The following is a 72,089-nucleotide window of genomic DNA, read 5'->3' as shown; positions in this document are numbered from 1 at the left end:
GGGGGATGTAGGCGTTGTAGACGGGGACGTAGGCGTTGTAGAGGGGGATGTAGGCGTTGTAGACGGGGACGTAGGCGTTGTAGAGGGGGACGTAGGCGTTGTAGAGGGGGACGTAGGTGTTGTAGAGGGGGATGTAGGCGTTGTAGACGGGGACGTAGGCGTTGTAGAGGGGGATGTAGGCGTTGTAGACGGGGACGTAGGCGTTGTAGAGGGGACGTAGGCGTTGTAGACGGGGACGTAGGCGTTGTAGAGGGGACGTAGGCGTTGTAGAGGGGGATGTAGGCGTTGTAGACGGGGACGTAGGCGTTGTAGACGGGGACGTAGGCGTTGTAGAGGGGACGTAGGCGTTGTAGAGGGGGATGTAGGCGTTGTAGACGGGGACGTAGGCGTTGTAGAGGGGACGTAGGTGTTGTAGAGGGGACGTAGGTGTTGTAGAGGGGACGTAGGCGTTGTAGAGGGGGATGTAGGCGTAGACGGGGACGTAGGCGTTGTAGGAGGGGACGTAGGCGTTGTAGACGGGGACGTAGGCGTTGTAGACGGGGAAGTAGGCGTTGTAGAGGGGACGTAGGCGTTGTAGGAGGGGACGTAGGCGTTGTAGAGGGGGACGTAGGCGTTGTAGAGGGGATGTAGGCGTTGTAGAGGGGGACGTAGGCGTTGTAGAGGGGACGTAGGCGTTGTAGAGGGGACGTAGGCGTTGTAGAGGGGGATGTAGGCGTTGTAGACGGGGACGTAGGCGTTGTAGGAGGGGACGTAGGCGTTGTAGAGGGGACGTAGGCGTTGTAGAGGGGGATGTAGGCGTTGTAGACGGGGACGTAGGCGTTGTAGGAGGGGACGTAGGCGTTGTAGAGGGGACGTAGGCGTTGTAGAGGGGACGTAGGCGTTGTAGAGGGGGATGTAGGCGTTGTAGACGGAGACGTAGGCGTTGTAGGAGGGGACGTAGGCGTTGTAGAGGGGGATGTAGGCGTTGTAGACGGGGACGTAGGCGTTGTAGAGGGGGATGTAGGCGTTGTAGACGGGGACGTAGGCATTGTAGGAGGGGACGTAGGCGTTGTAGAGGGGACGTAGGCGTTGTAGAGGGGGATGTAGGCGTTGTAGACGGGGACGTAGGCGTTGTAGGAGGGGACGTAGGCGTTGTAGAGGGGACGTAGGCGTTGTAGAGGGGGATGTAGGCGTTGTAGACGGGGACGTAGGCGTTGTAGGAGGGGACGTAGGCGTTGTAGAGGGGGACGTAGGCGTTGTAGGAGGGGACGTAGGCGTTGTAGACGGGGACGTAGGCGTTGTAGAGGGGGACGTAGGCGTTGTAGGAGGGGACGTATTGTCAATGGGAGGCATTGACGGGGAGAACAGGTTATGAGGACGGGACGTAGAAGATGATGTAATGTATGTTGTGATGATGGGACTTAGATGATGAGACGGGACCTAAATTGTGACGACAAGGCGTAGATGGTAAATGGACTGTATTTGTATAGTTCTTTTGTAGTCTCTCGACCACTCAAAGTGCTTTAACACTACATGTCATCATTCACATCCATTCATTCACTAATGACTGCCATGCAAGGTGCCGCCTGCCCATCAGGACTAACTAACAGCCACATATATCCACACACCGTAGGCACAGCTTTTTGTTTCAGGTGTGAACAGACCCTGAATTTAAAGATCGGTTGTTTGTTTCTCTTTTTTGCTTTCAGTCGATAGAAATGGAGTGAAAATATGCCGTTTGATACACTCTCTCACACACACTCTCTCACACTCTCTCACACACACTCTCTCACACACTCTCACACACACTCTCTCACACACTCTCTCACACACTCTCACACACACTCTCTCACACACACTCTCACACACACTCTCTCACACACTCTCTCACACACTCTCTCACACACTCTCTCTCACACACTCTCACACACACTCTCTCACACACTCTCTCACACACACTCTCTCACACTCTCTCACACACACTCTCTCACACTCTCTCACACACACTCTCTCACACACTCTCTCACACACTCTCTCACACACTCTCTCTCACACACTCTCACACACACTCTCTCACACACTCTCTCTCACACACTCTCTCACACACTCTCTCTCTCACTCTCTCTCACACACTCTCTCACACACACACTCTCTCACACACTCACTCACTCACTCACTCACTCACACACACACACAGAGCGGCCGTGTGCAGTGGATTGATTCGAAAGGGGCAATGTTGTGATTACTTAATGGCTTCCCAGACAGCCGTGGGGCTGGAGAATTCAATTTAGCATCTGCCTCTCTGAGTGTTAATCTGCTCTGCGGCTGCCTCGCTGCTGATGATGAGCACACAGGAGATAATGTTTAAGCCCCACCAGAGCAAAGCAAAGCAGACAAGTCACTGATTGGCTCCATAATTACATAATTAACTTCTTGTCTCTAATCGTTAAGGAGGTAATGGCTCCGATAAAAAGACCCTCAGCTAGAGCAGCGAGCAAATCGAAAATCAATAATCCATAGAGCGGCATTAAGAGGATAAAGATAGCTTCAATGCTTCTGTAGAGGAGTTTCTCTCTGCACAGCTTTAAATACCTGAACCTCAATGTTTCTGAGTCCTGTGTGTGTTGAAGCGTTTCTACCAGTGTGTTCGGCTTCATTCTGAATGTCTCACAGTAGAGATGGAGCAGCAGCTCCAGGCTGTAGATCATCACTTATTGACCTCCTGCCTGCTGAAGAGCTCTGGGGAACAAACAGAGAATATCTGAGAAGGAAAATGATATTCCCACTCAAAGATTTCCTCTCATCTTTTTTACAGAGTAGAGTTAGAATGTGTTCTCATTTCAGAGTGATTTCCATGTTTAGGACACAGTTGACTAAACATCTTTTCTTCTCTCTTCATCCTCTTCATCCTCTTCGACCGTCCGTCACCACCAGCATGTGAGTTTCTGAACCTTTCTAGCTCCAGACATCTCAAACCTTCTTTGTTCTAAAGAACTGGAGCTCTGACTCAGGTTTCCTTCTTCTCTCTGTTTGTCTCTGACTTCTCTCTCGGCTCGTCTCTCTGAAGGGGGTGAGTCAACTTAAACAACTTTGGTCTGATTAGTTTTGACCGTTATTTTGTATCTGACCTGGGAACTCATCGACGTCACTACGAGGTCAAACTGTTTATTTACAGGTGAAAAACCTGAAAAAAGGGAGCTAAGCTAAAGCTAAACCAGGAAGTGGGTCTGTGCTAAACCAGGAAGTGGGTCTGTGCTAAACCAGGAAGTGGGTCTGTGCTAAACCAGGAAGTGGGTCTGTGCTAAACCAGGAAGTGGGTCTGTGTTAAACCAGGAAGTGGGTCTGTGTTAAACCAAAGCCCGGTCTCAGTCTCCACACTCTCAGACTTTGATGCCTGTTTACTTCTGTCCATCTGCCAAGTTGTCGATTGTTTGAGTCTCTTTTAGACATTTTGAGCTCTTTATTAACCCTTTCTGTAAGTCAGCATTTCTGCAGACTTTGCCTGAGGGAATTACCCACAATTCATAGCAATGTGACGTTAAACAAGGGGTAACCAGTGGAAGCATGGAGACGTAAGAAAAAATAGTCAACAAAGATTGATCAGCCTGAAATATTAAATGTACACAGAAAGATTAAAGATGAAACAAAAACACTTTATTACACAGGTGGTTTATTCATCAAACATTTCTTTTAGTTTTAAACTTCTCAAAAACGAGTAACCAGGGAGTCGGTGTGATGAGATCTATTTATTTATTAACCAGGGACACTGATCCATGGTTCAGTTTCCGCCTTGATGTAAACTTCACAGAGTCACTTCCCTCTTTTCTTTCTGTCCGGATCAGAAAGGAGTTTCAGCGTGGTTAGCCTAGCTTAGCACAAAAGCTGAAAGCAGAGGGAAAGTGCTAGCCTAGGTAAATAAGAATTGCTTTTCACATGAAATAAAACAATCAGTTAGACAGGGTTTGATTGAATGTTTATAATCGTAGAAGATGCTGCTGCTTTCACAAGGTTTCCTGAGTCTGTGTGAACACAGTGCATCATCGTGGATCAGGGCCGAGGATCAGGGCCGAGGATCAGGACCTCCTGCTGAAGTGGCCTTTACCTCTAAAGTGAAGCTCAAAGGCAGCTGAACACATAAAAGCAGCCGGACCTTTCAGCTGAATGTCAGATCGAGTGTTTACGTCTTCATGTTACCGTTTGACGAACAGTCTGTCTGTAAGAAGTGGACGTAGTCGTCATGACGACACTTGGTTTGTGGACTTATGTTTTGAAGTCTCGAATTCTGCATTACAGCCGTCGCCATCTTGTTTTTTTGCAACCAGTGAACAGGAAGTGACCATATCTGGACTGAGGAGTGACGTAGAGACGCCGTATACGTCTCTGGTAGAGACCTGTCAATCACCGTGTAGCCCCGCCCTAAAGCATCCCCTGCTTTATGGTCTGTGTGACTCTAAATGGACCATAATGTACTAAATGAACATCATGCTGTATTGAAGAAGACTTGAAACTAGAGATTGAGACCATAAACTCATGTTTACAATGTTTACTGAGGTAATAAATCAAGAGAGAAGTAGAGTCATTTTCTCATAGACTTCTATACAACCAGAGGAGTCGCCCCCTGGTGGACACTAGAGAGAATGCAGCTTTAACACATGAAGCTTTGAAGAACTTTAAAGAACCGGAGGTTGACGTCTGGTGATAATGAGGACCTGAGATGTTTACCTGCTATTTGTCCAAACAACACCGCTCGTGGTTTCCAGAGAGACAGACTGTGATCATGTCTTATATATTCATCCAGTTAATGTGTGACAGGCGGAGATGTGACGGCATCATGTGACAGCTCATCAAACCGCCTCCAGAGCCCATTTAAAGTCCACATGCTGATGAGACTTCATGTAAACTACACAGCGATTCTCTTAATCGCCTCCGACTTTGAAACTGTCTCCGGTTCCTGAGCCGTCACTGAAGTCTCTGACAGAAGATCAGGATCCTCTGGGACTCTCTGGTGTTAATGTGAACACATGATGGAGAGCTCCTGTCACACTGATGGAGTCTCTCTTATCTCTCTTATCTTCTTCTTCTATGGTTCCTCTTAGCTGATCAGGACTCAGTTTGAAAACGCTTTCACATGGAGATGATTCAAAACTGGGAAGGAAACAAGAAACAATTCCTCCTCTAGTCTGTGTATGTATGTATGTATGTATGTATATCTCTCTATCTCTCTCTCGAGATAGAGAGATATGTTTTATGTTACTGTGAGACAGACCATAATACTGTGTGTTGTTTCCAGGGTTACACAGCTCTCCACCTGGCCTCCATCCACGGTCACCAGCACGTCGTCCTCTCCCTCATCAACACACACAGTGAGTCAGTCCACCTGAAGACCAGGTCCCTACAAAACCACGAGGCTCCTGAGAGACTGACAAGACAAAGACGAGACGGAAGGAGACAAAGACGAGACGGAAGGAGACAAAGACGAGAGGGAAGGAGACAAAGACGAGAGGGAAGGAGACAAAGACGAGAGGGAAGGAGACAAAGACGAGACGGAGACAAAGAGGATGTGTGACTAACAACATTCAGATACATAAAGGAACAGAAAACGTTTCATTTCAAGACGTCAGCTGATGAGAATCCAGTTCATAAACAACAATATTCTTTGTTAAACTCGTCGTCTTGTGAACTAAAGAGGATCAGAAACACGTTTTTATATCGTTTGAACGGAGTGAAGATTTTATTCATATTCACGTAGAAAATTGAAATTCAAATGTTGAGGGATTCTTCTTCTTCACGCTCCAGAGACTCTGCAGCGATGCAGATCAGACAAAAGACCGACTGACAAGTACACACACACACACACACACACACACACACACAGAGAGTTCATATTGTTTTAATGAGACACACTCGGCCGTCTCATGATGATCCCTGTGGACCTCCGGCGTCTCCCCTCTCCTCAGTTTGAGCCTCAGACTCAGACCACACATGAGGTCTGCAGGTCTACGTGTCTGCAGGTCTGCATAGTGAGGATATGTTTGTCTGACAGCAGAATATGTTGATATAAAACGTGACATTAAACACCTTCATGCAGAGTAAATCAAAGAATCGACGTCTACTCTAATGGAGGAGGAAGTTTCGTGAAGTTTAGTTTTAGTTTAAAGGGTTCAGAGGAGCTGGTGGGAGTTTACGCGTCTGTAATGAGTCTCTGAAACATGAGGAAGATGTTTACTCTCCATCACGTCTCAGATCAGAGACACACGATCTGTGTGAGGAGGACTTCATGCTGAGTAAACTAAACCGGACCATTCATCTGCATCATCCTCCTCCTCTGCGTCTCTGGACGTTTGAATTATGACATTTAAAAACATTTTAAAGTCCTCAAACACATCACTATCACAGTTTATGTTGTTCAGATTATATGTAATATAATATGATATAATGTAATGTTGCGTTATTGCGTTACGTTATTGCGCTGTGTTGCGTTATTGTGTTGCGTTATTGTGCTATGTTATGTTATTCCGTTGCGTTATTGCGTTACGTTATTGCGCTGTGTTGCGTTATTGTGTTGCGTTATTGTGCTATGTTATTCCGTTGCGTTATTGCGTTACGTTATTGCGCTATGTTATGTTATTGCGTTACGTTATTGCGTTACGTTATTGCGCTATGTTATGTTATTGCGTTACGTTATTGCGTTACGTTATTGCGCTATGTTATGTTATTCCGTTGCGTTATTGCGTTACGTTATTGCGCTATGTTATGTTATTCCGTTGCGTTATTGCGTTACGTTATTGCGCTATGTTATGTTATTGCGTTACGTTATTGCGTTACGTTATTGCGCTATGTTACGTTATTGCATTACGTTATTGCGCTATGTTACGTTATTGCATTGCATTATTATGTTACGTTATTGCGTTGCATTATTGCGTGACGTTATTGCGTTACGTTATTGCGCTATGTTACGTTATTGCATTACGTTATTGCGCTATGTTACGTTATTGCATTGCATTATTGCGTTACGTTATTGCGTTACGTTATTGCGCTATGTTACGTTATTGCGTTGCATTATTGCGTGACGTTATTGCGTTACGTTATTGCGCTATGTTACGTTATTGCATTACGTGCATGCTAAAACTCGGGCATGGGAGGAGTTCGGGGAGGCCATGGAGAAGGACTTTCGGTTGGCCTCAAGGAGGTTCTGGCAAACCATCTGACGGCTCAGGTAGGGAAAGCAGGGCTTACCCCAGGCTGTTCTCAGCAGGGGGGGGGGGGGGGGTTAGCAGTCCCCCTAACCCGGACGGAGGACATCGTCGGGCGGTGGAAAGAGCACTTTGAGGAACTCCTAAACCCGACCAACATGTCCTCTGCAGAGGAGGCAGCGCCTGAGGACCTAGGGGGAGGCTCACCCATATCCCTGGCAGAGGTCGCTGAGGTAGTTAAAAAGCTCCTTGGTGGCAAGGCGCCGGGGGTGGATGAGATCCGCCCTGAGATGCTGAAGGCACTGGACATAGTTGGGCTGTCCTGGCTGACACGCCTCTTCAATGTCGCATGGGGGTCGTGATCAGTGCCCATGGAATGGCAGACCGGGGTGGTGGTTCCCATCTTCAAAAAGGGGGACCGGAGAGTGTGCTCGAATTACCGGGGTATCACACTACTCAGCCTCCCGGGGAAGGCTTATGCCAGGGTGCTGGAAAGGAGGCTCCGACCGTTTGTCAAACCTCAGATTCAAGAGGAGCAGTGCGGATTCCGTCCCGGCCGTGGAACAGTGGACCGGCTCTTTACCCTCGCAAGACTACTGGAGGGGCTATGGGAGTTTGCCCAACCAGTCTACATGTGCATTGTGGACTTGGAGAAGGCTTTCGACCGGGTCCCTCGGGGGGTCTTGTGGGGGGTGCTGCGGGAGTATGGGGTCCCGGCCCTGTTACAACGGGCGATCCGGTCTCTGTACGACTGCAGTAGGAGCTGTGTCCGCATTCTCGGCAATAAGTCAGACACGTTCCCGGTGGGTGTTGGCCTCCGCCAGGGCTGCCCTTTGTCACCGGTCCTGTTCGTGATTTTCATGGACAGGATATCTAGGCACAGCCTGGGGGCGGAGAACGTCAGTTTCGGGGGTCTCGGGATCGCCTCTCTGCTATTTGCAGATGATGTGGTCCTGTTAGCCTCCTCGGATCGTGACCTCCAGCATTCACTGGGGCGGTTTGCAGCCGAGTGTGAAGCGGCGGGGATGAGAGGTAGCATTTATAATCAGAGTCTGAGAACAAACTTATTTAGAGGAAACGTCCTTTAAAGAGACGTTTAGTTACATTACAGACATTTAGAGACTCTACAGGTGAACACATGAACTCATAGATATCACCATGAAACTTCACCACTTCATCACTCACATTAAGAAGACTCTACAGGTGAATAGGGTCACAACATGAACTCATAGATATCACCATGAAACTTCACCACTTCACTCACATTAAGAAGACTCTACAGGTGAATAGAGTCACAACATGAACTCATAGATATCACCATGAAACTTCACCACTTCATCACTCACATTAAGAAGACTCTACAGGTGAATAGGGTCACAACATTAACTCATAGATATCACCATGAAACTTCACCACTTCATCACTCACATTAAGGAGACTCTACAGGTGAATAGCGTCACAACATAAACTCACAGATATCACCGTGAAACTTCACCACTTCATCACTCACATTAAGGAGACTCTACAGGTGAATAGCGTCACAACATAAACTCACAGATATCACCGTGAAACTTCACCACTTCATCACTCACATTAAGAAGACTCTACAGGTGAATAGGGTCACAACATGAACTCACAGATATCACCATGAAACTTCACCACTTCATCACTCACATTAAGAAGACTCTACAGGTGAATAGGGTCACAACATGAACTCATAGATATCACCATGAAACTTCACCACTTCATCACTCGCATTAAGAAGACTCTACAGGTGAATAGAGTCACAACATGAACTCATAGATATCACCATGAAACTTCACCACTTCACTCACATTAAAAAGACAACAGGTGAATAGAGTCACAACATGAACTCATAGATATCACCATGAAACTTCACCACTTCACTCACATTAAGAAGACTCTGCAGGTGAATAGGGTCAACACATGAACTCATAGATATCACCATGAAACTTCACCACTTCATCACTCACATTAAGAAGACTCTACAGGTGAATAGGGTCACAACATTAACTCATAGATATCACCATGAAACTTCATCACTTCATCACTCACATTAAGGAGACTCTACAGGTGAATAGGGTCACAACATGAACTCACAGATATCACCGTGAAACTTCACCACTTCATCACTCACATTAAGAAGACTCTACAGGTGAATAGAGTCACAACATGAACTCACAGATATCACCATGAAACTTCACCACTTCATCACTCACATTAGGAAGACTCTACAGGTGAATAGGGTCACAACATGAACTCATAGATATCACCATGAAACTTCACCACTTCATCACTCACATTAAGAAGACCCTACAGGTGAATAGGGTCAACACATGAACTCATAGATATCACCATGAAACTTAACCACTTCACTCACATTAAGAAGACTCTACAGGTGAATAGAGTCACAACATGAACTCACAGATATCACCATGAAACTTCACCACTTCATCACTCACATTAAGAAGACTCTACAGGTGAATAGAGTCACAACATGAACTCATAGATATCACCATGAAACTTCACCACTTCACTCACATTAAGAAGACAACAGGTGAATAGAGTCACAACATGAACTCATAGATATCACCATGAAACTTCACCACTTCATCACTCACATTAAGAAGACTCTACAGGTGAATAGGGTCACAACATGAACTCATAGATATCACCATGAAACTTCACCACTTCACTCACATTAAGAAGACTCTACAGGTGAATAGAGTCACAACATGAACTCATAGATATCACCATGAAACTTCACCACTTCACTCACATTAAGAAGACTCTGCAGGTGAATAGGGTCAACACATGAACTCATAGATATCACCATGAAACTTCACCACTTCATCACTCACATTAAGAAGACTCTACAGGTGAATAGGGTCACAACATTAACTCATAGATATCACCATGAAACTTCACCACTTCACTCACATTAAGAAGACAACAGGTGAATAGAGTCACAACATGAACTCATAGATATCACCATGAAACTTCACCACTTCATCACTCACATTAAGAAGACTCTACAGGTGAATAGGGTCACAACATGAACTCATAGATATCACCATGAAACTTCACCACTTCACTCACATTAAGAAGGCGCTACAGGTGAATAGGGTCACAACATGAACTCACAGATATCACCATGAAACTTCACCACTTCATCACTCACATTAAGAAGACTCTACAGGTGAATAGGGTCACAACATGAACTCATAGATATCACCATGAAACTTCACCACTTCATCACTCGCATTAAGAAGACTCTACAGGTGAATAGAGTCACAACATGAACTCATAGATATCACCATGAAACTTCACCACTTCACTCACATTAAAAAGACAACAGGTGAATAGAGTCACAACATGAACTCATAGATATCACCATGAAACTTCACCACTTCACTCACATTAAGAAGACTGCAGGTGAATAGGGTCAACACATGAACTCATAGATATCACCATGAAACTTCACCACTTCATCACTCACATTAAGAAGACTCTACAGGTGAATAGGGTCACAACATTAACTCATAGATATCACCATGAAACTTCACCACTTCATCACTCACATTAAGGAGACTCTACAGGTGAATAGGGTCACAACATGAACTCACAGATATCACCATGAAACTTCACCACTTCACTCACATTAAGAAGACTCTACAGGTGAATAGAGTCACAACATGAACTCACAGATATCACCATGAAACTTCACCACTTCATCACTCACATTAAGAAGACTCTACAGGTGAATAGAGTCACAACATGAACTCATAGATATCACCATGAAACTTCACCACTTCACTCACATTAAGAAGACAACAGGTGAATAGAGTCACAACATGAACTCATAGATATCACGATGAAACTTCACCACTTCACTCACATTAAGAAGACTCTGCAGGTGAATAGGGTCAACACATGAACTCATAGATATCACCATGAAACTTCATCACTTCATCACTCACATTAAGAAGACTCTACAGGTGAATAGAGTCACAATATGAACTCATAGATATCACCATGAAACTTCACCACTTCATCACTCACATTAAGAAGACTACAGGTGAATAGGGTCACAACATGAACTCACAGATATCACCATGAAACTTCACCACTTCATCACTCACATTAAGAAGACTCTACAGGTGAATAGGGTCAACACATGAACTCACAGATATCACCATGAAACTTCACCACTTCATCACTCACATTAAGAGGAGTATTTATTGTATTATAAGTTTACTGACATTTGTTTAAATATGCAAATGAGGCATTATGTAACGGTAACTTTGGTGAATTTAGTAGAAATCTACAGACGTAAATAAACAAAGTTATAAATAAAGTGTAGAAGAAGACGAGTGATGGAGGATGTTTGTGTTTCTTTGTTAACGGATCTCTGACTGTAACAAAGTAGACTTTGAAGGACTAGAGTCGAAATATTCATCACTGAGTCAGTTTTCATCATTTAAATGAATCTGATGATTCAGAGTTTCATCTGACCCGATTCTCCTGAACGAATTCATCTGAACCGATTCATCTGAACCGATTCATCAACAGCCATTCGTTTCACCTCCTCAGTTAATCAGCAGCTATTTAGCAACACAACCATCAGAATGGACGCTGTTCAGAAGGAGTCTTCATGATGGGACACAAAGAGGGGGGGGTGATGCCTTCAGGATCCCTCCTCCTTGATGGGACAACAATGTGATGACCCCTGACCTCCATGTTTCCCCACAGCTGTCACCTCTCACAAAGAGAACATCGGGTCATTGTTCGGTCCAAGACGGCTCTCACCATGACACCAGTCAAAGGGGAGGGGCCTAATGAGCTGAGGGGACACATCAAAGGTTTACAGCCCTCTGATGTTTCACTGATAGGAGGACAGAGACAATACTGGTCTCATAGTGTGTGTGAGGATATGTCTCTGTGAGGACAAGTCTCTGTTAGGACATGCCTCTGTGAGGACAGGTAGAGAACAGAGTACCTGAACAGGCAGTGAACAGAGTACCTGAACAGGCAGAGAACAGAGTACCTGAACAGGTAGAGAACAGAGTACCTGAACAGGTAGTGAACAGAGTACCTGAACAGGTAGTGAACAGAGTACCTGAACAGAGGTAGAGTACAGAGTACCTGAGCAGGTAGTGAACAGAATACCTGAGCAGGTAGAGAGCAGAGTACCTGAACAGAGGTAGAGTACAGAGTACCTGAGCAGGTAGTGTACAGAGTACTTGAGCAGGTAGAGAACGGAGTACCTGATCTTAAAGAGGCTGTATATCCCAGTAGAGATGTATTCTCTTCATGTCTCAATATCTTGATCCAGGTATTGATCATGTCCTCATAACCTTCTGGCTGTCAGTAGATCTGATGATCTGTTATCGGAGTTCTTCTTCTCTCTTATTGTTTGTGACGTTCTCCGTCTGCTTCAGTGATGAACTCCTGACAGATCGACTGTCAGTCAGACGCTGGCTGCTGCCATCATGGAGTGAAGTGTTTTCTCTTGTAAAGGTTTTTCCCAGCAGGCCTGCAGAGATCCAGGAGTGAGGGTCTTAATGAGCCGCAGGATGAAATGAAAAAGGACCACCGGGCCTGGACACTGTGCGCACTGTGACGCTCTGTCATGAGGGAGGAAGAACCAGGACATGATCAGCATCAACCGGCAGAGAATAAAATAACACACTACTTTATTTTACAGCAGAGGGTTTTCAGGGGTTTTGGGTGTTCAGGGAGTTCAGGAGGTTCAGGGTGTTTAGGGGGTGCTGGGGTTTCTGGGTGTTTAGTGTGTTCAGGGAGTCCTTTTATTTCTAACTGAGTATTTGTACACTGTGGAATTCCCCTGAACCCCTTAGACACCCGAAACACCCAGAACCCCCTGAACCCCTTCGACACCCAAACACCCAGAACCCCCTGAACCCCTTCGACACCCCAAACACCCTGAACCCCTTAGACACCCAGAACCCCCTGAACCCCTTACACACCCCAAACACTCAGAACCCCCTGAACCCCTTAGACACCCAAAACACCCTGAACACCCTGAACCCCTTAGACACCCCAAACACTCAGAACCCCCTGAACCCCTTAGACACCAAAACACCCTGAACCCCTTAGACACCCAAAACACCCTGAACCCCTTAGACACCCAGAACCCCCTGAACCCCTTAGACTCCCAAAACACCCAGAACCCCTTGAACCCCCTGAACCTTTTATGGTGTTGTCTAAACCTAACTAAGTAGTTTTGTTGTCTAAACCAAGGCAAGGCAAGTTTATTTGTATAGCACATTTCAACAACAAGGTAATTTTAAGTGCTTCACATAAAACCATTAAAAGCATCAAAACATAAGGCAAAAGTAAAGGAGATTGAAAAACAATTAAGAACATTCATTGAAACATTAAAAACAGTCATTAAAACAGAAAGCAGTGTAAGAAATAAAATACAGTAGTAAAATGCAGAAATGCATTAATATCCTTGTATGTGGTTCAATTAAAGGCAGCAAACAGAAAAGTCTTCAGTCTTGATGTAAAGGAGCTGAGGGTCTCAGCAGACCTGCAGCTTTCTGGGACTTTGTTCCAGATATGTGGAGCAGAACAACTGAACGCTGCTTCTCCATGTTTAGTTCTGACTCTGGGAACAGAAAGTAGACCGGTCCCAGACGACCTAAGGGGTCGGGATGGTTCATAAGGTAGCAGCAGATCAGAGATGTGTTTTGGCCCTAAACCATTCAGTGCTTTATAAACCAACAGCAGGATTTTAAAGTGTCTTTGCTGAACAGGAAGCCAGTGCAAAGACCTCAGAACTGGATTGATGTGATCCACCCTCCTGGTCTTAGTGAGGACTCGAGCTGCAGTGTTCTGACTGACTTGTTACAGAGACCTGTAAACACACCGTTACAGTAGTCCAGTCTGCTGAAGATGAATGCATGGACAAGTTTTACCTGTTGAGACATAAGTCCTCTAATCCTTGATATATTCTTCAGGTGATAGGAGGCTGATTTTGTAATTGTCTTGATATGGCTGTTCAGGTTGAGGTCTGAATCCATAACTACACCTATAGATTTCTGGCTTGTTTGTGGGTTTTAACATCAGTGATTGAAGCTGAGCGGTGATTTTCAATCGTTCGTCCTTGGTACCAAAAACAATCACTTCTGTTTTATCTTTGTTTAATTGAAGAAGATTCTGGCACATCCAGTTGTTGATTTGTTCAATGCATTACCCAGCCCTGTATGGGATTATAGTCCCCTGGTGACATAGTTATGTAGATTTGTGTGTCGTCTGCATAGTTATGATAACACACTTTGTTGTTTTCCATAATCTGAGCTCGTGGAAGCATGTAGATGTTGAACAGAAGAGGCCCCAGTATTGAACCTTGGGGAACACCACATGTCATTTTAGTCAGCTCTGATGTGTAATTAGCTACAGACACAAAGTATTCTCGGTCCTTCAAGTAGGATTCAAACCAGTTAAGTGCTGTGCCAGAGAGTCCCACCCAGATCTTAAGTCTTTCTAGGAGTATGTCATGGTCGACCGTGTCGAATGCAGCACTGAGATCTAGTAATACTAAGACTGAACTTCTGCCATTGTCTGTGTTTAAGTGAATGTCGTTGAAAACCTTAACAAGAGCAGTTTCAGTACTGTGGTGCTGTCGAAAGCCTGACTGGAAGACATCAAAGCAGTTATTTACGGCTAACTAAGTAGTTTGTTTGTCATCATTGACTCTCTCTAGATTAGATATATATTCTTTAACCATTGACTCTCTCTAGATTAGATATATTCTGTAACCATCGACTCCCACTAGATTAGATATATATTCTGTAACCATTGACATATGGTTACAGAATATAACCAGAATATGTATATTATATATATGTAACCATGTTACATATATTCTGTAACCATTGATTCCCACTAGATTAGATATATATTCTGTAACCATTGACTCACATTAGATTTGATACAGTGAGTGAAAAACCTTTTCATGTTGAAGCATTGCTCTTTTTATCTGAGCCCCACAATGATCTCACAGACTGATAGTGGAGATAAAGGGAAACAATGATCTCACAGACTGATAGTGGAGATAAAGGGAAACAATGATCTCACAGACTGATAGTGGAGATAAAGGGAAACAATGATCTCACAGACTGACAGTGGAGATAAAGGGAAACATTGATCTCACAGACTGATAGTGGAGATAAAGGGAAACATTGATCTCATAGACTGACAGTGGAGATAAAGGGAAACAATGATCTCACAGACTGACAGTGGAGATAAAGGGAAACAATGATCTCACAGACTGACAGTGGAGATAAAGGGAAACATTGATCTCACAGACTGATAGTGGAGATAAAGGGAAACAATGATCTCACAGACTGATAGTGGAGATAAAGGGAAACAATGATCTCACAGACTGATAGTGGAGATAAAGGGAAACAATGATCTCACAGACTGATAGTGGAGATAAAGGGATCATTGGCGGATCAGATTAGTGAGGATCGTCTGCAGAGGAGGAGGAAGATGATCAGACCTGATAAAATGATCCTGCAGCTTAATATTCACTCATGTAGAATATCAACACTTTATTCCTGCAGCTCCTCGTCTCTGTTGTCAGGTTTCTTTGCTTTCATTCGTTAAATCTGATTCATGCGTGTGAATGAAGCCGCTGTCCTAATGTTCCATGAATCTCTATTTCTGCATAAATCAGGCCTCGATGTGTCAGGCTGCTCTTACACCAACACGGTGACCTCTCCACCTCGTCAGCTGCTCCGGTAGAAACACAACCGGCCTCCAGATGCACAAACCCTTTTTCCTGCTGATCAGCGGCGACGCTCAGATTTCGCTGACAGCCGAATGAGCTCACAGAGGGAATCAAACAGCCGACATATGTTCCCTTTGAGGAGCTCCGTTGGATGAAATTAGCATCTGATGAATAATTGTTGTCAGAGAGGAAACAAATGTTGCTTTGAGGTTCTCCTCGTAATTACAGCTCCGTTATAAAACAGAGAGAAGAGCAGCGTTAGTCTCAAACCTAATTAGCGTCAAACTTTCTACTTCTCAACTAAAACTAGACAATAGTCAACTAAAACAAACGGAACTCCATTCATTTATTTTGACATTTTCACAATGTGTACTGTAGAAGCGCTGCACATGTTCTCACACAGGATTCATACGTTCTGTGAGGAAGTCAGTGCTCAACACTCTGTAGACGTTTGTCTCCACAGAGAAGCAGCTCAGCTTCAGTCCACATCTATGAAAAGTTACTCCTCATTCTTTCAAGCGTTTTCCTACAAAAGTCTAACAACAACATGTTGTTAGACTTTTATGCTTTGTTTCTGAGAAGACATTGATTACATTGATTACTGGTTATTCGTGTGTGAAGTAAGACCGACAATTAAAACTACAGAGAAATGTATTGAATATAAATACTTTGATTGGCTGGAAAATAAATATCTACGGTGCATAGTAGTTATTTTATGTATTTTTTTGTTTGCACATTCAAATACAATTATTTAAAGGGTCAGGGTTTTTAGGATCTGGAGACATCTAGTGGTGACGTGTCAGACTACAACCAACAGAAACTTCTCCCGTGTGTTTAAAGAAGAAGAACTACGTGAACGCCAACCTCCGGTTCTATAAAGTTCTTCAAAGCTTCATGTGTTGAAGCTGCATTCTCTCTAGTGTCCAGCAGGGGGCGACTCCTCTGGTTGTATAGAAGTCTATGAGAAAATGACTCTACTTCTCTCTTGATTTATTACCTCAGTAAACATTGTAAACATGAGTTTATGGTCTCAATCTCTAGTTTCAAGTCTTCTTCAATACAGCATGATGTTCATTTAGTACATTATGGTCCATTTAGAGTCACACAGACCATAAAGCAGGGGATGCTTTAGGGCGGGGCTACACGGTGATTGACAGGTCGACACCAGAGACGTATACGGCGGCCAAATCACAACGTCCCCCTAAACCCTCAGACCCTGAACCCTCAAGGACTTACTGACGTAACCTGTAATTAATATTTAATGACTTTTCCTAATTTAATGGGGACAACTGGGTAAACATAAACTCAACATGTTGAGATGTAAAGTGATATTTAAAGCCATTAAAACACCCAAAAAATACCTCTTTCCAACTTTAGGTCAATCAGTGAGATTTGATGGTGATCTGCATATTTCTCCATAGTAACAGGGATTCTGCATGTCTACGGGTTTGGGTGTCGGGGGGGATTGGGGGTGAAAATGAGCCCATCATAACAGGTGTTGGTCCATGTGAAGGCAACAGGAGGGTTAAATGTTGCCGAAATGAATGTTGACGTGTTCTTTATGTCAGGTAATGAGTTGGAATAAAGTTGAGTAAAGAGTTGAAACACAGAGGTGGGTGATCATTTATACTGTATGCTTTATAAACAGTCAAACCTGACGGGGTCATTTCTGAGCCCAGAGGACAGCAGGTGTGATTATGTGCTGCCATTAGAACAATTCAAATGATTCAAGAACAGCATCCTCACTGAACTCTGACATATACCGCTCTGTGATCAGTCAAACAGTCGACATATTATAAAGTCAAAATACCTAATTGTTTCATTGTATTTTCACTCAAAAACAGAAACAGGGTCTACTTTATGTAAACAAGGTCTACTGACCCTAAATGTGTGGTAACGTGTTGGACTGAAGTAAGACCGAAGGTGTGAAACAGAATTAATTGACTATTTATACTTTATGCTTTAAATAAGAGTCAAACCAGCCGGGCTCATTTCTGACCCAGAGGACAACAGGATGGCAGTCAGGAGGACATTAAGGGTTAATAAGTGAATAATCATATTTCTCTCTTCTTCACATCTACAGCTGTAAATGTGCCTCGTTAGTTAAAGTATAGCAGAGTGTAGAAATAAGAATCTATTAATCTATGAAGGTGTTTAGTAATTATTATATTTAGTTATTTAGAAAGAGCAGCGTCATGAATCTCTAACAATAATACAGGACAAATGAGCTCCTGATATATTTGTATATCTGTATTATATACAGTATATATGTATATATATATATACTGTATATAATACACAGAGGGAGAGACAGACAGAGTGGGGGAGGGGCTGGCAGAGCTCCTGATTAGAAGCAGTGAAGTAGAAAACTCATTAAAGACGTTTAAGCCTCTTAATCAAGTCAATAGTGAGAGTGAGTGAGAAGAGATCTGTTATCAGAGCTGCTGTAGAGCTGCTTTAAATAGAACAAGCAGCCGAGGATTACAGAGACACACAAGATGCTCGTCTTCTTCACTTTAACTCTTTAAGAGGAGGAGGAGAAGAAGAAGACGTTCTGCTGGAGAACCTTCAGACTCAGGTGTGTTCCTCTCTCTTCACATGGTTCTGCTGGAGAACCTTCAGACTCGGGTGTGTTCCTCTCTCTTCACACAGTTCTGCTGGAGAACCTTCAGACTCGGGTGTGTTCCTCTCTCTTCACACGGTTCTGATGGAGAACCTTCAGACTCGGATGTGTTCCTCTCTCTTCACACGGTTCTGCTGGAGAACCTTCAGACTCGGGTGTGTTCCTCTCTCTTCACACTGTTCTGCTGGAGAACCTTCAGACTCGGGTGTGTTCCTCTCTCTTCACACGGTTCTGCTGGAGAACCTTCAGACTCGGGTGTGTTCCTCTCTCTTCACACGGTTCTGCTGGAGAACCTTCAGACTCGGGTGTGTTCCTCTCTCTTCACACGGTTCTGCTGGAGAACCTTCAGACTCGGGTGTGTTCCTCTCTCTTCACACGGTTCTGCTGGAGAACCTTCAGACTCGGGTGTGTTCCTCTCTCTTCACACGGTTCTGCTGGAGAACCTTCAGACTCGGGTGTGTTCCTCTCTCTTCACACGGTTCTGCTGGAGAACCTTCAGACTCGGGTGTGATCCTCTCTCTTCACACGGTTCTGCTGGAGAACCTTCAGACTCGGGTGTGTTCCTCTCTCTTCACACGGTTCTGCTGGAGAACCTTCAGACTCGGGTGTGTTCCTCTCTCTTCACACGGTTCTGCTGGAGAACCTTCAGACTCAGGTGTGTTCCTCTCGCTTCACACGGTTCTGCTGGAGAACCTTCAGACAGTTTAAACTACTTCACTAAACCTCTTCATTCTGGTGTTTTCTCCGTGTTAGAGACACAACAGATCGTTGACGGACTGAAGAACCGGTGCAGGTAATTAACTCAGTGTATAGATGTTCTCTGAGGACACAAACACATACACACACACACTCTCACTCTCACACACAGCTGGTTCTTTAATTAATAGAGGGGAGATTTCATGGTTCTCCAACCATGTAGTTTGTCATCAGAAGCCGTTACAGATCGATAAATTCTTCACGGTGTCAGCAGCCGTTTGCAGGATGGATAAAGTTGAGAGGTGTGGAAGTTATTATAGTATTTACAGAGTATTTACAGAGTATTTATAGATGTATTTACAAAGTATTTACAGAGTATTTATAGATGTATTTACAGAGTATTTATATATGTATTTACAGAGTATTTACAGAGTATTTACAGAGTATCTATAGATGTATTTACAGAGTATTTATAGATGTATTTACAGAGTATCTATAGATGTATTTACAGAGTATTTATAGATGTATTTACAGAGTATTTACAGAGTATTTATAGATGTATTTACAGAGTATTTACAGAGTATTTACAGAGTATTTATATATGTATTAAGAAGGCAGGAGACACAATGACAGCTCAGAGATTCATGCAAGATGTTCACAATATTATACAAAATACAATCAAAATACAATCCCAACTCTCAGATTTATTCTGATTCATACATTTAAATAAGTGTAAACGTTTAGTCTGAGAGAAACTATTCAGCAGCAGTTCAAGTAGAACGAAGGAAAGAGTGCAAATATAACAAAATATAAACTACAACTAAATATAAACTATAAAGTTCAACAAGAAGATGAAAAAAAACACAAATACACACAAAGGCAGAAATATAAAGCGGTTAATGGTGATGATCATGAATTAAACAGACTAGAGTTGAACTCATATTCTGACTTTCTTAAAAACAGTAAATGCCACAAATTCTACTTCATTTTCCTGTTTGAAGTTTGAAGTTTTGTTTTTGTAAACACAAAATGCAGTTTTTAAATGAAGGTTTTTATTATTAAGGGGGAAAAAAAATCCAAACCTACATGGCCCTGTGTGAAAAAGTGATTGCCCCCCCCTGTTAAAACATAAATTAACTGTGGTTTATCACATCTTTGGAAAGCTGAGTTCAATTTCTCTTAAATAGGACCTGCCTGACAAAGTGAGGTAGACCAAAAGATCCTCAAAAGCTAGACATCATGCTGCGATCCAAAGAAATTCAGGAACAAATGAGAAACAAAGTAATTGAGATCTATCAGTCTGGAAAAGGTTACAAAGCCATTTCTAAAGCTTTGGGACTCCAGCGAACCACAGTGAGAGCCATTATCCACAAATGGCAAAAACATGGAACAGTGGTGAACCTTCCCAGGAGTGGCCGGCCGACCAAAATTACCCCAAGAGCGCAGCGACGACTCATCCAAGAGGTCACAAAAGACCCCAGAACAACATCCAAAGAACTGCAGGCCTCACTTGCCTCAATTAAGGTCAGTGTTCATGACTCCACCATAAGAAAGAGACTGGGCGAAAATGGCCTGCATGGCAGAGTTCCAAGACGAAAACCACTGCTGAGCAAAAAGAACATAAAGGCTCGTCTCAGTTTTGCCAGAAAACATCTTGATGATCCCCAAGACTTTTGGGAAAATACTCTGTGGACTGACGAGACAAAAGTTGAACTTTTTGGAAGGTGTATGTCCCATTACATCTGGCGTAAAAGTAACACGGCATTTCAGAAAAGGAACATCATACCAACAGTAAAATATGGTGGTGGTAGTGTGATGGTCTGGGGCTGTTTTGCTGCTTCAGGACCTGGAAGACTTGCTGTGGTAAATGGAACCATGAATTCTGCTGTCTACCAAAAAATCCTGAAGGAGAATGTCCGGCCATCTGTTCGTGACCTCAAGCTGAAGCGCACTTGGGTTCTGCAGCAGGACAATGATCCAAAACACACCAGCAAGTCCACCTCTGAATGGCTTAAGAAAAACAAAATGAAGACTTTGGAGTGGCCTAGTCCCGACCTGAATCCGATTGAGATGCTGTGGCATGACCTTAAAAAGGCGGTTCATGCTTGAAAACCCTCCAATGTGGCTGAATTACAACAATTCTGCAAAGATGAGTGGGCCAAAATTCCTCTACAGCGCTGTAAAAGACTCATTGCCAGTTATCGCAAATGCTTGATTGCAGTTGTTGCTGCTAAGGGTGGCCCAACCAGTTATTAGGTTTAGGGGGCAATCACTTTTTCACACAGGGCCATGTAGGTTTGGATTTTTTTTTCCCCTTAATAATAAAAACCTTCATTTAAAAACTGCATTTTGTGTTTATTTGTGTTATCTTTGTCTAATATTTAAATTTGTTTGATGATCTGAAACATTTAAGTGTGACAAACATGCAAAAAAATAAGAAATCAGGAAGGGGGCAAACACTTTTTCACACAACTGTATATCATATATATATATATATATATATCATATATATATATCATATGATATATATATATATCATATATATATATCATATGATATATATATATATATATGATATATATATCATATATATATATGTGATATATATATCATGTACCCTATTGTCTAATTAATAAATGATGAATCAGTGGTGTGACAGTCAAACAGAGCAGATTCGGCTGTGTTGTAGTAGAGTAACCTATTTATTCATCAGCTCTTCTTCTCCTCTGACGTGCATCATTTCATATTTAAATCATGAGAGACAGTCCAGCAGATAATCCACAAACACCTGAACGTCACATCTCAGACTCTTTGTGTTTTCTTTACTGTATCATCAGGTATTGTTGAAGAGGAAAGTATTTCCTCAAGTATTACGTCTGTTTTCGACGTATCACAAACATGTTTAATCAAAGTCCACATTGAGAGGACGGAGTCGCTGTTTGTGTCCTTAACTTAAAGTAACCGAGTTCTACTGCCTCCACATCACTGAGGAGTTTGAGTTAAAACATTATAAAGTAAATATACATACGTAGTACTGTTTCTATGAAACGTGTTTTAATACATCGAACAATACAAACATTGTATTCTTGTGACTTTAATTTGAGTCATTAGTATAACAGAAATATAAATGTATATATAATGTAATATATATATATATATATATATATATATATAATACGCAGTATGAAGAGGATTCATAAACATTAATACATGTTAATACATGTCAATACACATTAATACACGTTGATACACGTTAATATATGTCAATACACATTAATACACATTAATACATGTTAATACACATTAATACACATTTATACACGTTAATACATGTTAATAAACATTAATACACATTAATACACGTCAATACACATTAATACACGTTAATACATGTTAATACACATTAATACATGTTAATATACATTAATACATGTCAATACACATTAATACACGTTGATACACGTTAATACATGTTAATACACATTAATACATGTTAATATACATTAATACATGTCAATACACATTAATACACGTTGATACATGTTAATACATGTTAATACACATTAATACACATTAATACATGTTAATACATGTTAATACACATTAATACACGTTGATACACGTTAATACATGTTAATAAACATTAATACACATTAATACATGTTAATATACATTAATACACATTAATACACATTAATACACGTTGATACACGTTAATACATGTTAATACACATTAATACACATTAATACATGTTAATAAACATTAATACACATTAATACATGTTAATATACATTAATAGACGTTAATACACATTAATACATGTTGATACACGTTAATAAATGTTAATAAACATGTCTCCGTCCCTTATCGTGTCTCATACGAGGTGTCCTGTCTGTTAAGGTGTCTCATACGAGGTGTCTCCGTCCCTTAACGTGTCTCATACAAGGTGTCTCTGTCTCTTAAAGCGTCTCATACGAGGTGTCTCTGTCTCTTAAAGTGTCTCATACGAGGTGTCTCCGTCCCTTAACGTGTCTCATACGAGGTGTCTCATACGAGGTGTCCTGTCTCTTAAAGTGTCTCATACGAGGTGTCTGTCTCTTAAAACGCCTCATACGAGGTGTCCTGTCTCTTAAAGCGTCTCATACGAGGTGTCCTGTCTCTTAACGTGTCTCATACGAGGTGTCCTGACGTCTCTCTTTAGAAGCTGAGACAGGTTGGACGTGCACAGAGACGGAGACATTGAGGAGGAGACGTGTTGACAGTAAATAAATACCACTTGTCTGTCCTTGTTGCTCACTGAGGAATCAAACCGTGAACTCTGGTGACCTTTTTCCTCAGAGGAGACAATTCAGCGGGGAGCGTTTTAAAGATTTCAAAGTTTAATCGCCTCCATTTTGAAGTTTCTGTCTCTTAATTGACACCCTCGTCTCTGTTCAAACGCATCTCTCTCGTCCCCCAGAGACCCACATTAAACACTGTTTCAGCTGCAGCGTCTCTTTGACAGTTTCACCGGCAGCTAGTTTAAGAACAATAACCCGATGACTTCATCTCCAAACTTGAAAAGACAAACAGTTTCCCCGGTAACCGATGGAGATGACAAAGTGTCTGCCGTCTTATTGGGACGAATTCAAATGTTTTCTCTCTCTCGTGATCTCGCCTGATTTATCTCACATGATCTGAGGACTCGTCTCCACTGCCACCACACATTCATATCTCCGTCTGAGACACTTTTAGAACGTCTCACTTAACTTCCAGTGGACAGACGGTTACCTCTGCTCCCCTTAAGACAAGTGATGATCCTCTGCTCACATTTAGAGGACGACTAGAGACAATGAGAGACAAAGAGAGATAGTAAGAGACAGGGGCGGTTCGATCCCCGGCTCCGCTAGTCGCATGTCAATGTGTCCTTGAGCAAGACACTTAACCCCAAAAACATTGCTCCCGTAGCTGAGCCTACGTGTGATAGAAGAGTAAGACACTTTGGATAGACTGTAATGTAATGTCACAAGAGACGGCAAAAGACATCAAGAGACGTCAAGAGACGATAAGAGTCAAAGAGACAAAGAGAGACAATAACAGATGACAAGAGACGACAAGAGTCAGAGAGACAAAGAGAGACAATAAGAGACGACAAGCGACGACAAGAGTCAGAGATACAAAGAGAGACAATAACAGATGACAAGAGACGACAAGAGTCAGAGAGACAAAGAGAGACAATAAGAGACGACAAGCGACGACAAGAGTCAGAGATACAAAGAGAGACAATAAGAGACGATAAGAGACAGAGAGACAAAGAGAGACAATAAGAGTCAGAGAGACAAAGAGAGACAATAAGAGACGACGAGTCAAAGAAACAATAAGAGACGTCAAGAGACGACAAGAGTCAAAGAGACAAAGAGAGACAATAAGAGACGACAAGAGACGACAAGAGTCAAAGAGACAAAGAGAGACGACAAGAGACGACGAGTCAAAGAGACAATAAGAGACAAGAGTCAAAGAGAGACAATAAGAGACGACAAGAGACGACAAGAGTCAAAGAGACGACAAGAGACAATAAGAGACGACAAGAGACAACAAGAGTCAAAGAGACAAAGAGAGACAATAAGAGACGTCAAGAGACGACAAGAGTCAAAGAGACAAAGAGAGACAATAAGAGACGACAAGAGACGACAATAGTCGAAGAGACGACAAGAGACAATAACAGACGACAAGAGACAACAAGAGATGACAAGAGTTCGACACAGGTTCGATCCTGGCCCCTAACACGCTTCAGGTCCGTCACAGTTGACGTCCAAACCTCATCAAAGTGTGTCTACGTGTCCAATCCGAGCTGATTAAATGTGATGACAGAGGTCACTATGAGCAGCTGGTGGACTGAACCTCTCTGGACTCTGAGTCCTGCGTCCAGACCTCAGCTGATCCAGTTTCAGTGGTGTTTATGTGCTCTGCAGTAATTTGATCATTCAGAGACGTTTAATGTTAAACGTTAATTAAAGGTTAAAAATAACCTGGATTATTTAGTCTCTGAGGACTGTTTGTCCCCAGCTGTTGGTCTGGGACGTGGATTATCTATATCAGAGGATCTGGATCCTGCAGCTGACGACTGCGCTCCTTCAGAGTAACAGATAAGAACAAGACAGAATAAACTGGACTAAGACATGTTGGACTGAAGAACCGAACAGGTTTGATGTCTTCTTGCTCTGCATCTGTGGTTCAGGACGGCTTTAAAGACGAGTCCACGACCACCAGGACGCATTTGACTTCATGTCTTTTATTGTGTAAACTACGTCTCTATGCTGACTTCCTGTACAGCATCTGAACCTCCGGTTCTTTAACAATATAATCAAGAGTGTCATTTACTACTAACAGGCTAACACTACTAACAATGACAACAAAAACAAAACAGAGCCTGGTTCAGCTTACACCAAGTCAAAGCTCCATGTGTTGAAGCTGCATTCTCTCTAGTGTCCACCAGGGGGCGACTCCTCTGGTTGTATAGAAGTCTATGAGAAAATGACTCTACTTCTCTCTTGATTTATTACCTCAGTAAACATTGTAAACATGAGTTTATGGTCTCAATCTCTAGTTTCAAGTCTTCTTCAATACAGCATGATGTTCATTTAGTACATTATGGTCCATTTAGAGTCAAACAGACCATAAAGCAGGGGATGCTTTAGGGCGGGCCTACACAGTGATTGACAGGTCGACACCAGAGATGTATACGGCGTCTCTACGTCACTCCTCCTCAGTCCAGATATGGTCACTTCCTGTTCACTGGTTGCAACAGACAAAATGACGAACTCGAGGCTTCAAAACCTCACAAACCAACGAGAGACGTGATGACGACTACGTCCACTTCTTATAGTCTGTGTGAAAAACCCAAAGAGAATGAAGTGTCTTGATGTCTCTTTGAGCTCCATTAAAACTCATCATCATCATCATAATCGTCATCACTTTATTCTGACTCAGTCACACAGATACTCACTAGAGCAGGAAATGTGGATTCATCCACCGCTGAAAATAGTTCCAACAAAGATTTGAATAAAAACTACCTGAATCACTGAAGAACCTGTTTGTGTTTTTACGTCTCCTCCCAGTCCTCCAGTCCCCCCCCCCCCCTCCTCTAGTCCTCCAGTCCCCCCCCCCCTCTAGTCCTCCCGCCCTCACCTCCCCAGTCCTACAGTCCCCCTCCCCCTCTAGTCCTCCCACCCTCACCTCCCCAGTCCTACAGTCCCCCTCCCCCTCTAGTCCTCCCGCCCTCACCCCCCCAGTCCTCCAGCCCCCCCCCCCCCCCCCCCAGCTAGTCCTCCCCCCCTCCGCCCTCACCCCCCCCCCCCCCCCCCCCCCCGTCCTCCAGTCCCCCCCCCCCCCTCCAGTCCTCTAGTCCTGACCTGGCCTGGACAAGCGTCCAACAGAAGTGGCCTCTGACAGGAGCAGATGGCCCCCCCCCACCCTCACCAGGTCCCAAGTCATAGTTTGCCTTCAACATAATTAATGAGCTCCAGAGACAGCTGGTTACCCCGAGACTGTATATTATAGGATAATAAAATATATAATGTAATGTAATATAATTCATTTTATAATATAATATATATAAAGATAAAGTCCAGAGAAACCTGGTTCCGGTTGTTTTGGTGTAAACTGATCTTTAAATTGTTTTATTCACTCTGATATTTTATTCTGATGAGTTTACGTGTGTGTGTATGTGTGTGTGTGTGTGAGGAAACATTACATACGTAAACGTTTCTTTTCTCGTCTCCATCACGTCACAGAAGACGACTCCTTCACAGATTATTTCATTATTTATTTTCAGCTCTACAAACTTAATTTAACAGGTTTTATTATTCATGTGTTTATGAAAACATTGTGATCTTTATGATTCTTCTTCTTCTGTTTATTCACATCCTGTCACTTTTATGAAAGGTACATTTCTGAGGTAAATATTGTTCTTTTATGTGACGGCTGCTTGTTTTACACATTAATATTATATTATGTTATTATATTACCTCTTATATTAATAATGTTTCTAAAATATAAGCAGCCTGTGAATTATTATTATGAGCACTTTGATATCTAAACTAGTTTCATTTATTTTTAGCAGCTGTTTACATGTTGATGCATCAATAATAATAATAATAAAGTCATCTATAATACTATTATATAATACATAATGAACACTTTAACAGTCTAAGATACTTTAAATAGCAAATCTTCTCCAGACAACATAGTTTTATTAATGTGTTCCAGAATAAAATAGGAATAAAATAAGTGTGATTTAAAGAGTTGTAATTCCTCATAACAGACGTGTTAACCAGCTGCCCCCTAGTGGCCCATCTGAGGAGGTCCTCACAGTAAACAGTACTTATAGAAATATCCATTTTATTTTGTCATATGAACAGTCAACAACCCAAATATATATTATATTGTATTTGATTTATATATATATATTTATTTATGTTAGATGTTGGATGCTGGATGTTGGATGTTGGATATTAGATGTCAGATGTTGAATGTCAGATGTTGGATGCTGGATGTTAGATGTTGGATGTTAGATGTTGGATGTTGGATATTAGATGTTAGATGTTGGATGTTAGATGTTAGATGTTGGATATTAGATGTTGGATGTTGGATGTTAGATGTTAGATGTTGGATGTCAGATGTTAGATGTTAGATGTTGGATATTAGATGTTGGATGTTGGATGTTAGATGTTAGATGTTGGATATTAGATGTTGGATGTTGGATGTTAGATGTTAGATGTTGGATGTCAGATGTTAGATGTTGGATGTTAGATGTTAGATGTTGGATGTTGGATATTAGATGTTGGATGTTGGATGTTGGATGTTGGATATTAGATGTTAGATGTTGGATGTTATATGTTGGATGCTGCATGTTAGATGTTGGATGTTAGATGTTGGATATTAGATGTTAGATGTTGAATGTCAGATGTTGGATATTAGATGTTGGATGTTGGATTTTAGATGTTGGATGCTGGATGTTGGATGTTTGATGCTGGATGTTAGATGTTGGATGCTGGATGTTGGATTTTAGATGTTGGATGTTGGATGCTGGATGTTGGATGTTAGATATTAGATGTTAGATGTTGGATGTTAGATGTTGGATGCTGGATGTTGGATGTTAGTTGTTGGATGCTGGATGTTGGATGCTGGAAGTTGGATGCTGGATGTTAGATGCTGGATGCTGGATGTTAGATGTTGGATGTTGGATGCTGGATGTTGGATGTTAGATATTAGATGTTAGATGTTGGATGTTAGATTTTAGATGTTGGATGTTGGATGTTAGATGCTGGATGCTGGATGTTAGATGTTGGATGCTGGATGTTGGATGTTAGATTTTAGATGTTAGTTGTTAGATGTTAGGTGTTGGATGCTGGATGTTGGATTTTAGATGTTAGATGTTGGATGTTAGATTTTAGATGTTAGTTGTTAGATGTTGGATGTTGGATATTAGATGTTAGATGTTGGATGTTGGATGCTGGATGTTAGATATTAGATGTTAGATGTTGGATGTTGGATGCTGGATGTTGGATGTTGGATGCTGGATGTTGGATGTTAGATGCTGGATATTAGATGTTAGATGTTAGTTGTTAGTTGTTAGATGTTGGATGTTGGATGTTAGATATTATATGTTGGATGCTGGATGTTGGATGTTGGATGCTGGATGTTGGATGCTGGATGTTGGATGCTGGATGTTGGATGCTGGATGTTGGATGCTGGATGTTGGATATTAGATGTTAGATGTTAGTTGTTGGATGTTAGATATTAGATGTTGGATGTTAGATGTTGGATGCTGGATGTTGGATGTTAGATATTAGATGTTAGTTGTTGCATGTTGGATGTTAGATATTAGATGTTAGTTGTTGCATGTTGGATGTTGGATGTTAGATGTCAGATGTTGGATGTTAGATATTAGATGTTAGATGTTGGATGTTAGATATTAGATGTTGGATGCTGGATGTTAGATATTAGATGTTAGATGTTGGATGCTGGATGTTGGATGCTGGATGTTGGATGTTAGATGTTGGATGCTGGATGTTAGATGTTCGATGCTGGATGTTGGATGTTAGATATTAGATGTTGGATGTTGGATGCTGGATGTTAGATGTTGGATGTTAGATGTTGGATATTAAATGTTAGATGTTGAATGTCAGATGTTGGATATTAGATGTTGGATGTTAGATTTTAGATGTTGGATGTTAGATAGTATATGTTAGATGTTAGATGTTAGATTTTAGATGTTGGATGTTAGATGTTGGATGCTGGATGTTAGATGCTGGATGTTGGATGTTAGATATTAGATGTTAGTTCTTAGATGTTGGATATTAGATATTAGATGTTAGATGTTGGATGTTAGATATCAGATGTTAGATGTTGGATGCTGGATGTTGGATTTTAGATGTTAGATTTTAGATGTTGGATGTTGGATGTTAGATGTTGGATGTTAGATGTTAGATATTAGATGTTGGATGTTAGATATTAGATGTTGGATGCTGGATGTTAGATGTTGGATGTTAGATATTAGATGTTGGATGCTGGATGTTAGATGTTGGATGCTGGATGTTGGATGCTGGATGTTGGATGCTGGATGTTAGATATTAGATGTTGGATGTTGGATGCTGGATGTTGGCTGTTGGATGCTGGATGCTGGATGTTAAATGCTGGATGCTGGATGTTGGATATTAGATGTTAGATGTTAGATATTAGATGTTGGATGTTGGATGCTGGATGTTGGCTGTTGGATGCTGGATGCTGGATGTTAGATGCTGGATGCTGGATGTTGGATATTAGATGTTGGATGCTGGATGTTGGATGTTAGATATTAGATGTTGGATGCTGGATGTTGGATGTTAGATGTTGGATACTGGATGTTGGATGTTAGATGTTGGATGCTGGATGTTGGATGTTAGATGTTAGTTGTTGGATGTTGGATATTAGATGTTAGATGTTGGATGTTAGATATTAGATGTTTGATGCTGGATGTTGGATTTTAGATGTTGGATGTTGGATGTTAGATGTCAGATGTTGGATGTTAGATATTAGATGTTAGATGTTGGATGTTAGATATTAGATGTTAGATGTTGGATGCTGGATGTTAGATATTAGATGTTAGATGTTGGATGTTGGATGCTGGATGTTCGATGCTGGATGTTAGATATTAGATGTTGGATGTTGGATGCTGGATGTTAGATGTTGGATGTTAGATGTTGGATATTAAATGTTAGATGTTGAATGTCAGATGTTGGATATTAGATGTTGGATGTTAGATTTTAGATGTTGGATGTTAGATAGTATATGTTAGATGTTAGATTTTAGATGTTGGATGTTAGATGTTGGATGTTAGATATTAGATGTTAGTTGTTGCATGTTGGATGTTGGATGTTAGATGTCAGATGTTGGATGTTAGATATTAGATGTTAGATGTTGGATGTTGGATGTTAGATATTAGATGTTGGATGCTGGATGTTAGATATTAGATGTTGGATGCTGGATGTTGGATGCTGGATGTTGGATGTTAGATGTTGGATGCTGGATGTTAGATGTTCGATGCTGGATGTTGGATGTTAGATATTAGATGTTGGATGTTGGATGCTGGATGTTAGATGTTGGATGTTAGATGTTGGATATTAAATGTTAGATGTTGAATGTCAGATGTTGGATATTAGATGTTGGATGTTAGATTTTAGATGTTGGATGTTAGATAGTATATGTTAGATGTTAGATGTTAGATGTTAGATTTTAGATGTTGGATGTTAGATGTTGGATGCTGGATGTTAGATGCTGGATGTTGGATGTTAGATATTAGATGTTAGTTCTTAGATGTTGGATATTAGATATTAGATGTTAGATGTTGGATGTTAGATATTAGATGTTAGATGTTGGATGCTGGATGTTGGATTTCAGATGTTAGATTTTAGATGTTGGATGTTGGATGTTAGATGTTGGATGTTAGATGTTAGAAATTAGATGTTGGATGTTAGATATTAGATGTTGGATGCTGGATGTTAGATGTTGGATGTTGGATGTTAGATATTAGATGTTGGATGCTGGATGTTAGATGTTGGATGCTGGATGTTGGATGCTGGATGTTAGATATTAGATGTTGGATGTTGGATGCTGGATGTTGGCTGTTGGATGCTGGATGCTGGATGTTAAATGCTGGATGCTGGATGTTGGATATTAGATGTTAGATGTTAGATATTAGATGTTGGATGTTGGATGCTGGATGTTGGCTGTTGGATGCTGGATGCTGGATGTTAGATGCTGGATGCTGGATGTTGGATGCTGGATGTTGGATGTTAGATATTAGATGTTGGATGCTGGATGTTGGATGTTAGATGTTGGATGTTGGATGTTGGATGTTAGATGTTGGATGCTGGATGTTGGATGTTAGATGTTAGTTGTTGGATGTTGGATATTAGATGTTAGATGTTGGATGTTAGATATTAGATGTTTGATGCTGGATGTTGGATTTTAGATGTTGGATGTTGGATGTTAGATGTCAGATGTTGGATGTTAGATATTAGATGTTAGATGTTGGATGTTAGATATTAGATGTTGGATGTTAGATATTAGATGTTAGATGTTGGATGTTGGATGCTGGATGTTCGATGCTGGATGTTAGATATTAGATGTTGGATGTTGGATGCTGGATGTTAGATGTTGGATGTTAGATGTTAGATATTAAATGTTAGATGTTGAATGTCAGATGTTGGATATTAGATGTTGGATGTTAGATTTTAGATGTTGGATGTTAGATAGTATATGTTAGATGTTAGATGTTAGATTTTAGATGTTGGATGTTAGATGTTAGATGTTGGATGTTGGATGTTAGATATTAGATGTTGGATGCTGGATGTTGGATGCTGGATGTTGGATGTTAGATATTAGATGTTGGATGTTAGATGTTGGATGCTGGATGTTGGATGCTGGATGTTGGATGTTAGATGTTGGATGTTAGATATTAGATGTTAGATGTTGGATGTTGGATATTAGATGTTAGATGTTGGATGTTAGATGTTGGATGTTAGATATTAGATGTTGGATGCTGGATGTTGGATGCTGGATGTTGGATGTTAGATATTAGATGTTGGATGTTAGATGTTGGATGCTGGATGTTAGATGCTGGATGTTGGATGCTGGATGTTGGATGCTGGATGTTAGATGTTGGATGTTAGATATTAGATGTTAGATGTTGGATATTAGATGTTAGATGTTGGATGTTGGATGTTAGATGTTGGATATTAGATATTAGATGTTGGATGTTGGATGTTAGATATTAGATGTTAGATATTAGATATTAGTTGTTAGATGTTGGATGTTAGATCTAACAAGAGGAATAAGAGGAAGAGATGAGGTAGAGATGAGGAAGAGATGAGGTTAAATAAAGAACTTGATAGTTGTTGTGTGGAGGTGGGGTCACGGCCCAATGAACAAAAGGTCTGCAGGCTTCATGGATTTCAGCTCTCTGACGATCTGACACCACAGCGTCTGACTGGGGGGGTCATGCAGAGTAAACTCATTCTGTCCACACTGGACTCTAAATGAGCTCCGTGGTCAGCTGATGAGAGACGTCTGACAGTCTGTCAGGTTTCTATGAACCAGGAGCTGCTCATAAATACAGACATGCAGCCTCTGCTCACACTAAAGGCTTCAAACTGGACCCTTCAGAGAGACTTTCATGGGTAGAATAGAAGAAGAGAACAAAATAGAGCTGATGGATAAACACAGGAGACATGAGCACTATGGAAATACACATAAAACATCCAGTAAGAGTTTAAAGTTACACGTTTACACACAAACAAAATGTCAGAATGTGTATTTACGTTTATAATGTGATTAATAATCTCACACGTGAGGAGGGAAAGATAAAAATGTGTTTATAGTGAAAATCAATCAACTAAAGGCACCTAGAGTGGCAATGCGCTTTAAAGAACTACTTTCCCCAGAAGCCTCCTCACTCTGCGCATGCGTAGTTGCATCATAACGACGTGAACCGCTGTGTTTTCAGCAGCAACCGTGTCTGGAATTAATAAAGTCGTTTTTAAAGGTAAGAAATGTTTTAAAATGAATCACGGAGGTCCTTTAAATGAATTCATGGAATACCAAGACACATATATAATTATATGTAATCATTATCACGTGATAAGAGCGAGCTAGTTAGCCTTGTTTAGTGAGCTAGCTAACGTAGCTAACGTACGCCAGACTGCGTTTAAATTCTGCATCTTTCTTCGCTCACTAGCGGAAGTGACGTTAACTAGTCCTTCAGACGTTTAGCTGAAAACACTAAAGAATCATTTAAATGTTTAACTTCAGTTCGGCGCACATTCATCACAGCAGGCAGCACGTGTTTCAGTGAAATGTTTATAGAAGCAGCTCCTCTTATTGCTCCGATAGTTTAAACAGTGAAGATTAGAAGTTTAGATCATATTAAAATTAAATGCTCTTAGTTTGTCACTTGTATGCCGATACAAATATAGTTATGTGCTTTATAAAATATATTTAATTCAATTTAATTGAATACACTAGAAGACCCAAAAAGTCTTGAATCTGGTCTTTTTCACCACGAGGATATTAGATTAAATCTACTGGATTTTGAAGGAGTTTGGTGTAACTTTTTATCTCCCACAACTACATTAATATTTATCATAATGTAAGTGTGGGACATATGTCCTGTTTGATGAAGACCTTTTCATTTACAGATTGAGACATGTTCACTCTACTGGATGAGACAGCAGCAGATGTTCCAGTCAGAGACTTCACCGTGAACCTCACAGCAGGTCTCCATGTTGTCTCCATGTTATCTCTATGTTGTCTCCATCTGTCTCCATGTTGTCTCTATGTGTCTCCATATTGTCTCTGTGTCTCCATTAGGGCTGCAACAACGAATCGATAAAATCGATAAAAATCGATTATTAAAAGAGTTGGCAACGAATTTCATTATCGATTCGTTGTGTCGCGCGATTATTACGCCACTCAATAAGTCGCGGAGATGTTTGAGTATTAAAAAAAAAAAGTTGAGTCTCGCGGGGACTATTTGTGTTCATTCGCGCTGGACGCGCCGGAGGGGGGGCGGGGCTTATCGCCCTGAAAGCCGTTCAACTGTCCGCCATTAACCATGGAAAAAATAACCTCTATTTCTGCTTAGTACGTGTTGTGGAAGTCACAGATATCCCGGGAAACTAAACGCCGTCATGTCTGGTTCATAACATTGTCCAGAGGAGCTCTGTGGATTTTATCAAGGTTTATTCACTGTGTCTAGCAAGCCACACGTCGCTGTTTGCTACAGCTGTATCAACACAACATAAACTGATCTGGCTGTGATTTAACGGCAATAAACCGACAAAAAGGGACTCCGAAATAACTACGTAATGATGCCGATTTGTAGGCTACTTGTCTTCTCAATGGAGCTCAGATGGATCGGTGCTAGGCTATGCTAACATTGTAGCAGCTCCACCAACACTCAGAATAACGTCATGTAGACGTAAACACGGCAGCGTCTATTCATTGTTTGTACCATATGCTTTACACACACACATGTATACACATAGTTTGGTCTCTATTGATATGAGGTATCGTAGAGCTCTGGGTGAACACAGACGGCTACAGGATTTGTTTCTGATTCAACAACGGCAGGAAGTCACTGATGACAGGAGGAGCATCTCAACGCTGATAGGCTATCATGCCGGGGCGAAGTCATCCAAGGTGTGGGAGCATTTCACACTAAATAAATTGAAAAAGTGTTAATTGCAAGATATGCAAAAGCGACATGGCATGGCACGGGAGCACCACGGTGATGATTCAGCACCTAAAACGTAAACATGTTGGAGTCCTTGATGAGGAGGAAGTGAGGTCAACAGCAGGGTTAGTCACTACAGAATCCTACTTTTGTTCCGTGTTGAAGTGAGGAACGTAACGTCCCTCCAGTAGCTCTTCTGGTGCTGGTGTTTACTCGTTATCCAGCTTGACAAGCATGACAAGTTAGCGTTAGCTCGTTAATAACAGTAGTAAAGCAGGGGTGGTATAGTTTGCAAGACTAAAGACACTTTTTTATTCACTCACCTTTTTTGGCCCATTAATATCCGCTTCATCGATTAATCGAAAAAATAATAGCCAGATTAATCGATTATTAAAATAATCGTTAGTTGCAGCCCTAGTCTCCATGTTGTCTCCGTGTTGTCTCTGTGTTGTGTTGTCTCCATGTTGTCTCCGTGTTGTCTCTCTGAGAAAGATCACACATTCTTCTTCTCTATGCTCCTACAACCTTCTATGTTTGCTGTTTACGTCGTCTCATTGTGTGTTTTAAATAAAAATTTTTGCTTGAAGACTCATCGACGTTCCAAAATGCTCGAGCGAGACAGGACGTCTCTCGTGTGTCCAGAAAGGAGCTGGAGGACCGATTCCTGAAGCTCAACGAGGAGACACTGGTCCTCAAACAGCATGTTAACAAGCAGGAGGACAAGATCAGGAAGTGAGACACACACGCACACAGAGAGACACACAGAGACACACACACACACACACACCCTCGCTCCATAGCCTCAGAGGACAGACAGCTATTTTCACAGGTCGCATAATGAACTGAACTCAAAGACCTCCAGACAGGAACATCTTAACTTCTCTTTATAACACTCACCTCTGATCTTCCTCCTCTTCTTCTTCCTCCTCCACCTCAGACTGGGCACTAAGTTGATGAGGCTGGTGAAGGACCGTGGTCGTATGGAGCAGCTGGCGGTGGGAGGAGGAGTCTCCAGGCTTCGTGACGTGGAGATGGAGGAGATGATGGAGGAGCTCCAGGAGAAAGTCCGTGGCCTGCAGGCGGAGAACGAGGGGCTGAAGCGGCGCCTCCTTTTGGCCAAGCAGCAGCTCCTCACCTCCCAGAGCAGGAGGTCGTCTCCGTACGACCGCGTCCCGTCACGGGTCAACTCTGGGTTAAAGAAGCTGAGAGACGACTCCTCCTCTCCTCCTCGAGGGAGGCTCAAAGGTAGGTCTCAGGTAGAGGAGACCACCTGAATATCTGGAGGTGGATTTATTAAAGTCCTCTGATGTTTGTCTCCTTCAGGTACCCGTAGTTCAGAGGGAGGAGCCAGACCCCCGACGGGCCTCCTGCCTCGGTTTGGACACAGTCTTCTGGAGGAGGCCAGGGCCGAGGTCCGAAACCTGTGAGTCCTCCTAAACCACCAGGGTCTGTAACCGTGTCCTCCTAAACCACCAGGGTCTGTAACAGTGTCCTCCTAAACCACCAGGGTCTGTAACCGTGTCCTCCTAAACCACCAGGGTCTGTAACCGTGTCCTCCTAAACCACCAGGGTCTGTAACAGTGTCCTCCTAAACCACCAGGGTCTGTAACCGTGTCCTCCTAAACCACCAGGGTCTGTAACCGTGTCCTCCTAAACCACCAGAGCAGAACTCCAGCTGGTTTTAAAGTCACATTTATCCACTGAAAATCACATGGGATTACTGTTTAAAGTATTTACATTACAGTTACTAATCTCACTCCATATTTCCAGGACTTTGACGGAGTCTCTGTGTCAGTTTGAACTCCTTCAGAGGACACAGCACGTTAGCTCTGAGCAGCTGCTGTTGGCGTGCTCACGATATTTTGTACGTTTACGTTGTCCATATCTGTAGTAAGTTAAGTCACTAAAGGTAACCGTCTCTCTCTCTCTCTCTGTGAACCAGAGAGAACGTGATGGAGCTCCAGAGGAGCCACATGGAGGAGGTGGAGGGAGCGTCGGAGCTGCTGAGGGAGGAGCTGAGGAGGAAGGAGGCAGAGTTTGAGGAGAGACTCCTGCAGGTCCGAGAGCAGCAGAGCTCCAGACTGAGGTACCGAGTTGTTCTGGGAAGTACCTGATCCTTTAACATCAAGAACCAGAAAAACACCAAAACAATCTCCAAAACTACTCAGTTTATTTCAACTAGAAGCTGTAAAAACTCTCATTATCATCGTCATCATGACGAGTTATTCTGCACTAAAGACATGTTCTAGTTCTCTCTACTTCTAGTCATGATGGTTCTGTTTCCATAGAGGAGCAGGACTTTTATTTTGAAGAGGAAATCAAGACCAAAGAGACAGGAGATAAAAAACACTCTGAAAGAGTTAACGAATAAAACGTTGGTGTACGATGATTAAATAGTTTTGTGAGAAATAAAAGTCTCCATTGTTCGTGTTCACCTACAACTATTACTAACTTATTAACTATTCATAACTAAACAAACACACTTGTGTTATACTCTGTGAGGTGTTTTACTGAATCAGTTCAACCACAAGAACTATTGATTATGTTTGTTTGGACCTTTCTTTCTAGAGAGGAATCGATGTATTTATGATTTATTTATGTAGGAAGATACAAGAATTCATAATAAACAGACTGACGCCTCTCTGACGCCTCACTGACGCCTCACTGACGCCTCACTGACGCCTCTCTGACGCCTCTCTGACGCCTCTCAGACGCCTCACTGACGCCTCTCTGACGCCTCACTGACGCCTCTCTGACGCCTCTCTGACGCCTCACTGACGCCTCACTGACGCCTCTCAGACGCCTCACTGACGCCTCTCTGACGCCTCACTGACGCCTCACTGACGCCTCACTGACGCCTCACTGACGCCTCTCTGACGCCTCTCTGACGCCTCTCTGACGCCTCTCTGACGCCTCACTGACGCCTCTCAGACGCCTCACTGACGCCTCTCTGACGCCTCTCTGACGCCTCACTGACGCCTCTCTGACGCCTCACTGACGCCTCTCAGACGCCTCACTGACGCCTCTCAGACGCCTCACTGACGCCTCACTGACGCCTCTCAGACGCCTCACTGACGCCTCACTGACGCCTCACTGACGCCTCTCAGACGCCTCACTGACGCCTCACTGACGCCTCTCAGACGCCTCACTGACGCCTCTCTGACGCCTCTCTGACGCCTCACTGACGCCTCTCAGACGCCTCACTGACGCCTCTCTGACGCCTCTCTGACGCCTCACTGACGCCTCTCAGACGCCTCACTGACGCCTCTCTGACGCCTCTCTGACGCCTCACTGACGCCTCTCAGACGCCTCACTGACGCCTCACTGACGCCTCTCAGACGCCTCTCAGACGCCTCTCTGACGCCTCTCTGACGCCTCACTGACGCCTCCCAGACGCCTCACTGACGCCTCTCTGACGCCTCTCTGACGCCTCACTGACGCCTCTCTGACGCCTCACTGACGCCTCTCAGACGCCTCTCAGACGCCTCACTGACGCCTCACTGACGCCTCTCAGACGCCTCACTGACGCCTCACTGACGCCTCTCAGACGCCTCACTGACGCCTCTCAGACGCCTCTCAGACGCCTCACTGACGCCTCACTGACGCCTCTCAGACGCCTCACTGACGCCTCACTGACGCCTCTCAGACGCCTCACTGACGCCTCACTGACGCCTCTCAGACGCCTCACTGACGCCTCACTGACGCCTCTCAGACGCCTCACTGACGCCTCACTGACGCCTCTCTGACGCCTCACTGACGCCTCTCTGACGCCTCACTGACGCCTCTCTGACGCCTCACTGACGCCTCACTGACGCCTCTCAGACGCCTCACTGACGCCTCACTGACGCCTCTCTGACGCCTCACTGACGCCTCTCAGACGCCTCACTGACGCCTCACTGACGCCTCTCTGACGCCTCACTGACGCCTCTCTGACGCCTCTCTGACGCCTCACTGACGCCTCTCTGACGCCTCACTGACGCCTCTCTGACGCCTCACTGACGCCTCTCTGACGCCTCACTGACGCCTCACTGACGCCTCTCAGACGCCTCACTGACGCCTCACTGACGCCTCTCTGACGCCTCACTGACGCCTCTCAGACGCCTCACTGACGCCTCACTGACGCCTCTCTGACGCCTCACTGACGCCTCTCTGACGCCTCACTGACGCCTCTCTGACGCCTCTCTGACGCCTCACTGACGCCTCTCTGACGCCTCTCTGACGCCTCACTGACGCCTCACTGACGCCTCTCTGACGCCTCACTGACGCCTCACTGACGCCTCTCTGACGCCTCACTGACGCCTCTCTGACGCCTCTCTGACGCCTCTCTGACGCCTCACTGACGCCTCTCAGACGCCTCTCAGACGCCTCACTGACGCCTCACTGACGCCTCTCAGACGCCTCACTGACGCCTCACTGACGCCTCTCAGACGCCTCTCAGACGCCTCACTGACGCCTCACTGACGCCTCACTGACGCCTCACTGACGCCTCTCAGACGCCTCACTGACGCCTCTCTGACGCCTCACTGACGCCTCTCAGACGCCTCTCAGACGCCTCACTGACGCCTCACTGACGCCTCACTGACGCCTCACTGACGCCTCACTGACGCCTCACTGACGCCTCTCAGACGCCTCACTGACGCCTCACTGACGCCTCACTGACGCCTCACTGACGCCTCACTGACGCCTCTCAGACGCCTCACTGACGCCTCACTGACGCCTCACTGACGCCTCACTGACGCCTCTCAGACGCCTCACTGACGCCTCACTGACGCCTCTCAGACGCCTCTCAGACGCCTCACTGACGCCTCACTGACGCCTCACTGACGCCTCTCTGACGCCTCTCTGACGCCTCTCTGACGCCTCACTGACGCCTCTCTGACGCCTCTCTGACGCCTCTCTGACGCCTCACTGACGCCTCTCAGACGCCTCTCAGACGCCTCACTGACGCCTCTCTGACGCCTCACTGACGCCTCTCTGACGCCTCACTGACGCCTCACTGACGCCTCACTGACGCCTCACTGACGCCTCTCAGACGCCTCACTGACGCCTCACTGACGCCTCTCAGACGCCTCTCAGACGCCTCACTGACGCCTCACTGACGCCTCACTGACGCCTCTCTGACGCCTCTCTGACGCCTCACTGACGCCTCACTGACGCCTCTCAGACGCCTCACTGACGCCTCACTGACGCCTCTCAGACGCCTCTCAGACGCCTCTCAGACGCCTCACTGACGCCTCACTGACGCCTCTCTGACGCCTCACTGACGCCTCACTGACGCCTCACTGACGCCTCACTGACGCCTCTCAGACGCCTCTCAGACGCCTCTCAGACGCCTCACTGACGCCTCACTGACGCCTCACTGACGCCTCTCTGACGCCTCTCTGACGCCTCACTGACGCCTCACTGACGCCTCTCAGACGCCTCACTGACGCCTCACTGACGCCTCTCAGACGCCTCTCAGACGCCTCTCAGACGCCTCACTGACGCCTCACTGACGCCTCTCTGACGCCTCACTGACGCCTCACTGACGCCTCACTGACGCCTCACTGACGCCTCTCTGACGCCTCTCTGACGCCTCACTGACGCCTCTCAGACGCCTCTCTGACGCCTCACTGACGCCTCACTGACGCCTCACTGACGCCTCTCAGACGCCTCTCTGACGCCTCACTGACGCCTCACTGACGCCTCACTGACGCCTCTCTGACGCCTCTCTGACGCCTCTCTGACGCCTCACTGACGCCTCTCAGACGCCTCTCAGACGCCTCACTGACGCCTCACTGACGCCTCACTGACGCCTCACTGACGCCTCTCAGACGCCTCACTGACGCCTCACTGACGCCTCTCAGACGCCTCTCAGACGCCTCACTGAAGCCTCACTGACGCCTCTCAGACGCCTCTCAGACGCCTCACTGACGCCTCTCAGACGCCTCTCTGACGCCTCTCTGACGCCTCACTGACGCCTCTCTGACGCCTCTCTGACGCCTCACTGACGCCTCTCAGACGCCTCTCAGACGCCTCTCTGACGCCTCACTGACGCCTCTCTGACGCCTCACTGACGCCTCTCTGACGCCTCTCTGACGCCTCTCTGACGCCTCACTGACGCCTCACTGACGCCTCTCTGACGCCTCACTGACGCCTCTCTGACGCCTCTCTGACGCCTCTCTGACGCCTCACTGACGCCTCTCTGACGCCTCTCTGACGCCTCACTGACGCCTCTCTGACGCCTCACTGACGCCTCTCTGACGCCTCACTGACGCCTCTCAGACGCCTCTCAGACGCCTCTCAGACGCCTCACTGACGCCTCACTGACGCCTCACTGACGCCTCACTGACGCCTCACTGACGCCTCTCTGACGCCTCACTGACGCCTCTCTGACGCCTCACTGACGCCTCTCAGACGCCTCTCAGACGCCTCTCAGACGCCTCTCTGACGCCTCTCTGACGCCTCACTGACGCCTCACTGACGCCTCACTGACGCCTCACTGACGCCTCTCTGACGCCTCACTGACGCCTCTCTGACGCCTCACTGACGCCTCACTGACGCCTCACTGACGCCTCACTGACGCCTCTCTGACGCCTCACTGACGCCTCTCAGACGCCTCACTGACGCCTCACTGACGCCTCACTGACGCCTCACTGACGCCTCTCTGACGCCTCACTGACGCCTCTCTGACGCCTCACTGACGCCTCTCAGACGCCTCTCTGACGCCTCTCTGACGCCTCACTGACGCCTCTCTGACGCCTCACTGACGCCTCTCTGACGCCTCTCTGACGCCTCTCTGACGCCTCTCTGACGCCTCTCTGACGCCTCTCTGACGCCTCACTGACGCCTCTCTGACGCCTCTCTGACGCCTCTCTGACGCCTCTCTGACGCCTCACTGACGCCTCTCTGACGCCTCACTGACGCCTCTCTGACGCCTCACTGACGCCTCTCTGACGCCTCTCTGACGCCTCACTGACGCCTCTCTGACGCCTCACTGACGCCTCTCTGACGCCTCACTGACGCCTCTCTGACGCCTCACTGACGCCTCACTGACGCCTCTCAGACGCCTCACTGACGCCTCACTGACGCCTCTCTGACGCCTCACTGACGCCTCTCTGACGCCTCTCTGACGCCTCTCTGACGCCTCTCTGACGCCTCTCTGACGCCTCACTGACGCCTCACTGACGCCTCACTGACGCCTCACTGACGCCTCACTGACGCCTCACTGACGCCTCACTGACGCCTCTCTGACGCCTCTCTGACGCCTCTCTGACGCCTCACTGACGCCTCACTGACGCCTCACTGACGCCTCTCTGACGCCTCACTGACGCCTCACTGACGCCTCACTGACGCCTCACTGACGCCTCTCTGACGCCTCTCTGACGCCTCACTGACGCCTCTCTGACGCCTCACTGACGCCTCTCTGACGCCTCACTGACGCCTCTCTGACGCCTCACTGACGCCTCACTGACGCCTCACTGACGCCTCACTGACGCCTCTCTGACGCCTCACTGACGCCTCACTGACGCCTCACTGACGCCTCACTGACGCCTCACTGACGCCTCACTGACGCCTCACTGACGCCTCACTGACGCCTCACTGACGCCTCACTGACGCCTCACTGACGCCTCTCTGACGCCTCTCTGACGCCTCTCTGACGCCTCACTGACGCCTCACTGACGCCTCACTGACGCCTCACTGACGCCTCTCTGACGCCTCTCTGACGCCTCTCTGACGCCTCTCTGACGCCTCTCTGACGCCTCACTGACGCCTCACTGACGCCTCACTGACGCCTCTCTGACGCCTCTCTGACGCCTCTCAGACGCCTCTCTGACGCCTCACTGACGCCTCTCTGACGCCTCACTGACGCCTCACTGACGCCTCACTGACGCCTCTCTGACGCCTCACTGACGCCTCACTGACGCCTCACTGACGCCTCTCTGACGCCTCACTGACGCCTCACTGACGCCTCACTGACGCCTCTCTGACGCCTCACTGACGCCTCTCTGACGCCTCTCTGACGCCTCTCTGACGCCTCTCTGACGCCTCTCTGACGCCTCACTGACGCCTCACTGACGCCTCACTGACGCCTCACTGACGCCTCTCTGACGCCTCTCTGACGCCTCAGACGCCTCTCTCACGCCTCACTAGTGTTTTTCTCTCTCAGGTCTCACGTCAACGGTAACGTGTCGATGATCAAACTACAGAAGCAGCTGTCTGAGCGGTCTGACATGGTCTCAGAGCTGGAGGGACGGTTTTTACAACTACAGGAGGTGAGATCTGCTCACAGATCAATGTAGTGATGAACAATCAATACGTGCATCTCTGTGAGGAGCAAGTCCTTTAAAAACACAAATATATCAGAGATCTGCTCAAAGAGCTGCTCGCTGTGGGTTTAATCACATGTGTGTTCATGAAGAGGTATTAGGGTGCTTGTTAGTAGAAACATTTCTGGTTTTATTGATGAGAAGAGAACTGAAGACTTTTACTTTACAACGTGTCTCAGAGCCAGAGGTTGTTGAAGGCCGCTCACGACGCAGCAATGCTGAAGGTGGACGAGCTGTCGGCTCGGCTGAAGGACGAGAGGACGAAGAGCTTGGACCTGGAGACGAGACTGCAGAGCTCCACCGTGTCCACGAGGAAGACAGAGCAGGTTTGATGAGATGTGAACACAATCTGATGTAACTCTAAAGGGTTGACTTCATATATAAAGGTCTGTTCTCTGGTGTGCAGCTGCAGGAGAGGATCAGTGAGCTGGAGCAGGAGAGAGACCTGCTGAGGGACAACAACGAGAAGCTGGTACACAGGTGAGGACACACTGGTCTCATGTCCCACTGTAACCTGAGCCCAGTTCAACCAGCTCAACCAATCAGCATGTTCACCACAATCCTCAAAGGGACGACGCTCCACCTTTTATATGTGGACGTCTGATCGCTGCTGATGTTAAATGTGGTCGATGTTATTGACCCAGAAAGATTCAATCTGTTGTTCTTCCTGCATCAGTGATGAAGTCTGTGGGAGGAAGATCTTATATCTATAGTCTGATGGACCGACGGAGCCAGAGAGACCCTCAGTTCTAGACCCTTAGTTCTAGACCCTCAGTTCTAGACCCTCAGTTCCTCACCCTTTCAGAGTGCTAACAGGACAACAAAATAGTTTTATAGTTGGTATTGAAAGACCCTTCTAAGGACGGGTGTTGGAAATTATCAGTAGCTAAAATGCTGTAATACACTGCATTTATATGCAAGTATATATTTGTCCCGATCAAATAAACATGGAATAAAATAACATTTTCATGGTGCATGTGTCGTCCAAAACGAAAATCAGAGTATTCAGAGGCTGCATTAAAGCCGTGCAAAGAAGAGACGGCTGGTGGGGCTTTAGGGAGTCAGGAGCAATGCATGCTGGGACATGTAGGCACTGTGCCGGCTCCATAAGCAGCAGGACTCATCTTCCTGCACTGAGGGACTTTTACCTTCAGCACTGATTGGACATCAACATAAAAGGTGGAGAATGATTTTTTAGATTTTGTTATTTTAACCCAGAAAAAACAGACCCGATACGTTTAATTCTCACTAACAAATGCTAAGCTAAGAAGGTGATGCTAGCTCCTACAGAGACAGACGTGTTTGTAGTCAGACGCCATAACTTTAACGTCTCCGTGTGTCTCCAGTGCCTTCGACGTGTCCCTTCAGCGGCGTTATCAGATCCAGGATCAGCAGCTGAAGCTTCAGATCTCTCAGCTGGAGGCGGCTCTGAAGGCCGACCTGGTCGACAAGAACGAGATCCTGGATAAGTTCAAAGCTGAGAGAGGTAATGATACACAATATATCATATCAGGGTCCTCCATGTTTATATGTAGCTCTAATGTTCATGAGGAAATATATATATATATATATATATATATACAGTATATATATATATATATATATATATATATACTGTATATATATATGAATAATGATTTTTCATTTCAGACACAAACGAGAAGCTGACAGAAGAAAATCAGAAACTTCGACTCCAGTTTGTGGAACAGAAGCAGCAGCTGGAGGAACTAAATGGTCGTCTGACGTTCTACAGCAGGGTGAGATATTAATACTATTAATACTAATTATATTAATAAGGTCACTGCATTCTAAAGCTTCACTGGTGTTGTGTCTGTTAAAGGAGACGGAGTACGACGTGGCTGAACTCACCGAGGCTCTGCTGCTCATCAAGGTGAGAGTTTGTTCCTTGTTACCTGGAGACTGAACCCCCTGAACCCCCAAACTACACCTCAACTAGCTACTAGCTGTAGAAAACGTCATTATCCTCATATTTTCATCTTTCCGACGGTCCTTGAACACATCACGTGTGACGAACTCTTCCGTCACAAAAAGAAACCAAAACTAAGCTTAACATGGTGTTTCATCAAAAACATTTTATTCTTCATGTCTCGAACCGTTTCCTTTAACCAGATTGTGTAAAAACATTAAATTATGAAACTATGAAGTCATGATTGATTCATCTGAGACCAACAGTCATGTGACAACAAGGAGGAGAAAAATGTGACGTAAAAGATGTTCAGAGTGTTCAATGACTCCAGTACTGAGTAATAAAGCTCTAGAGGGGTGATGGTTCATCCTGGGTCATCCTGGTTCATCCTGGTCCATCCTGGTCCATCCTGGTTCATCCTGGTCCATCCTGGTCCACCCTGGTTCATCCTGGTTCATCCTGGTCCATCCTGGTTCACCCTGGTTCATCCTGGTCCATCCTGGTTCATCCTGGTTTCATCCTGGTTCACCCTGGTCCATCCTGGTTCATCCTGGTTCATCCTGGTTTCATACTGGTTCATCCTGGTTCACCCTGGTTCATCCTGGTTCATCCTGGTTTCACCCTGGTTCATCCTGGTTCACCCTGGTTCACCCTGGTTCATACTGGTTCATCCTGGTTCATCCTGGTTCATCCTGCTTCATCCTGGGTCACCCTGGTTCACCCTGGTTCATACTGGGTCACCCTGGTTCATCCTGGTTCATCCTGCTTCATCCTGGGTCACCCTGGTTCATCCTGGTTCATCCTGGTTCATCCTGGGTCATCCTGGGTCATCCTGGTTCATCCTGGTTCACCCTGGTTCATACTGGGTCACCCTGGTTCATCCTGGTTCACCCTGCTTCATCCTGGGTCACCCTGGTTCATCCTGGGTCACCCTGGTTCATCCTGGTTCACCCTGGTTCACCCTGGTTCATACTGGGTCACCCTGGTTCATCCTGGTTCATCCTGCTTCATCCTGGGTCACCCTGGTTCATCCTGGTTCATCCTGGTTCATCCTGGTCCATCCTGGTTCACCCTGGGTCACCCTGGTTCATCCTGGTTCATCCTGGGTCATCCTGGGTCATCCTGGGTCATCCTGGGTCATCCTGGTTCACCCTGGTTCATACTGGGTCACCCTGGTTCATCCTGGTTCACCCTGCTTCACCCTGGGTCACCCTGGTTCATCCTGGTTCATCCTGGTTCATCCTGGGTCATCCTGGGTCATCCTGGGTCATCCTGGTTCACCCTGGTTCATCCTGGTTCACCCTGGTTCATCCTGGTTCACCCTGGGTCACCCTGGTTCATCCTGGTTCACCCTGCTTCATCCTGGGTCACCCTGCTTCATCCTGGTTCATCCTGGTCCATCCTGGTTCACCCTGGGTCACCCTGGTTCATCCTGGTTCATCCTGGGCCATCCTGGGTCATCCTGGGTCATCCTGGGTCATCCTGGTTCACCCTGCTTCATCCTGGGTCACCCTGGTTCATCCTGGGTCACCCTGGTTCGTCCTGGTTCATACTGGGTCACCCTGGTTCATCCTGGTTCATCCTGGTTCACCCTGGTTCATCCTGGTTCATCCTGGTCCACCCTGGGTCATCCTGGTCCATACTGGTCCTGAGGTCTAACCCCTGGTCTCCCCACAGAGGCGTAAGTCCCAGAGGAGTGGAGACCTGATCTTCCTGAAGGAGGTGGAGGAGGATGGAGTCAGAGAGCTGCGAGCCGCTCACGCTGAGACCATCCAGGAGCTGGAGAAGACCAGGAACCTCCTCAGCATGGAGGGCCGGATCAGCAGGGACTACAAGGTGAGGCTCAGCAGGACCATCACACTTCGTTTATATTATCCACCATCACCTCTTTGGAAGTAGACCTGGGACCCCGCAGTGTATTTAGGACCTGTTATTATTTTATTCTGAAGTTCTACACGGTTCTCCTGATACACCGTTAGAATCATTCACTACGTTTACAAGCACCACATATTCCTTATGATCTGTTTACACGGCTGCTGAATATTAGTATTCACTAATATTCCTGTTTACATGCAGACCTTCATATTCATGTCTCTTCATCTTCATCATCATCAGTGAATCCAACATGGACGTCGTTCTGTTCTGTGTCGGGTCGATGTCTTCACACGTCCATCATCACATCTAAATATGGAAAAGTGGAACCTCAGCAACATTTAGCTTCTTAGCATCAAACTATGTTTTTATCATATATATATATATATAGTATATATATATTTTAAATAATCCAGGTGGAGCTGGAGGCCGTCCTGAACCAGATGGAGACTAACAGAGCGACGTGGGATCAGAAGCTGCAGCATCAGGCCGCTCTGCTGGACTCTAGAGCCGCTAAGATCCAGAGACTGGAGGGTTAGTGTGTTCATGTGTTCATCCTCACAGCTGGTGGTGAACATGTCTTCATGTGTTCATTCATGTGTTCATCCTCACAGCTGGTGATGAACATGTCTTCATGTGTTCATCCTCACAGCTGGTGGTGAACATGTCTTCATGTGTTCATTCATGTGTTCATCCTCACAGCTGGTGGTGAACATGTCTTCATGTGTTCATTCATGTGTTCACCCTCACAGCTGGTGGTGAACATGTACAGTAGAGGAGGAGTTTACCTCTGACTATAAACTATCCTAAACATGAAACCTGTTGATGTCATTTGATCTAAAGCTCATTAAAGATGTTTAAAGACACAAGCAGAAATATGAAGATAAATATAAGAAGATAAATCATTATTATTTATAAAACGTTGATTCAAGGTTTGAAGATGAACTGTGAAGTGAGACTTTGTTTGATCTTTGTTCCTCCTCCTCCTCCTTCACCTCCTCCTTCTCCTCCTTAGCTCAGCTCAGAGGCGTGTCTTACGGCACCAGAACCTCCGTGTTCAGACGGGACGTCCCAGCTGAAGACGACGAGGATGAGGAGGATGATGAAGAGGATTCTCCTCCTCTGGACCGAGAGGAGAACCTGGTAGAGCTCCAGGTGGTCGGAGCCACGTTGACTCCATCTGTGTTGAGGTCTCTGGGGGACTCTGAGCCCTCCACCTTCATCACCTACTCCTTCTACCTGTTCGAGCTTCACTCCACTCCGGTGTCTGTGGGCCGCACGCCGCGGTTTGGGTTCACGTCTCGGTACGTGGTCACGGTGGACCAGCGGCTGCTGGACTTCCTGCTCGGAGGATCGGTGAACCTGGAGCTACACCAGGCTCAGGGTCTGGACTGGAGGACTGTGGCCACAGGTCGGATCCACCTGCACCAGCTGATGGAGCGAGACGGGAAAGTTCAGGGCACCGTGCCGCTGGTCGGTGAGTGAGGCCAGATCAGAGAACTGAGACCAGACCAGAGACCAGACCAGAGACCAGACCAGAGACCAGACCGGACCAGAGACCGGACCAGAGACCAGAGACCAGAGACCAGAGACCAGAGACACAGATCAGAGACACAGATCAGAGACCGGATCACAGACCAGATAAGGCTCGTTCCTTTAGCTCTATATAGTTTATATGTGACTAGATGTTACTTGTTCACCAGGTGTGTCTGAGGAGACCCAGTCCTTTGGTTCTGTGGACTACTGGTTGAGGTTGAAGGTCCCGATGACGGAGACGTTCCGTCTCTACAGAGAGAAGGTAAAGGTGTCGGGTCACGTCGGCGCCACCCTGAACCAGGACTCACAGGTACCTGAAGGCTCCCTGAACAAGCTCTTCATCACGGTCCACCGCTGCAGAGACCTAAAGAGGTCCGGTGGGTCCGGGTGTCCGAGTCCCTACGTGGTCTACAAGTTCTATGACTTCCCCGACTACCCGACCGCCACCGTGCACGAACGCTGTGACCCGGACCTCGGTGACCTCAAGTCTTACCCGGTCCACGTGGACCAGGACCTGGACCGGTACCTGAGGTCTGAGGACCTGGTGCTCTACGTGTTCGACTACAAAGAGGAGAAGATGGACACGTACCTGGGGAAGACCCGGGTCCATCTGCTGCCTCTGGTCCAGGACCAGGAGATCACAGGCGAGTCTGACATCATGTCTCTGTTTTCATTAACATGGAGACGATATGAATATTAATTCATAAATATACAATATAATAAATATATAAAATATTAAAGCTGCAACGATAGAGCGTCAATTTATCAGAACTGTATTTAGTTAGTATTTATTAGGTAAATACATTATATATATAAATATTAGTGATGGGCAAGTTAACGCGTTATTATTATTATTATTATTATTTTTAATTAATTAACGCCGACAATTATTTTATCGCGCGTTCACGCAGTTTAAAAAAAAATTATTATTATTCTGAAAGTCCGTTGCTCTTTGGCTCTGAACACAGACACAGAGCATGGGTCACAGGGGGGGCGGGATGTTGATCAGGACTGGCTTGGGATGGGCGTCATCACACGTCTCAACCAATGAGAGCATTTGGGGCGGGCGCTGCGGCGCGATAGCCTATCAGCGTTGAGATGCTCCTCCTGTCATCACTGACGTCCTGACGTTGAATCAGGAAGTAAACTCTGTATCCGTCTGTGTTCACCAGAGCTCCACGATACCTCCTGTTAGTGGAGACCGGACCAAACGGTACAAACTATGAAGACGCCGTATTTACGCCTTTGTGACGTTATGTTGAGTGCTGATGGAGCTGCTACAATGTTAGCTTAGCATAGCACCAATCGATCCAGAAGTTATTTTCTTGTCATCTTGAGGAGAGAACTAACTAAACATGAATTCAGACTTTTTAAAAATCTGCATCATTACGTAGTTATTTCAGAATCCCCTTTCTGTCGGTTTATTGCCGTTAAATCAGTTAGTTTAGTGTTGATACAGCTGTAGTGAACAGAGAGGTGTGTCTCACTAGACACAGTGAACACAGCTCCATGAGATCCACGGAGCTCCTCCAGACTGTTATGAACCAGCTAGACGTGTTTAGTTTCCTCATATCTGGACTTCAACACGTACTAAGCAGAACAATCTGGGGACGAGTTTCCATTCAATTATAGAGGCTTAAATTAATCATAGAATATTATTTCAACACACATTGCTCTTCTGTTGTGTTGATTTCATAAAATATATATAATATACAAGAAATATTATAACTGCTGCTGTGTAAAGGGAATACTGCTGCTAACAAGAACCTGATATGTTTAAAGTGTTTACAAACCAAATGTTATTGACCTTTTGAACTAAAGGTCAATAACATTTGGTGTAAACCCTTTAAACACATCAGGTTCTTGTTAGCAGCAGTATTCCCTTTACACAGCAGCAGTTATAACACAGTTATAATGATTCTGATCATAGATATTCAGCCGGTGTTCACAACTTTATCTTCATGTGTGTAAGAGATGATATTTAAATATACTTCTTGAAAACTGCAAACCTATCTACGTCATGTTTTTATGTTTGTTAAATTATCAGTAGTGATACTAAATGATGCTTATTATACATATTACAAACAAAACACTTTAAAACTCTAAAAACATAATTTAAATGAATCATTTCTTTTTAGCTTTTTTTGGTATTGTGGTCAGACACATATGCAACGCTGATTACCGTAATATGTGTGGTATTTGTTATAAATGTACGTTGGTACATAGAGGGTGATAAGAAGCTGTACATGGAGGGACTTAGGACCCAGGGGAATGCAGGTGAAGCATGGAACCTGTAGTCTGTACCGTGGCAGTAACCTGCATGAGGAAGTTATGCTAATAAAGAGTTGCATGTATGCGCCAATAAAGCTGATTGTGATTCTGATTCATGGACGTATTAGTATTTGTATTAGTATTTGTTTTCTATATCTTTGTTCCCTCAGGACTCTTCGAGCTCACCGATCCCTCCGGACTCTCCTCCGGCCTCATTGAAGTGACACTGAAGTGGAGCTCCACCTACTTTACTCCATCATCCTCCATCACGGCCACCGAGGAGACGGAGAGGATGACCACAGAGCGGCACGAAGAGGAGGAAGAGGAGGAGGACACGCTGCAGGAGGAAGACACACACCCCCCTGTCTCACCCTCCGGCTCACAGGTCAGCAGACTCTCTGAACCATCTGAGGGAACGTTGGGTGTGTTTAGCTGCTGAATGTGTTTTTTTTCCCATCAGGCCGAGTGGCCGAAACTCAGACCGAGGACGCGAGTGAAGGACGGACCGGCTGTTAAAAAGGTGACATTCATCGATCCGTCAGCTCCAGAGGACCAGGTGAGGATTCTACTGATGAAGAGACAACACACACACACACAAGTCTTTATTATTGTTCATAGCAGACATTAACAACACACACACAAGTCTTTATTATTGTTCATAGCAGACATTAACAACACACACACAAGTCTTTATTATTGTTCAGAGAAGACATTAACAACACACACACACGTCTTTATTATTGTTCAGAGAAGACATTAACAACACACACACACGTCTTTATTATTGTTCATAGAAGACATTAACAACACACACACACACAAGTCTTTATTATTGTTCATAGAAGACATTAACAACACACACACACAAGTCTTTATTATTGTTCATAGAAGACATTAACAACACACACACACAAGTCTTTATTATTGTTCATAGAAGACATTAACAACACACACACACACAAGTCTTTATTATTGTTCATAGAAGACATTAACAACACACACACACAAGTCTTTATTATTGTTCATAGAAGACATTAACAACACACACACACAAGTCTTTATTATTGTTCATAGAAGACATTAACAACACACACACACAAGTCTTTATTATTGTTCATAGAAGACATTAACACACACACAAGTCTTTATTATTGTTCATAGAAGACATTAACACACACACAAGTCTTTATTATTGTTCATAGAAGACATTAACACACACACAAGTCTTTATTATTGTTCATAGAAGACATTAACAACACACACACACAAGTCTTTATTATTGTTCATAGAAGACATTAACAACACACACACACAAGTCTTTATTATTGTTCAGAGAAGACATTAACAACACACACACAAGTCTTTATTATTGTTCATAGAAGACATTAACAACACACACACACACAAGTCTTTATTATTGTTCATAGAAGACATTAACAACACACACACACAAGTCTTTATTATTGTTCATAGAAGACATTAACAACACACACACACAAGTCTTTATTATTGTTCATAGAAGACATTAACAACACACACACACAAGTCTTTATTATTGTTCATAGAAGACATTAACAACACACACACACACAAGTCTTTATTATTGTTCATAGAAGACATTAACACACACACAAGTCTTTATTATTGTTCATAGAAGACATTAACACACACACAAGTCTTTATTATTGTTCATAGAAGACATTAACACACACACAAGTCTTTATTATTGTTCAGAGAAGACATTAACAACACACACACCAACTGTTCGTGTGGCGTGAGGTCTTGGTTCTGATGGACCGCAGCCTCCTGCCAGATGGAAGGGGCTCGAACAGTTCATGTCCAGGGTGAGAGGGGTCGGCTACAATCCTTCTTGCTCGCTTCAGGGTCCTTGAAGTGAACAAGTCCTGGAGGGACGGCAGATTGCAGCCAATCACCCTCTCAGCAGAGTGAATGATGCGCTGCAGTCTGCCCTTGTCCTTGGCAGTGGCTGCAGCGTACCAGACTGTGATAGAGGAGCAGAGGATGGACTCAATGATGGCTGTGTAGAAGTGCACCATCATTGTCTTTGGCAGGTTGAACTTCTTAAGCTGCCTCAGGAAGTACATCCTCTGCTGAGCCTTCTTAGTGATGGAGCTGATGTGGTACACATCACCACCAGCCCCCCCTCCCCCAGCTCAGCAGGGGAGGGGGGGCTGGTGGTCTGGGGCTGGTTGATGGAGCTGTGGGGGGTGGGGTCAGGACTGTCCCATTGTCTATCAAATCGACAGTAGAACTCGTTCAGCTCGTCTGCCAGGCGGAGGTCGTTCATGGAGGGGGGCTTTAGGCTTGTAGCTGGTGATCTGTCTGAGACTCTCCAGACAGAAGCAGAGTCACTTGCTGAGAGCTGGTGCTGCAGTTTCTCAGAGTACAGACGCTTTGCGTCTCTCACCACCTTACTAAACCTGTGTTTTGCCTCTAAGGAACAAGAGACGACACTCTGGTTTCATTCTATTCTACATCGACTCTATATGAAAGCTCTACTCTCCGTTATAGAGACTTTAACTTGTTTAACTGATAGTAAAAGCTAACAAAGATCGGTACAAGTGGTCATGTGTTATAAAGCCGATCTCAGCTGTTTCCTCTGTTCAGGTGGAGGACGATGTGTCTGCAGACAGGAGAAAGACTTTACCTCCTGTTATAAAGGTACAGAGTCTCTGTATAAATATCACCAGAATGAATCATATACAGTATGACACAACAGCCCGCTGTGGTGGGGGAAGTATTCCGGTCATTTACTGCAGTAAAGGTACTAATAGCACACTGTAATAATGCTCCACTGCAGGTGAAAGTCCTGCCTGCAGTGAAAGTGTATAAATGTAGGTAGAGTGTAATACCGAGTGTGGAACCCATCACTTCCTTTTAGATTATGTAAAAACCTGAAAGTCTCTCTAGAGCCAGTGTTTGCTAGTGTTTGTCTGCTCTGGGCTGCCGTAGAAACATGGCAGGTCAAGATGGCCGACTCCATGAAACACGACCCACTCCCTAAGATATATATATAATGTCTTTTTCTAAGCTAAATAAAACATAACGATTATTAGTTTCAGGTGTTAATACACTGATTAAAACATAGTTATGAATATTATATTCCATTGCTGCCAATAAACCCCCTAAATGTGACACACTGTCCCTTTAAGAAGTTCATCAGGAACATTCTGGAGTAGATGTATGAACGTCTAGTGTGATTCAGACTCTTCCTCCTCTCTGCAGGAGAATAACTGATGTGTAATAAACCAGTGTGTTCTGTGTGTGCAGCCTTCGTCAGCTCCTCCTCACAGCGCTGCAGAGGAAGAGGATGCAGAAGAAGAAGAGTCTCACTTCTCTGAAGGCCAGCTGGTCCCGGCCGACTCTCAGTCTCATTCTGACGACTCTGAGATCTCTGAGGACATCGTGGAAGGTGAGGAAGTGTTGAATTAAGGGGTCAAGTGACATGATGAAGACTGTGATGAAGATCTGTGGCTGCTGGGGGTTAATAAAGCTGGAATAACACTGATAAACACTGAATGTTGTTGTGTGGAGGTTCTCTGCTTGCTATACAAACCCTCTGTAGTACTTTGGTGTTATTTGGATTCACACTGTGGAAACCAGATTCTCCCCAAACTCACTCAGAGGTGCAGATGTTTGTGTTTGCTGAGCAGAGACATAAACACTGAGTGTGTCAATAATCTTTAGAGCAGCCTTCATAAATATTAACGACATCCCTGTGAGAGCATCCTCGTGTCAAACGCACGATTCAGAGTGTTGTCTTCTTCTTCTGCTCTAACCATGTGTGTGTTCACCTCCCTGCTGGATCCAGAGGTGGACGAGGCCTCGGCAGCCGGAGGAGGTCAGAGCGACTCCTCTCCGTCCGACAGCGATGACTGCATAGTTCACGGACGGCCGGCGGGGAGGAAGGTCAGTGAACGCCTCTGAGAGGAGCGTTGTGCCTGTAACGAGCAGCTTTTGTTTAGCTTCACTTCGATTTTGTTTCTGAGTGAACACCATTGAGCTGAAGTCGGTCTGCTGTTGGTAAACAGCAGTTATTCACATTATCCATCAATTTATATCGTTAGAGAAAGAGATAAAAGATTAGGTTTACTGTAACGTTAACATGAGGAGCATCAGAGTTGGTATGTGGTCGTCTAGAGAAGAAGCAGCTGCACACGGCTTCTCTTTCCTGAGCTCCATGTGGACACAGACCTAAAATCCATGAATCCAGTAATGTTTGCAGCTCTAATGATGGGCTCAGAGAGTTGTTGTTCATATGAGGTGAACAGTGGAACAGAAGCTGAAGAGATAATATATAATAAAAGTTCTCACAGTCGGACGATCTGCTCCTCTTTGGTTCATGCAACACACTTCATCAGGCCGGTAGTTTCTTGTGTTCCTGCTGACAAACAAAGAAATCAAAGTGAAACACGACAATCTGAACATTCTGTAAATCCACGTCAGTCTGATGTTTCACAGCAGAGGGATTTATTACTATTAAACCGTTTCCTTAAAGTCATTCTGTAGTTTTTATAAATACACCTTAAATGATGAGTAATATATTAAATAAAGTCTGCTCTCAGCTGACCTAAAGAAAGGCTGATGATGTGAATCTAACATAACCGACTTCAAAAGAAGCCGGTTATGTTATTGCATACTTATATTTAGAAATATGAATTATTACTTTAGTATTAAGAGCCTGTGCAGGTCAAACAGATGTGAACCGTCCCAACACGGACACAGTAACAGAAGAGATACATTCTATACTACTGTGAGTGTAAACTATTATCATGAGACTTATTATCCAAACTAACCTCCTCCACAGCCCTCGCAGAGGCTCCGGGTGGAGGTTGTGTCTCTGAGCTTGAGGCCGGAGTCTCGGGTGTCCCGGGACGTTAGCGTGGTGCGTCTGTTTGTGGAGTACTCTCTGCTGGATCTACCCACGGAGGAAACCCCCCTGTCTCTGCCCAAACCCCCCCAGGGCAAGACCATCAACTACAACTACAGCAAAGGTCAGCGGCTGCACTAATATTATGCTAAGCTAAGCTAGTTGATTCCAGTCTTTCCAGACATCAGAAGTCATTCAACAATGTTCAATAACTTAGTAGTACTACTGTCAGTAATACAGCAAATATTGGTGGTGAATGCAAGAGAATGTTTACAGGATTATAACATTTGAAGCAACAATACATTATTTTCACGATACTTAAGTCACGATACATTATTCTGGTGATACTTAAGTCACGATATGATATTATCATGATACGATATTATGGTGATACTTAAGTCACGATACGTTATTATCACGATACTTATGCCACGATACGTTATTATCACGATACTTATGTCACGATACGATATTATGGTGATACTTAAGTCACGATACGATATTATGGTGATACTTAAGTCACGATACGATATTATCACGATACTTATGTCACGATACGTTATTATCACGATACTTATGTCACGATACGTTATTATCACGATACTTATGTCACGATACGTTATTATGGCGATACTTATGTCACGATACGATATTATGGTGAAACTTAAGTCCTACCTATTTTCAACTGCAAATGATTTGTTTCATCTTTTAAGATAAAGTTTTCACTCGGTTCATCTCACTTCAGTTCATTTCTATTAGACCTAAAGCCAATTAACTAAAATATTTATTATCATCATCAACTAATTTACCTTTTATGTTAAAGTCACATCTGTAGCGGTAATTTGCATAATAACACACAATTCAAATGATTAAGAAATAAAAGATTGTATATTTATTGATACATAAATCTCTTCATTATTATTATTAATAAAGTATAACAATGTGTTTAGAGCTCGTGTTAGGAAGTTCAACAACTCATAATTCATCTCTAATATCTGTTTTATATTCATGTGAAAACATCTCCTTCAAACTACTGGATTCATTCAAGTTTATCACCAAAACTACATTTTACAGATGACATGTGAACATATCATGATAACGTTATAATGTACTTCATCTAATATCGTGATACTATGCTGTATTGATCCCACCCACCCCTAGTATTTACATTCAGTATAAAAACATAGTGATATCAGCTGAATGTCATTAATAAATGTGATTCGATCAGTTTCATGAGGACAGGAAGTTTGATCTTAAAGAAATACAACATATCCTCTCATGGTTTGAGATTATTACAACTCGAGTGTTACAAAGACTTTAACAAAGGACACTCCTGTGTTTCCTCGCTCTCGGCTCCTCTAAGAAGCCTCCTGGCTCCTCGTGTCCTAGATAGAGTGAGGAGAGAGGGTGCAAGGAAGCATAAGTTAGCATTAATGAAAACACCCCAGATCATTACTGAGACACTAGCACACACATAATCACACTCACTGAATAACGGCATTGATTTCAGGTCGGTTAATAACAAACCACTTTGAATATTATTTAATGTAGATTTTGTGGGAGGAGTTAAATCCCGACCCAAGTGTTTCCTCTGACCTATGACCTCTGTCTCTGTTGTACTACAGTCGTTCCTGTGGACCCGGAGAACAACGGGGCGAGGAGGCGGCTGCTGAGACGAGTCCTGCAGGGACGAAACCCTCAGATGGAGAGGTGGGCTTTGTTCTGTTTAGACAGGAAGTGAGATGAGAAACATGAAACTCTGAGAAGCTGAATTTATAGACAATAAGAATCAAAGAGAAAGTCTCTGAGGATGATAACGTGAGTTTACATGAAGGTTAGAACATTAATCATACTCACAGTTTTAATCATTCATACAGAATCCAGTGGTGGGGGGAATAGCTAGCGTAGCTTAGCATGAAGACTGGAGAGAAGATTCTCTGATGAGGACAATAAAATGAGTTTGCAGCCTTAAAATGAGGATTATAACATGAATCATACTGACAGTATTAATAATCCATACATGTGCTGATTATGATGATGTTGGTGATGTTGATGATGATGTTGGTGATGTTGATGTTGTTGTTGATGATGTTGGTGATGTTGATGATGTTGATGTTTTTGTTGGTGATGTTGATGTTGTATATGATGTTGATGTTGGTGATGTTGATGATGATGTTGGTGATGTTGGTGATGTTGATGATGATGTTGGTGATGTTGATGTTTTTGTTGGTGATGTTGATGTTGTATATGATGTTGATGATGATGTTTTTGTTGTTGTTGATGATGTTGTTATTGATGATGATGATGTTGATATTGATGATGTTGGTGATGATGATGTTGTTTTTTTTGTTGATGTTGATGATGTTGATGTTGATGATGATGTTGTTTATGATGATGGTGTTGATGATGTTGTTGATGTTGATGATGTTTTTGTTGATGATGTTGTTGTTTATGATGATGATGTTGGTGATGTTGATGATGATGTTTTTGTTGTTGATGTTGATGATGTTGTTGATGATGATGTTGTTGATGATGATGTTGTTGATGATGTTGATGTTGATGTTTTTGTTGTTGATGTTGATGATGTTGTTTATGATGATGATGTTGGTGATGATGTTGTTGATGATGTTGATGTTGATGTTTTTGTTGTTGATGATGATGTTGTTTATGATGATGATGTTGGTGATGTTGATGATGATGTTTTTGTTGTTGTTGATGATGTTGTTATTGATGATGATGATGTTGATATTGATGATGTTGGTGATGATGATGTTGTTGTTTTTTTTGTTGATGTTGATGATGTTGATGTTGATGATGATGTTGTTTATGATGATGGTGTTGATGATGTTGTTGATGTTGATGATGTTTTTGTTGATGATGTTGTTGTTTATGATGATGATGTTGGTGATGTTGATGATGATGTTTTTGTTGTTGATGTTGATGATGTTGTTGATGATGATGTTGTTGATGATGATGTTGTTGATGATGTTGATGTTGATGATGTTTTTGTTGATGATGTTGTTGTTTATGATGATGATGTTGGTGATGTTGATGATGATGTTTTTGTTGTTGATGTTGATGATGTTGTTGATGATGATGTTGTTGATGATGATGATGTTGTTGATGATGTTGATGTTGATGTTTTTGTTGTTGATGATGATGTTGTTTATGATGATGATGTTGGTGATGTTGATGATGATGTTTTTGTTGTTGATGATGTTGATGATGTTGTTGATGATGATGTTGATGATGTTGATGTTTTTGTTGGTGATGTTGATGTTGTATATGATGTTGATGATGATGTTTTTGTTGTTGTTGATGATGTTGTTATTGATGATGATGATGTTGATATTGATGATGTTGGTGATGATGATGTTGTTTTTTTTGTTGATGTTGATGATGTTGATGTTGATGATGATGTTGTTTATGATGATGGTGTTGATGATGTTGTTGATGTTGATGATGTTTTTGTTGATGATGTTGTTGTTTATGATGATGATGTTGGTGATGTTGATGATGATGTTTTTGTTGTTGATGTTGATGATGTTGTTGATGATGATGTTGTTGATGATGATGTTGTTGATGATGTTGATGTTGATGTTTTTGTTGTTGATGATGATGTTGTTTATGATGATGATGTTGGTGATGTTGATGATGATGTTTTTGTTGTTGATGATGTTGATGATGTTGTTGACGATGATGATGTTGTTGTTGATGATGTTGATGATGTTTTTGTTGTTGATGATGTTGTTTATGATGATGATGTTGGTGATGTTGATGATGTTTTTGTTGTTGATGTTGATGTTGTTGATGATGATGTTGTTGTTGATGTTGATGTTGATGATGTTTTTGTTGTTGATGATGATGTTGTTGACGATGATGATGTTGTTGATGTTTTTGTTGTTGATGTTGATGGTGATGTTGATGATGTTTTTGTTGTTGTTGTTGTTGACGATGATGATGTTGTTGATGATGTTGATGGTGATGTTTTTGTTGTTGTTGTTGTTGATGATGATGTTGATGTTGTTGATGATGTTGTGGGACAGAATCCGGTTCACGGTGGTGAGCGAGCCTCCAGAGGAAGAGGAGCAGGAGAGGGAGTGTGAGGACGTCGGGGTGGCCTTCATCAGGATCCCTGAGATCCTGGAGAGACAACAAGACCTGACTGAGACCAGCCTGGAGGGTCTGCACACACACACACAGAGACACACACACACACAGACAGACACACAGACACACACACAGAGACACACATGCACATATATAGAGACACACATACAGAGACACACATGCACATATATAGAGACACACACACACATACAGAGACACACACACACATACAGAGACACACACACACACAGAGACACATACAGAGACACACACAGACAGACACACATACAGATAGCTCTCAAATGAAGCCATGTGTCCTGCAGTGTTGGACGTGGAGGACAGCAGCCAGGTGGTCGGCAGTCTGACTGTGACTGTGGAGGGAGTGGAGGCTCTGCAGGCCATCATGGAGGACCAGGACCAGGACCTGGATCTGGAGCAGGACCACGAGCGAACCCTGGTCTGCTCTCTGCTTCCATCAGCATGAGGCAACAACACCGACACTACTGACACTGAAGTCTATTTCCTTCAGATTTGTTATGGAGAAGATATCTACAGACATGTTTTAAGCCTCAGGAAACTCTGAGAACAAATAAAATATCTCAACAACTATGGGATGGATTATCATGACATTCTGTACCATCATTCATGTCCCCCAGGGGATGAATCGCTCATAGAGCAGCGTGGACCTATATTATATTCAGTTCAGTGTCTATATTTACACATTGAAACAGTCTTTTAAACCAGATTCAGCCGGGTTTTTACTGTAAACGTAGAGACATTTTTAAACCTTTAAATCAACAAATTAACTCTTAAAATTAAGAAGCTCCGGTGAAACGGTTCAGCTTAGCAGCCACCGCGTGGACGTCTATTTATCTCACGTAAAATGATCTATTGTTAAATGTGAAAATGGTTTAAAGTTTGTACACTGCAGTTATTTAACGTGTATTCTTAACACAGAAGGGATCACGTTTACTGTAGCTCAGGTTTATCCCTGATGTTTGCTATTGTGCTCTAATAAAGAGGGTTTCTACACACGTTTAACTTCATGAACATGATGATTGATTCACTCTCTCTGTATGCTTAAGGTGAAGCTACAAGCAGCTGCTGATTAGCTTAGCATAAAGCCTGGGAACAATGGGGAACAGCTAGCTTAGGTTAGCATGAAGTCTGGAAACGAGAGGGAAGCGCTAGCTTAGCTTAGCATGAAGTCTGGAAACAAAGGGGAACAGCTAGCTTAGCATGACGTCTGGAAACAACAGGGAACTACTATCTTATGTTGCATAAAGCCTGGGAACAAGGAGGAATATCTAGCTTAGCTTAAAGGCTGAAAACATGAGAAATAGCTAGCTTAGCACAAAGACTAGAAACAAGGTTAAACAGCTAGCTTAGCATAGCGTAAAGACTGTAAACAAGAGGAACTGCTAGCTTAATTTAGCATAACTAGAAAAAAGGAAAAAGTCATCATAGCTTAGCATGAAGACATGAAACATTATCGCTAGTATCTGAACCCTGTGTGGTCTGGTTCTGGTCTGGTTCTGGTTCTGGTTCTGGTTTGGTCTGGTGTGGTTCTGGTCTGCGTCCCCATCTCTGCTGCAGTGTCCCGGTTCGTCCACAGAGATGTTCAGCGTGAGGACGTCAGCTGCAGCTGACAGAGAAGAGGAAGAGGAGGCGATGAAGAGGAGGAGCACAAGCATCAGACTCGGTGGATGAAACGGAATCGTCTCTCAGCAGGTAAAATATGATTCTATTTCATCTTTATTTAAAACAAGGAGACTCAATGAATCTGAGGGTTCTTTTCACGTCTTAGTTTAAATGTTCTCTTCTTGCTCTCATATCTCAGTGAAGTGAATATTTAAACCTTTAATTCTGTTTGTTGGTGTTTGATCAGGAAAAGAATCAGCAGACTAATAATAGAGATGTTAGTTTTTATGTGTATTCACACTTTATTATTTTAATACATCATAAACAGTGAGCTGTGTTTTCATCACACGGAGGATATTTAATATGTTCAGTTAATCTGCTGGATGAACTCTGTAGACTTCAGCTGTTCATGACGCTTTGACTGCAGATAAAGATCTGAGAGCACGTAAAGTTTACATATATTCATATTAATAATAATAAAGATCTGAGAACACATAATGTTTACATATATTCATATTAATAATAATAAAGACCTGAGAACACATAATGTTTACATATATTCATATTAATAATAATAAAGATCTGAGAACACATAATGTTTACATATATTCATATTAATAATAATAAAGATCTGAGAGCACATAATGTTTACATATATTCATATTAATAATAATAAAGATCTGAGAGCACATAATGTTTACATATATTCATATTAATAATAATAATAAAGACCTGAGAACACATAATGTTTACATATATTCATATTAATAATAATAATAAAGACCTGAGAACACATAATGTTTACATATATTCATATTAATAATAATAATAAAGACCTGAGAACACATAATGTTTACATATATTCATATTAATAATAATAATAAAGACCTGAGAACACATAATGTTTACATATATTCATATTAATAATAATAAAGATCTGAGAACACATAATGTTTACATATATTCATATTAATAATAATAATAAAGACCTGAGAGCACATAATGTTTACATATATTCATATTAATAATAATAATAAAGACCTGAGAACACAATGTTTACATATATTCATATTAATAATAATAATAAAGATCTGAGAACACATAATGTTTACATATATTCATATTAATAATAATAAAGATCTGAGAACACATAATGTTTACATATATTCATATTAATAATAATAATAAAGATCTGAGAGCACATAATGTTTACATATATTCATATTATTAATAATAATAAAGATCTGAGAACACATAATGTTTACATATATTCATATTATTAATAATAATAAAGATCTGAGAGCACATAATGTTTACATATATTCATATTATTAATAATAATAAAGATCTGAGAGCACATAATGTTTACATATATTCATATTAATAATAATAAAGATCTGAGAACACATAATGTTTACATATATTCATATTAATAATAATAAAGATCTGAGAACACATAATGTTTACATATATTCATATTAATAATAATAATAAAGACCTGAGAGCACATAATGTTTACATATATTCATATTAATAATAATAATAAAGACCTGAGAACACAATGTTTACATATATTCATATTAATAATAATAATAAAGATCTGAGAACACATAATGTTTACATATATTCATATTAATAATAATAAAGATCTGAGAACACATAATGTTTACATATATTCATATTAATAATAATAATAAAGATCTGAGAGCACATAATGTTTACATATATTCATATTATTAATAATAATAAAGATCTGAGAACACATAATGTTTACATATATTCATATTATTAATAATAATAAAGATCTGAGAGCACATAATGTTTACATATATTCATATTAATAATAATAAAGATCTGAGAACACATAATGTTTACATATATTCATATTATTAATAATAATAAAGATCTGAGAGCACATAATGTTTACATATATTCATATTAATAATAATAAAGACCTGAGAACACATAATGTTTACATATATTCATATTAATAATAATAAAGATCTGAGAACACATAATGTTTACATATATTCATATTAATAATAATAAAGACCTGAGAACACATAATGTTTACATATATTCATATTAATAATAATAAAGACCTGAGAACACATAATGTTTACATATATTCATATTAATAATAATAAAGACCTGAGAACACATAATGTTTACATATATTCATATTATTAATAATAATAAAGATCTGAGAACACATAATGTTTACATATATTCATATTAATAATAATAATAAAGATCTGAGAGCACATAATGTTTACATATATTCATATTATTAATAATAATAAAGATCTGAGAACACATAATGTTTACATATATTCATATTAATAATAATAAAGACCTGAGAACACATAATGTTTACATATATTCATATTATTAATAATAATAAAGATCTGAGAACACATAATGTTTACATATATTCATATTAATAATAATAAAGACCTGAGAACACATAATGTTTACATATATTCATATTATTAATAATAATAAAGATCTGAGAACACATAATGTTTACATATATTCATATTAATAATAATAAAGACCTGAGAACACATAATGTTTACATATATTCATATTAATAATAATAATAAAGATCTGAGAACACATAATGTTTACATATATTCATATTATTAATAATAATAAAGATCTGAGAACACATAATGTTTACATATATTCATATTAATAATAATAATAAAGATCTGAGAGCACATAATGTTTACATATATTCATATTAATAATAATAATAAAGATCTGAGAACACATAATGTTTACATATATTCATATTATTAATAATAATAAAGATCTGAGAACACATAATGTTTACATATATTCATATTAATAATAATAATAAAGATCTGAGAACACATAATGTTTACATATATTCATATTAATAATAATAATAAAGATCTGAGAACACATAATGTTTACATATATTCATATTAATAATAATAATAAAGATCTGAGAGCACATAATGTTTACATATATTCATATTAATAATAATAAAGACCTGAGAGCACATAATGTTTACATATATTCATATTAATAATAATAATAAAGACCTGAGAGCACATAATGTTTACATATATTCATATTAATAATAATAATAAAGATCTGAGAACACATGTTTACATATATTCATATTAATAATAATAAAGATCTGAGAACACATAATGTTTACATATATTCATATTAATAATAATAAAGATCTGAGAACACATAATGTTTACATATATTCATATTAATAATAATAATAAAGATCTGAGAGCACATAATGTTTACATATATTCATATTAATAATAATAATAAAGATCTGAGAACACATAATGTTTACATATATTCATATTAATAATAATAATAAAGATCTGAGAGCACATAATGTTTACATATATTCATATTAATAATAATAAAGACCTGAGAGCACATAATGTTTACATATATTCATATTAATAATAATAATAAAGACCTGAGAGCACATAATGTTTACATATATTCATATTAATAATAATAATAAAGATCTGAGAACACATGTTTACATATATTCATATTAATAATAATAAAGATCTGAGAACACATAATGTTTACATATATTCATATTAATAATAATAATAAAGATCTGAGAACACATAATGTTTACATATATTCATATTAATAATAATAATAAAGATCTGAGAGCACATAATGTTTACATATATTCATATTAATAATAATAATAAAGATCTGAGAACACATGTTTACATATATTCATATTAATAATAATAAAGATCTGAGAACACATAATGTTTACATATATTCATATTAATAATAATAATAAAGATCTGAGAACACATAATGTTTACATATATTCATATTAATAATAATAATAAAGATCTGAGAACACATAATGTTTACATATATTCATATTAATAATAATAAAGATCTGAGAGCACATAATGTTTACATATATTCATATTAATAATAATAAAGATCTGAGAGCACATAATGTTTACATATATTCATATTAATAATAATAAAGATCTGAGAACACATAATGTTTACATATATTCATATTAATAATAATAATAAAGATCTGAGAACACATAATGTTTACATATATTCATATTAATAATAATAATAAAGATCTGAGAGCACATAATGTTTACATATATTCATATTAATAATAATAAAGACCTGAGAGCACATAATGTTTACATATATTCATATTAATAATAATAATAAAGACCTGAGAGCACATAATGTTTACATATATTCATATTAATAATAATAATAAAGATCTGAGAACACATGTTTACATATATTCATATTAATAATAATAAAGATCTGAGAACACATAATGTTTACATATATTCATATTAATAATAATAATAAAGATCTGAGAACACATAATGTTTACATATATTCATATTAATAATAATAATAAAGATCTGAGAGCACATAATGTTTACATATATTCATATTAATAATAATAATAAAGATCTGAGAACACATGTTTACATATATTCATATTAATAATAATAAAGATCTGAGAACACATAATGTTTACATATATTCATATTAATAATAATAATAAAGATCTGAGAACACATAATGTTTACATATATTCATATTAATAATAATAATAAAGATCTGAGAACACATAATGTTTACATATATTCATATTAATAATAATAAAGATCTGAGAGCACATAATGTTTACATATATTCATATTAATAATAATAAAGATCTGAGAGCACATAATGTTTACATATATTCATATTAATAATAATAAAGATCTGAGAACACATAATGTTTACATATATTCATATTAATAATAATAATAAAGATCTGAGAACACATAATGTTTACATATATTCATATTAATAATAATAAAGATCTGAGAGCACATAATGTTTACATATATTCATATTAATAATAATAATAAAGATCTGAGAACACATAATGTTTACATATATTCATATTAATAATAATAAAGATCTGAGAGCACATAATGTTTACATATATTCATATTAATAATAATAATAAAGATCTGAGAACACATAATGTTTACATATATTCATATTAATAATAATAATAAAGATCTGAGAACACATAATGTTTACATATATTCATATTAATAATAATAATAAAGATCTGAGAACACATAATGTTTACATATATTCATATTAATAATAATAAAGATCTGAGAGCACATAATGTTTACATATATTCATATTAATAATAATAATAAAGATCTGAGAACACATAATGTTTACATATATTCATATTAATAATAATAATAAAGATCTGAGAGCACATAATGTTTACATATATTCATATTAATAATAATAATAAAGATCTGAGAACACATAATGTTTACATATATTCATATTAATAATAATAAAGATCTGAGAACACATAATGTTTACATATATTCATATTAATAATAATAATAAAGATCTGAGAACACATAATGTTTACATATATTCATATTAATAATAATAATAAAGATCTGAGAGCACATAATGTTTACATATATTCATATTAATAATAATAATAAAGATCTGAGAACACATAATGTTTACATATATTCATATTAATAATAATAAAGATCTGAGAGCACATAATGTTTACATATATTCATATTAATAATAATAAAGATCTGAGAACACATAATGTTTACATATATTCATATTAATAATAATAATAAAGATCTGAGAACACATAATGTTTACATATATTCATATTAATAATAATAAAGATCTGAGAGCACATAATGTTTACATATATTCATATTAATAATAATAATAAAGATCTGAGAGCACATAATGTTTACATATATTCATATTAATAATAATAAAGATCTGAGAACACATAATGTTTACATATATTCATATTAATAATAATAAAGATCTGAGAACACATAATGTTTACATATATTCATATTAATAATAATAAAGATCTGAGAACACATAATGTTTACATATATTCATATTAATAATAATAATAAAGATCTGAGAACACATAATGTTTACATATATTCATATTAATAATAATAATAAAGACCTGAGAACACATAATGTTTACATATATTCATATTAATAATAATAATAAAGATCTGAGAACACATAATGTTTACATATATTCATATTAATAATAATAATAAAGACCTGAGAACACATAATGTTTACATATATTCATATTAATAATAATAAAGACCTGAGAGCACATAATGTTTACATATATTCATATTAATAATAATAAAGACCTGAGAACACATAATGTTTACATATATTCATATTAATAATAATAAAGACCTGAGAGCACATAATGTTTACATATATTCATATTAATAATAATAAAGACCTGAGAGCACATAATGTTTACATATATTCATATTAATAATAATAATAAAGACCTGAGAACACATAATGTTTACATATATTCATATTAATAATAATAATAAAGACCTGAGAACACATAATGTTTACATATATTCATATTAATAATAATAATAAAGACCTGAGAACACATAATGTTTACATATATTCATATTAATAATAATAATAAAGACCTGAGAGCACATAATGTTTACATATATTCATATTAATAATAATAATAAAGACCTGAGAACACATAATGTTTACATATATTCATATTAATAATAATAAAGACCTGAGAGCACATAATGTTTACATATATTCATATTAATAATAATAATAAAGACCTGAGAGCACATAATGTTTACATATATTCATATTAATAATAATAAAGACCTGAGAGCACATAATGTTTACATATATTCATATTAATAATAATAAAGACCTGAGAACACATAATGTTTACATATATTCATATTAATAATAATAAAGACCTGAGAGCACATAATGTTTACATATATTCATATTAATAATAATAATAAAGACCTGAGAGCACATAATGTTTACATATATTCATATTAATAATAATAAAGACCTGAGAGCACATAATGTTTACATATATTCATATTAATAATAATAAAGATCTGAGAGCACATAATGTTTACATATATTCATATTAATAATAATAATAAAGACCTGAGAACACATAATGTTTACATATATTCATATTAATAATAATAATAAAGACCTGAGAACACATAATGTTTACATATATTCATATTAATAATAATAAAGACCTGAGAACACATAATGTTTACATATATTCATATTAATAATAATAATAAAGACCTGAGAACACATAATGTTTACATATATTCATATTAATAATAATAATAAAGACCTGAGAGCACATAATGTTTACATATATTCATATTAATAATAATAAAGATCTGAGAACACATAATGTTTACATATATTCATATTAATAATAATAAAGATCTGAGAGCACATAATGTTTACATATATTCATATTAATAATAATAATAAAGATCTGAGAGCACATAATGTTTACATATATTCATATTAATAATAATAAAGATCTGAGAACACATAATGTTTACATATATTCATATTAATAATAATAAAGATCTGAGAACACAATGTTTACATATATTCATATTAATAATAATAATAAAGACCTGAGAACACATAATGTTTACATATATTCATATTAATAATAATAAAGATCTGAGAGCACATAATGTTTACATATATTCATATTAATAATAATAATAAAGATCTGAGAACACATAATGTTTACATATATTCATATTAATAATAATAATAAAGATCTGAGAACACATAATGTTTACATATATTCATATTAATAATAATAATAAAGATCTGAGAGCACATAATGTTTACATATATTCATATTAATAATAATAAAGATCTGAGAACACATAATGTTTACATATATTCATATTAATAATAATAATAAAGATCTGAGAGCACATAATGTTTACATATATTCATATTAATAATAATAAAGATCTGAGAACACATAATGTTTACATATATTCATATTAATAATAATAATAAAGATCTGAGAGCACATAATGTTTACATATATTCATATTAATAATAATAAAGATCTGAGAACACATAATGTTTACATATATTCATATTAATAATAATAATAAAGATCTGAGAACACATAATGTTTACATATATTCATATTAATAATAATAATAAAGATCTGAGAACACATAATGTTTACATATATTCATATTAATAATAATAATAAAGATCTGAGAACACATAATGTTTACATATATTCATATTAATAATAATAATAAAGATCTGAGAACACATAATGTTTACATATATTCATATTAATAATAATAAAGATCTGAGAACACATAATGTTTACATATATTCATATTAATAATAATAATAAAGATCTGAGAACACATAATGTTTACATATATTCATATTAATAATAATAATAAAGACCTGAGAACACATAATGTTTACATATATTCATATTAATAATAATAAAGATCTGAGAACACATAATGTTTACATATATTCATATTAATAATAATAATAAAGATCTGAGAACACATAATGTTTACATATATTCATATTAATAATAATAATAAAGACCTGAGAACACATAATGTTTACATATATTCATATTAAATAATAATAAAGATCTGAGAACACATAATGTTTACATATATTCATATTAATAATAATAAAGATCTGAGAACACATAATGTTTACATATATTCATATTAATAATAATAAAGATCTGAGAACACATAATGTTTACATATATTCATATTAATAATAATAATAAAGACCTGAGAACACATAATGTTTACATATATTCATATTAATAATAATAAAGATCTGAGAACACATAATGTTTACATATATTCATATTAATAATAATAATAAAGATCTGAGAACACATAATGTTTACATATATTCATATTAATAATAATAATAAAGACCTGAGAACACATAATGTTTACATATATTCATATTAATAATAATAAAAGACCTGAGAACACATAATGTTTACATATATTCATATTAATAATAATAATAAAGATCTGAGAACACATAATGTTTACATATATTCATATTAATAATAATAATAAAGATCTGAGAACACATAATGTTTACATATATTCATATTAATAATAATAATAAAGATCTGAGAACACATAATGTTTACATATATTCATATTAATAATAATAAAGATCTGAGAACACATAATGTTTACATATATTCATATTAATAATAATAATAAAGATCTGAGAACACATAATGTTTACATATATTCATATTAATAATAATAATAAAGACCTGAGAACACATAATGTTTACATATATTCATATTAATAATAATAATAAAGATCTGAGAACACATAATGTTTACATATATTCATATTAATAATAATAATAAAGATCTGAGAACACATAATGTTTACATATATTCATATTAATAATAATAATAAAGATCTGAGAACACATAATGTTTACATATATTCATATTAATAATAATAAAGATCTGAGAACACATAATGTTTACATATATTCATATTAATAATAATAAAGATCTGAGAACACATAATGTTTACATATATTCATATTAATAATAATAATAAAGATCTGAGAACACATAATGTTTACATATATTCATATTAATAATAATAATAAAGACCTGAGAACACATAATGTTTACATATATTCATATTAATAATAATAAAGACCTGAGAGCACATAATGTTTACATATATTCATATTAATAATAATAATAAAGATCTGAGAACACATAATGTTTACATATATTCATATTAATAATAATAATAAAGATCTGAGAACACATAATGTTTACATATATTCATATTAATAATAATAAAGACCTGAGAACACATAATGTTTACATATATTCATATTAATAATAATAATAAAGATCTGAGAACACATAATGTTTACATATATTCATATTAATAATAATAAAGACCTGAGAGCACATAATGTTTACATATATTCATATTAATAATAATAATAAAGATCTGAGAACACATAATGTTTACATATATTCATATTAATAATAATAATAAAGATCTGAGAACACATAATGTTTACATATATTCATATTAATAATAATAATAAAGACCTGAGAGCACATAATGTTTACATATATTCATATTAATAATAATAAAAGATCCTGAGAACACATAATGTTTACATATATTCATATTAATAATAATAATAAAGACCTGAGAACACATAATGTTTACATATATTCATATTAATAATAATAATAAAGACCTGAGAACACATAATGTTTACATATATTCATATTAATAATAATAATAAAGATCTGAGAACACATAATGTTTACATATATTCATATTAATAATAATAAAGATCTGAGAACACATAATGTTTACATATATTCATATTAATAATAATAAAGACCTGAGAACACATAATGTTTACATATATTCATATTAATAATAATAATAAAGACCTGAGAACACATAATGTTTACATATATTCATATTAATAATAATAATAAAGACCTGAGAACACATAATGTTTACATATAT

General features: G+C 40.6%; 1 protein-coding gene and 1 long non-coding RNA gene across 3 annotated transcripts; one reads left to right on the top strand and one right to left on the bottom strand.

The window, feature by feature from the left end:
• The first annotated feature begins 33,256 nt into the window (after positions 1-33,256).
• On the top strand, positions 33,257-60,985 carry rpgrip1l (RPGRIP1 like). 2 transcript variants are annotated; one of them, XM_076083241.1, is made up of 25 exons: positions 33,257-33,339; positions 33,992-34,069; positions 35,616-35,760; positions 35,966-36,273; positions 36,352-36,451; positions 36,971-37,114; positions 43,178-43,283; positions 43,517-43,663; positions 43,744-43,817; positions 44,684-44,823; positions 44,988-45,094; positions 45,178-45,228; positions 46,942-47,100; positions 47,553-47,670; positions 48,152-48,613; positions 48,840-49,316; positions 51,114-51,328; positions 51,404-51,499; positions 53,572-53,625; positions 54,235-54,376; positions 54,776-54,873; positions 55,772-55,958; positions 57,460-57,544; positions 59,881-60,017; positions 60,268-60,985. In XM_076083241.1, the coding sequence occupies exons 2-25, from the start codon at positions 34,000-34,002 to the stop codon at positions 60,426-60,428; spliced, it is 3,783 nt and encodes a 1,260-aa protein (XP_075939356.1). In that variant the 5' UTR covers positions 33,257-33,339; positions 33,992-33,999; the 3' UTR covers positions 60,429-60,985. The 2 variants fall into 2 exon arrangements, with proteins under 2 accessions (XP_075939356.1, XP_075939355.1); XM_076083240.1 differs by having other exon boundaries at positions 59,881-60,410.
• Positions 56,704-61,579, bottom strand: LOC142941007 (uncharacterized). Its single transcript, XR_012951094.1, has 3 exons — positions 61,453-61,579; positions 57,431-57,556; positions 56,704-57,219 (listed from the first exon to the last, which is right to left on the bottom strand). It is a non-coding gene; the product is annotated as an uncharacterized LOC142941007 (long non-coding RNA).
• Positions 61,580-72,089: the final 10,510 nt, after the last annotated feature.

Source organism: Anarhichas minor, unplaced genomic scaffold (genome assembly GCF_050575085.1).
Source record: "Anarhichas minor isolate MPS153535 unplaced genomic scaffold, ASM5057508v1 ptg000125l, whole genome shotgun sequence".
Classification (NCBI taxonomy): Eukaryota; Metazoa; Chordata; class Actinopteri; order Perciformes; family Anarhichadidae; genus Anarhichas; species Anarhichas minor.
This window is presented reverse-complemented; position numbering and strand designations above follow the sequence as displayed.

Coding starts and splice junctions, on each gene's coding strand:
- rpgrip1l (XM_076083240.1), top strand. CDS start 34,000: ATGTTCACTCTACTGGATGAGACAGCAGCAGATGTTCCAGTCAGAGAC. Junction 51,500..53,571: donor CGTCAGCTCCAGAGGACCAG/GTGAGGATTCTA, acceptor TCCTCTGTTCAG/GTGGAGGACGATGTGTCTGC. Junction 57,545..59,880: donor CGAAACCCTCAGATGGAGAG/GTGGGCTTTGTT, acceptor GTTGTGGGACAG/AATCCGGTTCACGGTGGTGA.